The sequence below is a fragment of the Lepisma saccharinum genome, chromosome 8 (genome assembly GCF_977018435.1).
Source record: "Lepisma saccharinum chromosome 8, izLepSacc3.1, whole genome shotgun sequence".
NCBI classification, from domain to species: Eukaryota; Metazoa; Arthropoda; class Insecta; order Zygentoma; family Lepismatidae; genus Lepisma; species Lepisma saccharinum.
In genome coordinates, this window is record NC_139236.1 from 60,699,416 (window position 1) to 60,771,504 (window position 72,089).

The 72,089-nt window shown below is 39.2% G+C and overlaps 1 protein-coding gene across 1 annotated transcript; it reads right to left on the reverse strand.

Moving 5' to 3' along the window:
* Positions 1-32,907: 32,907 nt before the first annotated feature.
* Positions 32,908-53,832, reverse strand: LOC145991500 (ubiquitin-like protein 4A). The gene is made up of 4 exons (XM_083127517.1): positions 53,677-53,832; positions 37,177-37,282; positions 35,343-35,527; positions 32,908-33,552 (listed from the first exon to the last, which is right to left on the reverse strand). Exons 1-4 carry the CDS (start codon positions 53,722-53,724, stop codon positions 33,472-33,474), a joined length of 420 nt encoding a protein of 139 aa, XP_082983643.1. The 5' UTR covers positions 53,725-53,832; the 3' UTR covers positions 32,908-33,471.
* Between the last annotated feature and the right edge of the window lie 18,257 nt (positions 53,833-72,089).

Sequence of the window (72,089 nt, forward strand, 5' to 3'; positions counted from 1 at the left end):
TTTAACCATTTTCCCTACCTGCTTACAATATCTTCCAACACACAATTCTTCATACATGTAGTAGGACTGCTGTCAAGGCAAATGGGTAGTAAGGGAAAATCTGCTGGTAGGAGGCAAACAGGTGATGATGGCCCAAGTTGCATGTGTGGGCAAATGTGGGAATTTCTGAAACATGCAGGACACTCCAAATTTATTTGACTTCCACAGGGGCTTCTGAACTTTCCTTGAACTACGTAGGTTCTGTCAAAAAGAAACCCTTAAAGTAACACGACTTCGAATATAGAGGCAAAAAATACCCGGTAGGTTTCAATTTGAAATCATCAGCATTTGTTATTTCTTAGAGTTGGATAGAACCTTTACGGAAAGAGCTGGAGTCTGGGAGAGTGCTTAAATTTGTATTGATGAAAAAAAGGGTATTCAGAGCAAATTGACTGACAGTTCTAATACTTTGATGCGTATCCTTTGGCTTGAATTACTTCTTGACACCTGTTCTTCATAGAATTAACCAGTTTCTGACATGTTTCAGAGCTTATTTTATTCCACTCAGCTTGCACAACAGTTTTCAACTCTTGTTTTGACTTGGTGCCTGCTTTATGGACTCACCTCTTCAAAATTGTCCATAAATGCTCAATGAGATTTAAGTCTGGACTTTGAACTGGTGTTTGTAGTAGTTTGGGCACATTCCATATTAGCCAATTCATGTTAACTCGCGCCTTATGCTTACTGTTATTGTCTTGTTGGAATCTGTAGATACGGGGCATGTCAATTTTGGGCACTCTGCTTTACATTGTTCTTCAATATGTCCAAATAGACATATGAATCCATGATACCATCAATAAACTGGATGGTACCAACACCTTTGGATGACATACAGCCCCAATCATTAATGACCCACCACCGTGTCTAACTGTTGGAACTGTGTTAATGTGATCATTGTTTTTATTTGATTTTCTTCAGACCCTATTTATCCCATCTGACCTGTATATATTAATCTTGGGCTCGTCTGACCATATGGCACTATCCCAAAATTCCTGGTCCTTGTGGATGTGCTCTTTTCCGAATGAAAGTCTATTCCTGCGATTCACCTTATTTACATATGGCCTCTTTCGTGGTATTCTGCCATGATATCCATGCTTCCACAAGGCACGTCTGACAGTTTGATCAGACATAATTTTGCCAGCAACATTTTCTACTAACGGTCGTAACTGAGGAACACTTAGTCGGGGGTTTTCTCGCACTCTTTTCAAAATAAAGCGTTCATCAAGTTTATTCAACCGTCTCGCTTTTGGTTTTCTCGGCACATTCTGTGTTGAACCTTCCTCTCTAAATTTGTTTACTATGTATTGAACTGTGGAGTGTGATTTATTGACTGTTTGTCCAATTTTTCTTAACGAATAAAATCTAAGGGCCGAATTTATAACAACATCCTTCAGATCGGAACTAAGTTCCTTCACCTTGCCCATTTCGAACACGCTGATGGATAGACGATAGGCCTACAACAATACCTACGCCAGAATTCCGCTTGACGGTGAGCACGCCTGCATGTTCAAACTTGTTACGAAGTTGCAAACTGCACGAAATCACCCGAATAGCGGTGGCACTGTATGCGAGGAAGATTGAAACGCTTGCCTGAACGAATAACAATGTTGCATGAAACAGCGTGTTTTTCTCTTTTCACACAAATTATATGCTCTGTTTATACACTTTGAACATACATTTTTATTGACATTTATTGGTGAAACCTTCATTAACAACAATTTCCAGGTACATATGAAAATTATTATATTTACTAGTTGATATGACATTTTTTCCTCTGAAATTATATGTGTACGAATAACAATGTTACATACTGTAAATATACGAGGTGCATCCAGAAAGTAAGTTTCCCTATTTTTTTTAAAGAAAAACCAACAGAGTTTCAGGAAACCATTTATTGGCAACAGGTACAGAAAAGGTTCAGCTATTTTTCAACATAGCAACTACCAGAATTGAGACACTTGTCGCATCGTGGTATCAACTTTTGGATCCCACTGTCGTAGAACTCTGCCGCCTGTGAATGGAACCAGCATGTGACAGACGTACAGAAAAGGTTCAGCTATTTTTCAACATAGCAACTACCAGAATTGAGACACTTGTCGCATCGTGGTATCAACTTTTGGATCCCACTGTCGTAGAACTCTGCCGCCTGTGAATGGAACCAGCATGTGACAGACGTCTTCAGCTCTTCATCGTTGCCAAAACGCTCACCGGAGGATAGGAATTTCTTGAGGTGCAAGAAAACGTGAAAATCGCTGGGAGCCAGATCAGGACTGTAAGGTGGATGATCAAACAACAACCAGCCAAATTCCGTCAAAAGAGCTGCTGTGCGCCGAGCCGTATGTGGACGAGCATTGTCATGGAGGAGCACAACACCTGCAGTAAGCATGCCACGCCTCTTGTTTTGAATGGCACGTCACAATTTCCTTAGTGTTTCACAGTAACTGTTTCACCTCTGGGGAGGAAGTCAATGAGCAAAATGCCCTTCCTGTCCCAAAACACGGTGCACATCACTTTCTGTACCGACAGCGTCTGTTTGAATTTCTTCTTGACCGGAGATCCACTATGCCGCCAATGCATTGACTGCTGCTTGGTTTCCAGGGTGAAGTGCGAAATCCACGTCTCATCGCCCGTGATGATCCTGTTGTGGAAATCATCGCCGTCATCATTGTACCGTTGCAGGAATGTCAGTGCTGCTCCTGAACGTTTCATTTTGTGTTCGGGTGTCAGGTTTTTCGGCACCCACCTGGCACACAATTTTGTGAACAGCAGGCGCTGCGTGACAATCTCATGCAACACGGATCGCAATATCTGCGGAAAAAGGCTACTCAACTCCGTAATCGTGAAGCGACGGTTCTCTACGATGCGCTGCCACACCAGCTTAACCAGATCATCAGTGATGAGGGACGGACGCCCACTGCACTCTTCATCATGGACACTTTGACGACCTTCCGAAAACTGCCGACACCAGCGACGCACCATCTGCTTACTCATAATGTTCGGCCCATAGACCTCACAGAGCTGACGATGAATGTCAATTGGCACAATGCATTGTGCATTCAGAAACTTTATCACTGACCGAACCTCGCATGCGGCGGGAGAAGGAATACGAGCTTCCATTTCGGACCACTGCTGCCTCGCTACTGGCATGCGGCGGGAGAAGGAATATGAGCTTCCACTTCGGACCACTGCTGCCTCGCTACTGGCGCCAGGCGGGATCTGTCTGCCTGGCATGATTGATACATCTTAGCTCTGCTGCGCATGCACAATTTACACGGCTCATTATGTTTACTTTCACGGGAAAAAAATAGGGAAACTTACTTTCTGGATGCGCCTCGTATGTTTAGAGGGTGGAAACTTTATGTTTTTATGTGTAAATTTTTTATACTATAAAAGTTTGCCTTGGTCAGCATTTTAATGTTTATTAACATGGAAACAAGGCTTAACAGTGATAAATAATTTTATGTGGAATAAAATTTATTCCTTCTGCTCTTGTAGACCCCCTGTAAATCAGTTATGTACTCACATAAAAATATCTACATATGAGCCTAAAGATCAATGTGAAGAGATTACACTTATGTACAGTATGCTTCTTTCATGAAGTTCACAACTTCTTAATGTTCAATTGATACTGTAAATGCTTGTGTTTAAAACTTGTTGTAATAAAAAAGTAGGAGGGTATGTTATGGATTGTTATATGTTTTTATCACAAAGATTTCCTTCTCCAATTATCTTCACAGGGGAAGAATGAACTGCCAAGTACTACATTACATATAACTAATAGACCAATGAATACATCTAGTTCAGCAGCAATGGTACTGCAGTCTTTTTTATATATTTTAAGTAGCTCTAGGCAGGAAGGTGTAATAAACCAATAAGTATACGCCAAAATCATAATATTTTTTTGCAAAATTAAAAAAAAAAGATTTATTTAGAACTTGTACAATACATGCTCTGCAATATCACACGAACTTGCAAATAATAGTAATTAAAAACTGTACAGATCTACACACACATCTGTAATTTACAACTGTTTTCACGGAAAACAACTGAATTTACATGAATAGTGTTTTCATAATGACTAGATAATAATTGAAGCTTGTCATGTTGATTGCAGAATGTAATACAAAATAATCAACAAGGAACAGTAAAAAGTAATAATACAAAATACAGTTGTTCCCAGCAGCAAGATATATTTCTATAAATAATAAAGGCTTTCAGATCTCTTGTTAACAAGGAACCTTATTGTAACGATTACACAGTTGACAAACTCAATGTTAAAAGGAGCTTTGAATTTACTTTCCAAAATTTTCCCTATTCAAATATATTTCTCACATTTTAACTTTCTATAAGAAATATAATACCCTTTGATATCTTAAAATTCAATTGTGCTTCATCAAACCATAATATATCTTACAATTTGCTGAATGTTTACAACAGCAAGGCCTCTTTAAATTTTTTATTCAGTAATATGTGAATCAAAATAACTTCAGTTAAAATACAAGTTATGATATTCATCGAGGCTAAAAACTAGAGTTAAAGAAAAGCATAAAGTTATCTGGCACTCACTGTTTATCATGTTAAGTTAATCAAGAGAGAGGAAAAGTCTTTCTTGATTATATCATAATTTCGTTATATCTTCTGCATTTTGGATACTCAAATATATTGTATAAATCTCAAGTAGCAAGTGAAAACACATACAGAATTTTCTGTAGGTTTTGTAATATACCATACAAAATTTAACTGGCAAGTGTCTTTGTATGTAAAGTTAAAAATAACATGTAGAAAAAATACTTAAGTTTTTTCCCCTGATTTGTAAAAATTCATTGAAGGTACAAGAAGCATCATGAAAGGAATGAGCAGTATTGTTCTTCCAACTATTTGTATGATAGGAAATCACTTAAGTATCACAACCACGTAGAAACATCCTTGACACCTCTTGAGCTTCTAACTACATGTTAGAAAGTTCTCTCAACATATTATTGTTTTACAACTGCCACAATTCAAGCCTTACTAAGGCACCAACAGTTAAGAAGCTTATTTAAGCATCTAGTATAAATGCAATTTGATCTCTATATCCTCGAAACCTTTTCTGTCTGCAGGTAAATTCTCCTCCAGCAATTTATCCATCCACAAGTACCTCAATGATTTCCCTAATGCAGGTATGCAATGCAGGAAATCACCCTTCAAGGAAGATGCATGTACAACACACAACTTTTGTAAATGCTTGCAACATGCCAGAATATTTATCACACCAAGATCAGTGACATTTTCGCACCAATTGATGCGCAAGTTTTGCAGTGAATGGCAATTGATGGAAATGCACTTGGCAACCTGGTCGTCTATCGTAGACGAATGAGTAAAATCCAGTTCTTTCAAATGTGACATGTTTCCTTCGTTGAAAAACTTACACAGATCAGCTGGCTTAAAGTCGGAAATTCTCAACCACAAACACTTCAACTGTAAATTTCCAATGCACCACAAGCAATCACTAGTCATTGTAGTAGAACACAAAATCCCAAGTGTATCCAACTTACAGCAAATGTGCAATTTGCTAAAGAACTTGAAAGTGAGTTGGGCACCCCATAATTTCAGACGAACCAATGTGTCTTGTCGTTTCTCGATAAAGTAAAGCAAATCATCATCATTCAAATTCGAACAGAGGCTAACATCGAGTTCTTCAAGGAATACACAGCATTCGGCTACTGCCTGAAGGTGATTTCCATGTACACTCTGCAAGTCTGGAAGAATTAAATTTCTCAAGTTCTTGAATTTCCTGAAAAGTACAGCTATCTGTTTAGGCGTAGTGGTTATCATCATTGAATCAAATACCACCCGTCTCTCCCAGATACTTTTCAATAATAAGGTGCGTAGATCTCTACAATGTTCAGACACAGCTTCTACAATTTTATGAGCATTTTTAGCAGGTTGATTACTTATATGAAAGGCACGCAACAAAGGAGCTTGGGGAATAATGTTTATAATCTCTCTTGTTCTTTCATCGCTTTCACAAACAAGTGTTAGATTCTTCCACAAAATTGGGTCCTTCACCAAACTCCTCCATTTCACACAAACTTCACTTACAGTCAGAACTAGGTTAGGTACTGGAAGGTACGAAAATATTTCCAACAATATTTCATTTGGTAAATTGTTAATGTGGGATGCCATGTTTAATCAGCTCAAATGAATTCAAGGTTTGTCCAAACAGCATCAGTCTGCAAGAATTGAGAAATAAAATTACCATTTTGCTCAGATGCATGCTGTGTTTAAATGCACATATTTTACCTCAAAAGAAAGTTACACATAAAATCTGATTAAGATCACCTTTATATACTGTAAAAGGTAAAACCCTATCCTGCACAATGCCAAAAACCAAGGGATGCTCCACACATTCACCATCTCTGCCATTGTGAACATGTGTGATCAGCATCATGCTCCAACTGCTTTTATCGCCTGGGGCCCCAGATACCCATTTTGTAACGGTTCCGAGATTATTTTTGCAAGTTTTATACGAGTGATATGAAGTGCTTTAGAATACTGGAAACAATTGTGGGAATAAGTCTGAAACTTGGAGAAACAAACAAGCACAGCTAAAAGACTTTAAGTGTTAGTTACCAGAGAAATTATATTACACTTAGCCTGCGCAAGCAAGTTTTTGCATGCAAGGCTCGAAGGGGGTTTTGTGTTTGAGCCCAGATATTACATGATCAGGTGTTTTAAAACATTTAGGGGTGCCAGAAGTCCTAAAACTGACCCACCTAACAATCAAAGCATTTAGTGATGAAATACCCCTTCACACACCCCCATGGCAGCAGAAGTCCATATCCAAGTCGACAGTAAATGATTGTCTGGTCACAAAAAAAGAATCGCATAAGAGTACATGGAAGGGAAAAATCAATCTCCAGAAAAAGCACGCACTAAGTCACTAAGACACTGAAGTATGCGGTGACAGGCATAAGTAGAAATGAAACCCAGAACCATCTTATGCAGGACATTGTCTCAAAAATTCTCCATTTGAGATCACCTACCATGGATTTCAAACCTGGGTTTAACATGTAGTGTCCCATGCCCTACTGACTAAACCACCACAGTATAAAAATACTACAACTTCAGCGAGTATGCAGTTCCATAAGTGAAAATATGAATTTTTCAGAGATGAAATTGTTAATGATACCATTGCTTCTAAGGATTCTGACTAAAATCCATGCATGAAACAAGTTTTGTAAACTACATTTGAAAAGTTTGCAGGAGTCTACAGATATACCACCATATTATCATGTTGTCTAGCATTTGCCAATCATAGATAACAGTTTAGCAGAGCCTGTAGCAGTAAGTGAGAACATAAAGCATAAAGCCTAAAATCCTTCACAAGACATCTTTTTGACCTTGCCTGGTGATCTTGCCACAGATTGTTTCGGGTTCACGTCCTGGAAATGGGTGTTCGTTTGTGTTTATTCATGTTAAATTTAATATCTTTCTCATTGCAACACTTGGCAGTTCCACTTCAGCAGATAATTTGAGTGCAGAAGACAGCCAATGTTTGTTTTTCCCTTAGTTTATCATGTGGTCACAACGTGCATGGTTCTAAACAGGGTTGTTAAAGGTGAGAGAAAATCAGCAAGTGTAAATGGGTTCTGGACTAAAAAGAACCATTTTATCCATAACAAAATTCAATTTTGTCCCGAAACCTTTCTTTGAAAAGAATTTAAATACGAACCAAGTTTGGTATTGAAATGAAACAACATATAATGTTGGCGGAATTTAAATTGTGCAAGAAAAAAGGTTCTGGTCATGTTACAGAACCCATTAGAATTTTTGGGTAGCTGGACCTTTAATGACACCAGGGTTGTTAAAGGTCCAGGAATTGTAAGTAAATTCAAATCTGGTTCAGAGAGAAAATCAGCAAGCATAAATGGGTTGTGGACCACAAAGAATCTTTTTATCATTAAAGAATTTCAATTTGGTTCTGGAACCCATTGAAACCTTTAGAATTTATGACTTCCTGGACCTTTAACAACCATGGTTCTAACTAGTTCCTTTGTACAAATTTTAGAAGTTGTCATTGTAATGGAGTTATTGATATTGTCAATGTGCAAAGCGGGACCTTTTTTCCATGCACAAAAAGGTTTGAAATAATCCATAAAGGGAATAACCAGGGAGGATCTGCTTCATACAGGAGTTACTAGGCTTGTAAACAATGCTCTAGAAATTGCCAGCAACCAATTTATATCAAAAGCAGGCTGGTCAACCTCATTGATAATTTTGCTCAACTGAACATTTACTTCACAAAAAGGATGATTAAATATGCATTTTTAAATGACGATTATTACTTCGGTATATATTCAGAATACCGGAAGTATCTCAGATTACTTTCAAATTTGGCATACAAACTTATTTTGGCCTCGTAATCATGAATCTTCAGTTAAAAATTGGCGGTCACGTCTAGAAATTGCAAAATAAGCTTGTCAATTACTGCTATGCAATAACATGGAAAACATGTTTCTGATATGAAGACATCTTCCTTTCCGCACAACGGTCTTGCTACGGTAGTCATTACACAACATTGCTCAAGTGTTGTGCAATAATTCAGACCCATTGCATGGAGTATTCATTTGCATGTGAGAAAATGTAATCTTGCGTAAAGTTGAAAAATATGTTTACCCCACGAACCATTCACGGTAAGGTTAGGTTAGGCAAAAATAGTAAAAATTAAGGGTGATTGCAAACATGGTTTTGAAATGCTAAATATTGCAAAAAATAGTTGTTTTCTTCATAAATCCATGGTGTTTACTCAGTTCACGGACCCACTTTTTTTGAATTATTTCACAATTTCTAGACGTGACCGCCAAATTTTAACTGCAGATTCATGATTATGAGGTCAAAATTAGTGAGTATGCCGAATTTGAAAGCAATTGAAGATACTTCTGGTATTTTGTATTTGCTCCACTACTTCCATTATCTTCCTGTTAATGTAGGATTATTCTACGAGGGTTGTTCAATAATGATCATAAATTTCTTATTCTTGTGATGTATTGTATACAAATTTAATACCAAATTTGTTACCTTAATGTGTAATGAATATGTGGTAAGAGTTTCAATTATTAGTGTTTGTTTGTTTGTTTGGTTTGTTCCCAGTTGAAGGCGATGTTATGGGAAGATGAGGTGTTTCTTTCGAAGGCTGCTGGGAAGGTTATGGTCATATCACTTTTCGATATTCAAGGCAGCATGTCATACCAGCACATACAACTGTAACTGGAGCATACTATAGGGATGTATTGAAAATTCTCCAAGTCCATATCAACCGCAAAAGGCCACATTTGAAAGGATAAGGATGGATGGTGCAACACAATAATGCTCGGCCGCACATCCCAGATTTTGTTACTGCATATCTTGCCATGCAAAATGTGACATGTGTTCCTCATCCCCCTTACAGTCCAGATTGAGCCCCTTCTGACTTTCCTTTTATTCCCTATTGTGAAGAAACCCCTTCATGGAAAGTGTTTTCAATCATCAGAAGCAGTGGTGATTTTGAAGGACCTATCAAAACATGGCTTCTAGCATGTCTTTGGAGAATGGAAAGAAAGGTGGAACAAGTGCATTGTATCACATGGGGACTACTTTGAAAAGAACCATCAAAATATGGACGATGAGTGAGGATATGTTGTTATCACAAAATTATGATCATTCTTTATTGAACAGCCCTCATATTATTCAAGCATAAAATTTATTTACTTTAGTTCTGTTTTGTTAAATGGCTGGTCAAGTTCAACCTTCACCAGAATTCACAAAATAAAAAAAATTGTTTGCCCGTTACATACTCAAATATGTGTATGCAAAATATCAAATGTAGTAATTTGTCCAGGACCTCAGAACAGAGAAGAAAAGACCACCAATATATTGTAAGGCGATAGGATTCATTGATGTATGTGAAGAACACCACATTTTCTCCAGCCATGAATAGAGGACACACCCTCCAAGCAGTGTTGTAATCCGTGAATATCAAGAATAGCAGCTTATGGAATAAAACACCTACTCTCATAGAAGACGTTACATAAACCATGATTAAATGGATAAATGTAATAAAAATAAGAAATAAGGCAGTATAGTATAAAAGACGGTAAATAAACAAATGTTTTCTTTACATTCTCCAATGACCGTGTACGCGGAAACCACTCATTTGTTGCTCATTTTAAGTTTGCTAAGATGCATGTATACTACAAACTAAATATTACTTTTTTTTCTAAGTGCAAGTGTTTCTTCCCTAGGTCTGTGGTATGTATAAAGTGCCTTGCATAGCGATACGGGCTTTTGATGAACAAGGCATTTTCCGTTCATAGGAGGAGAAAGTATAGTGGAACTGATTGTGAAAGTAAACTTGAAGCTTTCTGAAAGTAATATTAGCACTGTTTGCAGTTCCAAAAAGTCCTATTTATTGGCAAAAACAAGATTTAAAAGGTACCTTATGCAAATGTCCCTGCTTCCCACTGACGAGGCATTCCTCAGACTACCACTGACATGAGGCTCAAACGGGTGTCATGCTTGAGACCAGCACCAACACGATAAGACGAAAAAAGCATTTAGGGAAATTATTGTAATGCTAAAAGCCCTAAACCTGGCCCACCTAACCTAACCACAAAAGCAGTTAGAGACATTATTTGAAAATTAAGAGCTCCAAACCCGACTCACCTAACTACACACTACTATACATGTGACCTAGATGGCAGCACCAGTCCATAACCAAGCCAACGCCCGACAGTAAGTGAATGGCTGGTTGCGAAAGAAGAATCATGTAGGAGTACATGGAATTGAAAAAAGATTATCGAACAAACATGCATTCGGTAATCGCTAAAATTCCGAAGCATGTTAACAGACATAAATAGAAATCGAACCATGAAAACAATGTGGTAAAAGTTCGGTATATCGGAGACACATTTCTTCATTTTTACACAAGAAACTACTTACGGAAATGAGTTTCTGCAAGCTTTCCAACATTCGTCGAGGCATCTTCTTTAATCGTGGAATATATTTGACCGGGAAATCATGTATTTTTCGAGAGAAATAACTCACCGATGCACAATTGCCATTGCTTTCGCTATGCGAACTGCATGCTGCATACGTTTGATGACGTAAGCCCCTGTCAGTGTTTCCAACCCTCTTTTTCTTTCACTATGCTTGCCTAACCGAACCAAACCTAACCTTATCGGAAATGGTTCGTGGGGATATCGTGAATGGTTCAAGGGGCTATCCATCAGCTACCCGTGATTAATGTAAAATTTTCACACGTGACGAACATGATAATAGGTATTTTGGTAAAACTTCGGCATGGTTCCAACACCTCTCACTAGTTTATTTCGTCATTTTAAACATTCATACTTACCTATCCTATTTCAATTTGTGACATGAGGAGTAATTATTGTTCTTAGTTTATTCACTTAAGTAAGACACTATATGGCTAGACAGCTTGACTAGTGTGGTAGATGATCAGTGGTTAGTTTTTCCAACCTTGTCAAACGAAAAATCCCCACGAACGATGCACGCGTAGCCCCACGAACCATGCACGTGTACAAGCAATTGTGCGTCGGAGAGATATTTATGTTGAAAAATAGGCTCCGGTACCCCTTTCTACACCCTCGATTTCAGGCACATTTCAAATATTTGGTAAAATTTAAGGAATGTCTTGAGATGACCGGACCCCTCTCCGATTTTCTTCATATTTGACATACTCACTAATTGAGGCCTCCTAATCACGAATCTGAAGTTAAAATTTGTCGGAAACGTCTAGAAATTGCAAAATAAGCGAAAATAAGGTGTTAGTTTTCGGAATGGAAACTGTCGATTTTCGCGAATTTTTTTGTTTCACAACCTGATACTACCACGACACCAAATTTTAACTATGTTTGCCTAACCTAACCAAACTAACCACGTGCCAATTGTTTGTGGGGCTAGTGCCAATGGTTCGTAAGGCTAGCGCCAATGGTTCATGGGGCTAGCGCCAATGGTTCGTGGGGCTAGCGCCAATGGTTCGTGGGACTAGCATCAATGGTTCGTAATTTCTAGACGTGACCGACAAATTTTAACTTCAGATTCGTGATTAGGAGGCCTCAATTAGTGAGTATGTCAAATATGAAGAAAATCGGAGAGGGGTCCGGTCATCTCAAGTCCTACCAAATTTAAGTATCCTCGAAATGCATTTCTTCAAATTTACAGGAGAAATTACTTACCAAATGCAGTTTCTTTAGAATTGTGGAAGTTTGGGGAAGTGTTTTCTTGCATCATTCATTCAATTTTGCCAGTAAATCATCTATTTTTCGATATAAATGTGTGACCGATGCACGAAAGCTCTTGAATCCATTTACTTCCAGGTGGATGTAGCCTGTGTGTGATGACGTAATCCTAGTCAATCCCGGTCAGTGTTTCCAAACATGTGTTTTTGTAACTGAAGAAGGTACGTTTTTGCAAATGGTTTGTGGGGCTGTGTGTAAATGGTTCATGGGGCTATGTGGCACTGGTTCGTGGGGATATGCAAGAATGGTATGTGGGGCTACGCATATTTCTTTCGAAACCAATTCTTAACTATTGTAACCGATACGTGACCCTACCTAACCTAACCTTACCGGAAATGGTTTGTGGGGCTACGTAGGTAATTTTTGGTGGAGTGGGGTGGAAACACTGTATGCCGACTACGGTAGTGAAACTGTAACCGCCATTTAGCGTTTTACTGAAGGGAAAGAGAAACTAGCGAAACTTACTTCATACGTAGAAAATATAGATTATTTCCGTGAAAAAAACGAAATGGCACCTTCAAAAATCTTTAGGAATGCAGAATACGTAAGTACAAATGTGAAAAAGAAGAAAATAAAGGAATTTCAGGCGTTTCGGGGATACTTAACATTTAATCAAAAATGTCCCTCGTGTGGCTTACCTTGATTTCTACTTCTCGCATGTAGTATTCGATTGCACTTGTCACCCTTGCGTCAAAAACAAATTTCTGAAACTGTTCAAGATACTTTCATCCACACAAAAATAATGAACATGATTAACTACAATAAAAAAAAGTCATTACGCGAGGTATAAGTACAGCATTGTAGTTTAATTTCGTTGCGTTTCTTCTTCTTCTTCTTCTGACCCTGTCAGACAAAACACTGTCGACTTTGGCCAATGTTTCTGTATTTATACTATGGGACATCATTAGTCTGTGGTATGGAATTTCTGTTACACAACTTTTCCTTACAATACGCAACAGATGACACTAAACAATCTTCAATTTTTACACTTTTACATTCTATGTTCTGTTTATAATTCAATTTGACATTTTCGAGCGTATCCATATAAAATCCAAATAATTGGTATTGATAAATCAGATAAAAGAGAAAGTAAAGATATAGGAAATGGAATTTTTAATCTTATCAGATTTTTATATAATATGTTTCGTTGGTGAGAGAATTGATCACATTCCAAAAATAAATGTTGGGCATCTGGATTATCTTTACCACATGTACAATTTTGTTGATGTATAATTCCTATTTTCGCTAAATGTGCTGGTGTACGTACATGACCAGTTCGCAATCTATTAATAAAAACTATAACCTGTCTTGGAAGAGGACATCTGTGGAACCATGGTTGACTTGCATCAAATTCCGCCAGCCATCTATATGTATGACCTACCATCGTCAATTGTTCCTTGCACCAAATTTTCCAGTGATTTTTTATTTTAATTTTAACTCTAGGTAATAGATCTGTATAAGGGAGTCTGATGAAAGATATTTGAGGTAAATCCCTTGCTCTCTTAGCGTACATATCTGCCATATTATTACTCTGGTTAATGTGATGTGCCTTGACATATGTAAACTGAACAGTAATATTTTTGGATTGTGCTTGTTGAGTTAATTGTATAATCAATATAATGAAAATAGATTGACGACATAGTTGAGGATATGATGATGTTAGTGCCTGTAAGACACTTAACGCATCTGTTAGAATGAGTATTTTTTTATAGTTATTTTGTATGGAATAAGTTAATGCACGGTAAATAGCATAGCATTCTGCTGTAAAAATTGTAGTGTCTGCTGGTAACCTAAATATTTGGTGTTGATTCATTTCAGGAATATAAAACGCACAACCTACATCCTGAAATTTTTTGGAGCCATCAGTATATATGAAAATTAAATCTGGCCATATTTCTCTATACCGAGCGTGCTGACCATGATCTAAAAATTGGACGTTAGCCTGAGCATAAAGAGGCAAATCTAATTTATATACTGGAGGTGAATGATATGTGAAAGAATTTTGGTACGCGTCAGGATCCATACAATAACAATGAAGAAAATAAAATTTCGGGTTGATCGGATCTATAACATTCATAATTGCCCACTGTTTTTGTGTTTCAAATAGCAAATTAAATGGATGATTATGATTCTCCCAGGTTTGAAAAAGAAATTTATTTGTTAATTGTTTGCGCCGATGAGATAGAGCCATCTCTCTATTTTCCATATAAACACTTACGTTTGGACTAGAATTCATCAATCCAGAACAAATTCGTAATGCTTTGCGTTGTAGTACATCAATTTTTTGTAACTGTTTTGAGGACGCACCACCGTAACTGAAAGCCGCATACTCAAATAAGGAACGAAAGCAGTTTCTGTAAAATAGTAACATAATTGTGGGTTGACTGCCCCACTTAGTAGTTGCCAATCCACGAAGAATGTTTAGGACAGATTTCCCTCTATTTATTAAATAATCTATATGCAGTTTCCAATTATTTTTACGATCGAAATGAATTCCTAAATATTTACATGTAGATACCACTGGGATGTCAGAAATATGATTAATATTATTAGGAAATACATTTTGGCTACGAGAATTAAAAATCATAACTTGAGATTTATTAAGGTTGAAAGATAAACCTACTTCATAAAACCATGCTTGAAGTTTATGTATTAAACGTGTCATGTCTATTAATCCCTGTGTTGCTTGTGGAGTAATTCTGTAAAAACAGAAATCATCTGCATACTGAATAAGTTCAAAATCCTCCAATTGTTCATTGTGTAGAGACTGTGTGTATATATTAAATAGTATAGGACTGAGTGGAGCTCCTTGTGGAATTCCTGTAGTTGTGAATCTAGGCCCCTGGATAGAATTTTGAAACCAGGCAAAAATTTTTCGATCAGCATATAAATTCCAAATTAGTCTGGGAATCATAGGAGATATATCTATTCTTTCTAGTAATTGACAAAGTTGCATCAGTGGTACAGCATCATAGGCTTTTTCCACATCGATAAATAAACTATAACAATAGGAATTCATAACAATGTTATTTTGAATTACAGCGTTGAGAATTGCAATGGCATCTTGACTACTATGTTGTAATCTGAAACCAATTTGCGTAGGGGGAAAGAATCGTTGTTTTTCTAAATTCCACATAAGACGTTTTTGTAGCGTGCGTTCGAATAATTTTTCCAATACTGAAATTAGAACTATTGGTCTGTAGGAACGGGCATTTGATGGTGGTTTATTCGACTTTAATATAGGAATTACTACATGTGTTTTCCATTCTGAAGGTATACTACCCCCGGTATATGTTTTATTGTATATAGCGACTAAAATATCAAATCCCCTTTTAGGTAAGCTCTTTATAGCTTGGTATGGAATTCCATCCATTCCTGGTGCTGAATTTTTAACTCTATGTAGTATATTATGTAATTCTATGACAGTCACAGCTGGAAACTCTCTTGTAAAAATTTGTTGTGGAACCAGAGGAGGTTGATATTCTATATTTACTGAAGGAGGCGCAATCATAGAGAGAAATTCATTTTGCCAGGTTACATCAATTGTCTGTTTCCTGCTTAGTTTCGGGTGTCTTAAAGAATTAAATTTTTTCCAGACGAGTTTTATAGGTTCAGCATTTCCTAAAGAGTTACAATAATTTATCCAGGCTAATTTTTTGGCTTTTTTGAAAGCTTTTTTAGCAAGAGCCTGACTTCTCTTCCAGGCAATTTTGTGGGTAATTGTGGGTCTGCTAGCAAATGTTTTCTCATCACGTTTACGGTTCTGTTTAGCAGTCTCGCATTCTGGTGTCCACCAATATAATTGTGGGAATCTATGTGTATCTTGCCCTTTTGAACGTAAACCTACGATATCCAGAGTTTTTGTAATTAGTTGTATAAATTGAGAATACGAGATATCAGTATTAGATCGTAAATTTTCTGATAATATCAAGGAGTCAATTGTTGTGGAATACAATGACCAATCAATAAGGTTAGTTTTCCAGCGTCTAAGGAGAGGTGTATTTCGCGGGATCTGTACATTATACATAAATCTTCCTTGAACATGTATGGGTAAGTGATCACTTCCACGCATATCCTCATCCACAAACCAGGTAAGTTGGGGGAAAATTTCATCAGACACTATGGTTAGATCTATCACAGAAGGATTATTTCCGGATCGAGGAATATGTGTTATGGAACCATCATTAAGTATGATAAAATTATTATGTTCTATCCAGTCCACTAAAATCTGGCCTAAATGATCTGATCGTGAACCGCCCCACATTGGATGATGCCCGTTAAAATCTCCTACACAAATATAAGGGCCTGGAATATTGTCCAGAATACCTTGAAAATCTTGTAGTTGTATTTTTTGAGATAACGAATTCGAAGGTATGTAAAAATTAATAATACTGAAATAAAAGTTTTGTATTTTTATGCGCACTGCTATGATTTCTACATGATATCTGTTTACTATATTAATTTTTGGGTATAAAAAAAGAGTTTGGTGGGCCACACTCTCATGAATGTGTATGCTCACACCTCTTTCATTGTGTTGAAATGGCGGACCTATAGTATTATAATATTTTAGATTGTAATTCTCGTATTGCTTTCCTTTAGTCTCTTGTAAACAGAGAATTAAAGGATGGTATTCCTCAATTAGTTTATTTAATTCGATTTTACGTGCGGAAAAACTATTTATATTCCACTGAATTAAAAATTCCATTCCCTACAATATACTATTAATTTTTTCCCCTTTGATTCCTGGATTTATGAAATTAAGTTTTGTAAAACAGTCAAGAGATTCCCTGTTAGCTCATGAATATGTTTAAGTAGTGGTTGTTGTCTTCTAAGTTCTGATATATTTATTAGTGCCGACCACAGCTCTGGCAAAGTTTGCATTAACGATTTATACAGTGCCTGAAGATTTTCCGCTGGAGGATTTGAAATGATCTGTCTATTTGATGATCTATGCTCATGTGGATGTTGCTCAATGTGATTGGATCCAGACTGGGGTTGCGCATTTCGTCCAATTGGGGGTGATGACGTATTCTCCTCGTCTTCGGATAAACTATCAAGTGATGAAGATTCATAAATTAGCTCCTTAGGTGGTTTTGGAGTTTCTCGTGTCCATATATTACTTCTACGTGAGTGCAGCCCATCTTTGCTCACACTCGTGTGATTTTTCTGTTTTCGCATTGAGGGTTGCGAGGATGTAACTATTTTAGGATTTATTGACTCTCTAGTTGTCACAGATATTAATGGACTTGCCATTGTACATTGGATGACCTCAGCGTGAGAGGGGAGCGGTGGAAATTGTTTAGCAGTTAATGGAGGTGCCAAAATGTCTCTTCTGGTTAGAGGTGGTTTATATGTCCCCAATATTTTTGCCTTAGCTTCAAAATAAGATAAGTTTTCCTCCGCCATCCGCGTCTGTATTTGCTGTTCTATTTGTCGTTGAGGGCAATCTGGGGATGTAGCTCTATGATTACCTCGACATATGACACAAATAGGAACTTCTGTGCAGGAATCTCCATGTTTTTCTTTTCCACAGTTGATGCAGATTGCTTTTGAACGGCAGTTCTTAGTTTGATGCGCATAACGGAAACAGTTTTGACATTGTAAGACAGACCTCGTTCTAGGTCGGACCTCGAAAATTTCACTGTTTACTAGTATTCTTTCTGGTAAGACATTACCCTGAAAGGTTAAGCATATTAATTTTGTGTCTCTCAAATCGAAAGAACCCGTATTATTCCATACTTTCTTCTGCATACGCCTCGCGCTGATGACTGGGATCGCCGATTGCACTCCATCCATAATGTCTTGTACACTGATATCTATGCCAACTCCGAAAATAAGACCGTCTCGCTGTACAAGAGCTTGAGGAATTCTAGCTCGAACCTGTAAATCTTTATGATACATTTCGTTTTGTGTGAAAGCATTTGCAGCTTTTGCATTTGGAAAAGTCACACGGACTCTATTTTTACCACACTGTTCGATCAATTCTATGTCTAGTCCTGCCTTTCGAAATTTATTCCCTAAACTGCCACCGGACAGTTTTCCTATATTTTTTCCTGTTCCCTCTAACAGTACTATATATGGACCTGATTGTGCATTGTCATATGTGTACTGTCGTGATGGAGAATTTTCATTCTCGTTCGATCGGATGATTTTATCTGGTTGGGCAGATGATTCTGAATCCGCCGATCTCTTTTTTGCACGATGTTCTTGTTTTTCTTCCTCCCCTTTCATGATAGCATCCTCGTCATTCACTCTTGATATATTAGTCTGTAGAAAGACGGGAGTTTCACCACCGCTTAATGCTAATAGGGTATCAGCAGCACATAGGGTTGCTTCTTCCCCCATTACACTGATTAATAGCGTTCAGGTGAGTCAGTTTATCGTTACCACTACTATACTCTTATTTACACAAATACACACACTAAGTTAATAAATCCAAATTAATTTTCACTTCGAATACCTCACAAGAGGTATTTTATAGTCAAACACGTAATAACTACGAAATAAAAACCGGATAACACAATCACGATCCGAAAAACCTCGTAGCCGAACACAAGCTCAACGCCATTTTTCTTATCTTCCCATTTCGTTGCGTGTTAGCTCCAAACGTGATCGAATTTGGAGTAACAGGACACACGACCTTGCCAATAATCCAGCACCGCACAGCAGCCATTAACAAAATAGCTGCATAATTTGTACTTTTCTTTACAATAACCTTGCTTTTTCTTTCATGATGTATTCACTACATGTTATTATAAGTGCGTTAATTTTAATTCCCTGGACGTGTACATATTTCATTCCACAACGAAATCATTCTACGGTATGGGGCAATTAGTAATACACAAGTAGTATCATGACTTCTTTAATGAGCAGTTCAGCATACAAAGGGAAGGTTTCCTAACAGTTGGGCTAAAAAGTTCGTAGGCTAACATATTAAAAAAAATTTTTTTGACAAAATTCGATTTTATTATTCAATATAGTTGCCTTCGAGGGCGATACAACGATTATAGCGGTCATACAATTTTTCGATGCCATTTTTATAGTGCGATTTCTCTTTAGCCTCAAAATAGGCCTCAGTTTCGGAGATTACTTCTTCATCAGTGCTAAATTTCTTTCCAGCGAGCATTCTTTTAAGGTCTGCAAACAGGAAAAAGTCACTGGGGGCCAGATCTGGAGAATATGGTGGATGGGGAAGCAATTTTATTACGGTTGAATATCGCTAAACATTGCTCCGAATCATCAAAACGTTGTTGCTTTTGATCGATTGTGAGCACGCGCGGCACACATTTTGCACACAGCTTTCGCATGTTCAAATATTCATGCACAATATGTCCAACACGTTCCTTTGATATTTTTAAAGTCTCAGCTATCTCGATCAACTTCACTTTACGATCATTTAAAATTATTTTGTGGACTTTTTTGATGTTCTCGTCGGTAACAGCCTCTTTGGGGCGTCCACTGCGTGCATCGTCTTCGATGCTCATTTCGCCTCGTTTAAATTTAGCAAACCACTTCTCAACGGTTGATTTTCCTGGTGCAGAGACCGAATAATGTTTATCAAGCCAAGCCTTGGCATCAACAGTATTTTTTTTTTGCCAAAAAGCAATGCTTTATTAACACACGAAATTCTTTTTTATCCATTTTTTCACAATAACAAAAGCTGCTTCACTCACAATGCTATATCTCACGAACTAATTATCCGGCAGCTATGAAATTTATACACGTATCTTTTGAAGGTTAGTACTAAGTAAAAATCACATGGATTTAATTCTAGTAACGCCATCTATGAGTCAGCCTACGAACTTTTCAGCCCAACTGTTATCTCTTGGCTTAATCGCTACAATGTGGATGAAACATGAGTAATGAGATAAAGGAAATGATTGCAGGGTTCGAATACAGAGTAGGGTTGGCCAGATCCGGATCCTAACATTTTTTGGATCCCACATGAGCGATTCTTTGGAAAGTAAGAATGGGTTTACTTTATAACATATTGTTACCTGCCTATATATATATCAGTGGCGTAGCATGGACATTTCGGGTGGGAACGCCGGGATTCGAACCAGGGACCTCTGTCGTCTTGGCGCACTGTGAAAAGCAGAGTGGATGATCCAAATATCATACACTCTACTGACGTAACAGTGCCGATTAGTAATTCAGACCACTGTTTATTACATCTTGAGAATGCTGATAAACATTTTAAAATAATTTTCTCCAGAGACCATTCGATGTTAAGAGTTTTCAAATGAATGCTAAACATTTCCATTCACACAATATTAAGTAGTTAGATAATAACGAAAAAATACAATAAAAAAATAATAGTTTTGTGGGTTAAGTGGTAGAGCAGCCACAGGCTGAATTTCTATCACGAGGACTTCACCAACTTATTTGACAAAAACTGTGTTGATATTTTAGTTTCTAATACACATCGCTGTTCGTGCGATAAATTATACAATGCAGTGGCCATTAAGAAGAAGTATATTTGAGATTGGTAAACATACGTCAGTCAAAATTGCGTATTGTAGCATCACATAGCACGAGTTGCATGAGCGCGAAGATCGAAGAACCGGGTAGGAATTCTGCCGCTGTCGTCTGCTTCAGAAGGCAGGAAGGGTCACATGAATCAATCACGGTAAACCTCTTGTACGCTGGCGTAAGAGAGACCATTTACGCACGTACTGTAGAAATCGAAGCTTTCCCTCCAAAAAGGCAGCAAGGAATATAGGAGTCCTGTACGCCGAACCTGCTCGGCGTCCGGCCGGGAAAGGCATTGAAAAGAGATGCTAGAACGAGTGCTGAGAGTGGAGCGTTGCAAGCGGATCGCGAAAAATAGCTATTATAATGCCATGAAGGTCAAACATATAAGAAATTAGTCACGTTTTACTTTATAATCACAGCATTTAAGCATTTTTGAAATTTTAAATCTGGGAACGCCTGGCGTACGGGCGTACTATAACGCTACGTCACTGATATATATATATATATACATAAGTGCGCGATTTGTAATTAATACACTTACAAGGGATGGTTATCTAAGTGTCCCCTCCTCTGATTTCCATGAAACTTGGCAGGTGTATAGACCGTGTTAAAAATGTAAACATAAACATTGGTGAGGTCTTGTCCGGTCCGCCCGGAACTTCCGGTTTAGGCCAGTCCCCGATGTTGCTAGTGCAGATTCACCGGCATACGAAGTAAGAAATGAGCGCTTGTTTTCATCAGTTGTGCGACGATAGTCAAGAAAGGTATTTGTTAAAGTTCTACTATGAAGGAGTGGACGTCTAGAGTCCGTCGGATGATCAATTGCAGAGCAGATTATTAAAATATAACGTGTCTTTGTGGCCGCCGGTTGTATAGCATACTACATACAAGTGTCTCATGTACACGCACGACGAACTCAAAACGTACAAAAGTTTAGATATATTCTATTATTTTGTAAAGATAATTGTATAAAACTAGTGATATTATTATATTATAGAGTAAAGTAAAGTAAAGTAAAGCTTAAGTGAATCTTTGCCAACAAATCTCCAGAAGTAATGACACATAACAAATGCTAAAGTAAATATATGTGCTTTCAACGTCGCCTTTCCGCCTGAGGGATTTTGGGAAAACCTATGATATGGCATGCCACTTTCACTTGCACGAATATACTTCAAACAACAAGGGAGTTTTCAGATTAGAAGCGACAAGCGATATCGGGATTTCGCACAGAAGCATTGGATCTAAAGCAAACCATTCACCAGTCACGCTTGCGCTAATAACAGGCCGGGGCAACACAATGCACGGTATTGATAAAACGGCCCAGTCCGAGCGACAAGCGACACCTCCAATTTGTCGTGTCGCTTTAATTCGGAAGGTGTTTTTTTATTTTTGAATGTTGGCTTCCAAGAAACACGTATCGCTGCAGTCTGAAAGCTTCCTTTCGAACCAATTTATCACGAGAAAATGCACGTGTCGCTTGGACTGGACTGTTGTTTTGTCAGTACCATGCATCGCCTCGGTCTGTTGTATTTGTATGCAAGGTGAATTGTTTCCTTTAGAGTAAAGGGGCTGTTGCTTGTCGCTTCGGGGTGTAATCTCCATGCCACTTAAAAGTGAATCCTCAGTGATCAATGAAATTTTTCGATCCGATGCGACACAACAAGCTGCACGTGTCGCTCAGATTCCCAATGACGTATATTGTGCCGCCTGAGACTCGATTTCTCATGAGCGGTAAATGCTTATTTATAGACTAAATGGGCCTGTGTCGCTTGTCACTTCGGTACGAACCACTGCTGTCGCGTGTCGCTTCGGTTTGAAACCTCACTAAGAGGCGTGCTTTTCACCACAACACAATACGCAGATAAACGATCAACATGCTTAACAAAATGCAAGTCGTACAGTGGGATCCATGAGTATTACCGTGCAAATTGTCCATGACTATTTTCATTAATTTTTCTCTTACATCCTATGTGTTTTAAAAGATGGATTTTTATGTATGCTGGTGCAGAAGTTGTCAACAGTTTGCTATGAGTTTTCTTTAAATTCCTGAAGCTCTTATTGGGTCAAATAAAGTGCATGAACATGGTGATGGACAATTTACACGGTAATACTCATGGATCCCACTGTACAGATACTTTCCGGGTACCAATCCTTTCGTCTCTCTACGTCCTTCTGAAACCTACGAAGTGATACTTGACTCAATAAATTTGTTCCCGATCGAACTGTGAAACCATATCCTGCACAGTTGACACCCTATTTCCTTGTAAAAGAATCTCCACCTTGCTCATTCATATTAACATCCATAGCACCTTAAGCGTAACCGGATGTTCGAGGGGGACCTGACGAGTGCGCATGCTCCGCAGTAGCTCCGCCTTTAACACCGTCTATAGAGGAGCCCTAAGGAAGAAATACGTGTTTTTTTTGTTTCGGCTAAAAAACTGTTTTAGGGTGTAACCGGCAACCCCCCCCCCCCTCAAATGTCAAAATGAGGACAAATTTAAGTGGGGATCTGACCCCTGTGGCCCACTCCAATTTTCATTAAACTTGGCACGTATATAGAGAGGCCCAAAGGAAGAAATACATGTTTTTGTGTTTCAGGTAAAGACACGGGTTTAGGGGGCAACCACCCCCCCTTCAAATGTCAAGATGAGGAGAAATTGAAGTGGGGATAGGAAGAAACGGGGGCATAGGGACCCTCCATACACCTGCCAAATTTCATGGAAATCGGAGGGGGACACAGGGGTCAGATCCCCACATCAATTTGTCCTCATCTTGACATTTGAGGGGTTTTGCCCCCTAAAACAGTTTTTTAGCCACAAAAAGACACATATTTCTTCCTTTGGGCACCTCTATACACCTGCCAAGTTTCATGGAAATCGGAGGGGGGACACATGGTTCAAATACCCACTTCAATTTGTCCTCATTTTGGCAATTGAGGGTGGTTTGTCCCCTAAACCCGTTTTTTAGCAGAAACAAAAAACATGTATTTCTTCCTTTGGGCCTCTTTCTACACCTGACAAGTTTCATGGAAATCGGAGGGGGACACAGGGGTCAGATCCCCACTTGAATTTGTCCTTATCTTGACATTTGATGGGGGGGGGGTTGCCCCCTAGAATAGTTTTCTAGCCGAAACAAAAAAACACGTATTTCTTCCTTTGGGCCCCTCTATACACCTGCCAAGTTTCATGCAAATCGGAGGGGGACACTTGTTAGTCTTACACTTTGTGTAACACTGCCAGAGGTGTGGTGAGCATGTAACCGGTGTTACCTCAGGTAACAGCATATTCTAAAGAAATTAAAAAGTTTTTTTCTCAATAAAATAACAACATTGTTAAATAAGTTAACAGGACAGCGTTGCAGTTGAGTGTATATTGCAGAGTACATTTTTTCTGTAGCCGACAAAAGTGAAGAGACAGGCCGTTCCTCTACCCTCAAGAGGCAACAAGAGAAAAGGGTGCCCGCCAATGCAAGGGAACAGCAGGGAAAGACTTGGAGGCAAGTGTGCTAGGGGGTTATTCATATGCCTGTTTAGGGGCCCTGTTGCCGCTGCGGCATACCAGATCAGCAAGTGTTGTCACATTGGATTTCCAGAAAAGAGCTAAATCCCGCCTAAAACGGGGATACTATTTCTCTGAAGCAACAAGAGCTAGACTGCAAAACCAAAGTTGGATTTAACTACAACTGAGACCATTTAGTAATAGACGAAAAGATAAGTACTTGATGCGATTCGTGATTTGGACAAACCTTGCTCCAAAAAACTACGTTGGCAACAGTAGTACGTACATCTGGACTTCCCTCCAACCACTGGAGGAGGGGAATTCTGTGGTCTGCTCAACGCAGAAATGTTAAACTGATCCGAATGTGTGGTTCTTCTTCCCCTTTCCACCTCTTTACAAAGAAACAGAGATGGTTGACAAGGCTCGACTACTATTCACTGGATTTTCACGGTAACTCTCTCATGAGTGGTAGTTCTTTCTAGGAGTGATTGTGGCTAAATAAATCATTGAGCAGATTGAAAAAAAAATCTAGATCAAAGGCATGCTTTTTTTGGGGGGGGGCAGTAGAGTGGAAATGATAACGTCTGATGGCCGGTAACACTTCTGAAAAAGCCACGCCACTGAACACTGCATATATTATAATGTTTTATTTTAATTTTGTAACACTGCATATATTATAATGTTTTATTTTAATTTTTAAAACTGTAACTGTAGAACAATTGTATAATTTTTGTATAACATTTCTATCTTGTTAAATGTGTTAAAGGTTTCATCCTGGAATGGAATGTCTCACATTTATGTGTGTTTCCATTTCCAATACATTCGAATGAATACATATTCGTTTCAGTGGCATTTACAAAATCACCTCTGACATTTTATGTTAAACAAGTAAGATTATTTTCATGCACGAGTGTGTTAGCCGATGCGTAGCAAAGTATTTTAGCAACAACACTTGAAAAAAAATCTTGTAGGACTAACTAATGAAAAATTTCTTTGTAATCGAAGATCATAATCAGTGGTGTGCCCAGGATTTTCAAAAGGGAGGAGTTACGTATACTTTTTCTTGGAAGGCAGCAATCATTTTGTCATATTTTCCTACCTTTGTCGTTATTCTTTTTAGGAATACTGGGCAAAAGGGGGGGGTTACCCCATCAACCCCCCTTTGGGTATGCCACTGATCATAATACCTTTTAAGGTGTCGTAATATTATAATGGGATTGAGATACAAAACTCTCGGATTTTTCGGATCCGGATCCGTTTGGCCATCCCTAATACAGAGCATCTGTCTGTTGCGATAAACGCTAGACCACAGGTTGACGCATGTGAAATAAGTGGGGTGTCCTTTATGCGGGAATGAAACTTTTTGAAATCCCAATATTCAGCATCATAAATGTTCGAAATTTTCCAACACTGTGAAAATCTAGAATACTTCACACTATTTCCGCTGGGTTTTTTTCCCCTGGAATAAAAAAACTACAATTTCCAAGAAATTTCAAGCCGACATCTGTGGCAGAGTGGTTAGAATAGCATGGCGTGCTACATTAGCAGGGGTCCATGGTCCGTATCGCAACTTAGGCATGAGTGTTCTTTGTGGGTGTCCCTTTATAAATTTCATTGTAACTCAATTGCAATTAGATTAGACAAAAGTAGCAGAAAATGCTAAGGGTGCGTTCCGAAAGTCTTAACGAAACAAACAAATTCAACGAAGATAACTGGGCTTGTGAACATGGTGAAACCAGTTAGTTTACAGACTTATGGGACACTCTAGACAAAAGAGCAGGCGTAGGTTTATAGAAAGTTTCTGCACGACATCCAGCAGAAGGCATGCCCTTCTGGTTGAAATACACTCTACTGCGGACACTGTTACTAATTTCAGTCAGATTGCAAAAACAGTTGAGGCACACTCATCTTGTGCATGTTGCTTCATATTGCTCTCTCTGTTAAAATTATAATTCATTTTTCCGAACTAGTGCAGTTTGAAGCCATCCTGCACACGTGTTGTCTGCAAGCAGCAGGCAATTCTCACTGAACAAACCAGCCTCCTGGCCCATGCGTTTGGTGAATCTCGTTCTTGCATGAAACGCACAGAAGTGACTTTGGACAGCATAATGAACCTCACGAAATGCACGGAAGCACTTATGGGACGGCCAGTTATCATAACTCATTTAATGCATTAAACTTGTGTGACTTTCAGAACGGGCCCTAAGTAAACAAATCAACCAAGAAGTTTCTGACATAGTATGGAAATCAAGCAGTAACCAAATTTAAATATGATTATTTGAAATTTACCTGACTGTTCCGGATTCTGAAAATTGATAGCAACTTTCCAGAATTCTGTACTACTTTATAAATAAGAAAGAAAAAAACGTTCCTTGTATGCAGAGGGGGACACACTTAATAATGCAGTCCCTCCCCCTTCCTACTTGAAGTTGATGCACTGTTGCCCCTGAGGAATTGCAATGTCTGTTCCTGTCCCAGATCCATCTAGTTGTTGTCCTGTGAATTAAACACATGTCTTTCTTTCTTTTATATCTTCACCACTTTCAGGGCAGTACTCCTGCAAGAATCGAGTAGGCACCTTTGGTGCGGAGATGGCAAGCCCATTAATTAACATGCTAAACTTGTCCCATCAACTGCAAACTGAAACCACATGTTAAAGTTACATGTTGCCTCAGGATCTTCCTATACAAGTCAGTTAAAAATATTGTTACTGTATGTAGTAATTGTTGCAGAACAAGTTCTAATAATTGGAGTGTTCTACTAGGTAACAATGGTATGCATTTTGAAACTTTTTCTTTTTTGCTTCATGAATGAAAATACCTGATTTCTATCAATTTGAATGTGGTAAACTCATATCTGGCATCGGTTACTCTCTCTCACATCATTTTTTTATGCAATGGACAAAAACAAAATTACATGCAAAACGTAAATTTTAAATTTTAAAATAAGTATGGCGATTGATTTGGTGTTTTAAGTCCACTTTATGCACAGTAAGGCTAATTGGGACTGGACCTACCGTTTAAAGTATGGTCTGAACCACTATGTGCCTCCGCCGGGTATCGAACCTGGGACCCCTTGGATACATATGGCGAGCCAAAGGACAAGATGCCTTTTACATGACTGAGCGTATGTTATATTGACATATGGTATACTGAAAGGGGGTTGGATTTACATACCCCCTCCTCTGGTGGCAAAAAATAGAAAGATACATTTATTTTAGTAATGGAATTGCAGTATTCCAAATCCCTTGGTATCTGCATTCCATTGTTTTTATATCCTTGGAAAATGTTCACCTTGTTCCTTAATAACTGCTTAAAAATTTCCAGGAAAGTGCCTGCAAAGGAAGTGGATTTTTACACTCATTCTGCATTCCAAAATTCTGAATGATGCCAGCATTTCAAACAGTTTCCTTTGGAGCCTTTTTGTTACTAAGGTAATTTTGAATTATAGTTTCAAAAGCAAGTCAAGCTGCTTTTGCTGTTCATTAATTCATTGCATCAAAGATAGAATTTGACGACTTTCAAAGAAAACAGCTGTTTATAATTTAGTCTCACCCTTGTTGGTGAATTTGGTCTTAAATAGATGAATCACTGTCACAGGATCACAGGAAGGGACACAAGAAAGTACAAGGACAAATCGAAAAGTCTTCACCCTATTTTCTTTCAGCCGAAATATTAGTGTGATTGAGAAACCGACTTACACAATCAATGCAATAGGTTTTTCTTGAAACGGCCCAGAGTTAACTCTTGGCTGCTCAGCGGCACGGCGCTGCTGTCAGTTTGCAAAGATGGCTGTAGTACTCAACATGTCCACGTCGTATGAGCAGCAAAATATTTTCTATGGAGCAAGGGACGAATGCCCATCGAGATCCATAGGGAAATGCAGCCGAATTATGGGGACAAGTGTCTTGCTTTGAGAAGTGTGTGGTGTTGGTGTTGTGAGTTCTAAAATGGCCAAGAAGACCTTCGTGACAATGAGAGGTCACAACGGAAAACATTGCCACGGTGATGCTCAAGGTCTTCTGGGATCGCCAAGGATCACTCCTGCTTGATTTCATGCCACGAGGTGACACCATCAACGCTGACAACTAATGTGGCACACTCTCACGTCTGCGAGCTGCTATCAGGAAAAAGCACCAAGGGATTCTCGATGTGGACAATGTGTCTATCCTCGACGAAAATGCCAGGCCTCATGTGGCAAACAGGACCATCTACAGACTTCAGGCATTCGAATGGGAGATTCTGGAGCATGCACCGTATAGTCCAGACTTCGGCCCCAGTGATTTCCATGTTCGGTCCACTGAAGAAGTTCCTGGCAGGACAGAGGTTCAGTTGCGACGACGAAGCGAAGACCACTGTACAGCGGTGGTTTCATGATCAACCGGCCGAATTCTACAACAGCAGCATCTACAAACTAGTGGTGCGATGGAACAAATGCCCAAACCGCTGTGGTGACTATGTAGAAAAATAGTGCAAGGTATGAGGCACATGTCAAAAAAAAAGGGCCAATATTTTTTTTACTTGGGACTGGCAACGCTGGGTGTAGTATTCTGTGCCTGCAACAGAGGTATATTTCTCAGTGTGGAGGTGCGTACGTGCGAGTAGCAGGAAGTTGAAATGGCTGCTGTAATAGAATATCCCGCCAAATGCGAGGTACGGTCGGTGAATAGATTTTTCAATGCAAAAAGACTGAGTGCAGCTGACATTCATCGGGAATTGTGTGCCATTTACGGACCAATAGTAATGAGTGAAGGAAAGGTAAGACAATGGTGCCATGCTTTTCGGGAAGGACGTTCAAATGTTCATGCTGAAGAGTGGAGCGGCAGGCCTAGTGTTCCCGACGGATGACCTTGTGCAACGTGTTGATGAGAAAGTGCGATCCAATCACGTTTCACCATTACTGATCTAGGCAAGGAGTTTCCTGAATTGTCCGATAAAACATTGCACTGAATTGTAACAGACAATCTGGGTTATCGCAAACTGTGTGTGAGGTGGGTGCCAAAAATGTTGACAAACATTCTCGAAGATGAAATCAGCACGTGATTTTTTGGCCCGCAGGGAGAAGGATGGGGATTACTTGTTTTCTCACATAGTGACTGGAGACGAAACCTGGATATCGTACAGCACTGGTGAGTCGAAATAGCAATCCATGCAATGGTGTCGCTCTGGTTCACCGAAACCAAAGAAATTCAAGCAAACACCATCACATCGCAAAATCATGGCAACTGTGTTTGGGACCAAAAAGGTGTAATCCTCGTGGAATTCCTGGAACTGGGACGAACCATCACAGCAGATGTGTATTGCCACACACTGTCTAATCTGCGACGTGGCATCCAAAACCGGCAAAGAGGAATGTTACGGTCTGGAATTCTGCTTATTCATGACAACACCCCCCTCCACCACACACACACACACAAACACAGCTGACCGTACTGTTGCGACGATTCAAAAATTCTGATGGGAACATTTTAATCACCCACCATACAGTCCTGATCTTGCCCCAAGTGATTACTTTCTGTTCTTTCATCTCAAAAAGTGGCTTGCTTCGCAACGTCTCAATGATAGTGAAGTTCTCAAGACATCAGTTCTCGACTGGCTGAGATTCCAGGCAGCAGATTTCTACACAGAGGGTCTACGTATGCTTGTTCCATGGTACCAAAAATACTTGGAGCATCATGGTGAATATGTAGAAAAATAGTCAGGGTATGCACTTGTATAGCATCAAAATAAAAATTTTCTCGCTTGATTTTATTCTCTGTAATAACCAATTGGCCCTTCTTCTTTTTTTTTTTTTTTTTACATGTCCCTCGTACATAGAACAATCCATATATTTTGATTTCCCTGCATGTTTATTATTTCGGCTGAAAAAAATTGGGGCAAAGACTTTTCAATTTGCCCTCGTACTTCTCAAACCTAGATTCATGTGGAGAGGTAGTAATAATAATTTTCCTGGAGAAACACGTGGTTCATGTAGTGTTTTTACCAGGCACGAGTTGTTATCTTGCTGCCCACATCCTTATGTCCCAGTGATGGGATTTTACCCGACTGTTCCACAAGAAACTGGGTATTAGTGAATCCAGACTGAATTCTAATAAGAATGTCCAATATTTTCAGATTTTCACGAACAATCCACATGTCTGGTGTACTCAACTTTCTCCAAGATTACTTTCAGGTTATCACGTCTCTTTCAAAGATTTTTACTGAGAGGTTTTGGGTGCAGAGTAGAATCAACTTTTGGGTACTTCAGTGATACTTTGTTCTTCCCGTTTATGTCACTAATACAGAAATAGCAGTCTGTTGTAGGGTCTTGTAGTTCCAACCAGTACCAATGTCCTGTGCAGCTCCTTTAACAACCTTCCCTTTTTAATTCTCTCAAGGGACTACTTTGTGGGAGTCAATTCTAACACCAAAACTTGGAACCAGTCGGTCTCAGTTTATTTATCCCCTAGGGTTATAAAACTCCTCATCTCAGGATTAGTCCAGGAACATTTGTCAATATTCATTAGTTCGTGGTTTTTTTAATGAAGGGAAGAAATGACTACCAGTGATACGTTGCTAATGTGGTACACAATCAGGTGTTTTACCTGCAATTGTGGCATATTGACTGTGTGATGTCATAAATCCAAGATGGCTGCTGCTTCGTGCTTTAAAGAAGTTGATCATAACTCCTTTAAAAGTGTTTTTTAACAATTTTGTATAGACATTTTTTGTTCAGAATTAAAAAAGGACCAAAATATATACTTACAGTTTTATCAACAACTCCCACTGTTATGGAGATATATCCAGTGAAACTACTTCGTACCATTTTTGCAAAGATTCTAAGCAATATTTTACACTTGAGATTTGGCACATAAAGGGAAGAAATGACTGCCGGTGATACATTGCTAATGCCTGCAATTGTGTGGCATGGTCCATAGCCTTAATGCACGTACAGGAGGGAGACTAAAGAGTTGGTGAAAAAAATTCTGACAGAAAATCAAATTTTGAACAATCTTTGAAAACAAATATTCGTTGAAAAACCCACGTAAGTTTCTTCCTATATGATCAACTAAGGCTAACTTGGAAGCTCAGTTATCAGAGCAATGGCATGGTATGCTAGAGACCCAGGTTTGAGACCTGGTTGAGCCTGTATTTTTCTCTGAAATTTCTATGTAGTACATCTTTTGTGTGTGTCAAATAGTAAAATAATCATCCTTGTATTGTGTGCTTTCAAGTAATTAAATGAAAACTTGAGCTCAATTTAGTGAACAATCGTATGCCTTCACCACAAGATCTTTTATCTGTCCAACTCTGGCATAGATCCATCATCCAGATAGACTGTAAGCAAACTCTATACCTCTGGCTGTGAACTAGTGTAAAGTACTCTGGCCCAAAACATGGTCTTTTCCTTGTCTACAGAGATCTGTCCCAATCTAATACCCTTTCGTTCTCACTCATTTAGCCATTCTTACGATTTGCCACCTTTCAAGCCGTCGTGGCATTCATCACTTAGCAACAGATCGGAGCCAGTTGGCTGTTGCAACTGTTGCTATCACTCTGTGCAGGCACGTATCCAGGGGGCAAGGGTGAGTGGGGCCTCATGACCTCGGGTTCTGAAAAAAATGGCAGCCTTATATGGTGGTGATGATTTGGGGGACAGTTGATCACCATTTTTTTACCTGAAATTTCGACCCCACATGTACACTCTTAATGCTGGATGGTCGATATTTCGACCAGCAGCGCATGGCAGCAATTAACATGCAATTTCTTAAAAATTACACATGATATTTCAGTTCTGTCTTTTTTATCTTTAGTATATATACAGTATGAAGGTATGACATACTCAAATTACAAAACTATATATTCATTACTACTACTATTAACAAGCGAACTTTGAAAAAGTCCTTTGTTTCCCTTCGTTACCACCACATTTCTAGGGGATAGATTTCTAAAAGTGGCTACAACTTGTAAACTACTGAATCTTTTTGAAAATGTTAAATTCTACAAGCAAGAATGAGCAAAAAGCAAAACTTTAAGTAACATCTGGCAATTAAGGGTCCAGGCAGGAAGTGGGGGCAAAGGCCCAAAGTTCGAAATTTTCTGTAATTATGCAAAATTCCCGAACACTGTCATTTCCGTTTATTTATTTATTTTATTTATTTTTCAAAGTTGCAGCACGTGCATTACATATTCTCTTTGAGTTGTCTTTTGTTATGCTTCCCTCCAAATGTGGCCCACCCAGCTTCCATAGGGCTGATTGTAGATGCAAAATTCCAAACATTGCTTGAAGCTGGCAATACTGCTGCTTCATATAATATTATTATTTTCTACTCAAGAAGTATGTTTGATTTCAACGAAATTTTGCCTGGTTGTAGGAATATATCACTGCTACATACTACATTTTTTCATTCACTTTGGTCTATTTTTTGTTAACTCAATGTTCTTCTTCTTCCTTTAACACTAATTATTGGGAGATAAAATGTATAAATTTTATCTCTGCTAAAAGCTCTGTCTTTAAGAAAGAAAACAAAACCAATTTCATCTGTCTATGAAACTTAGTTCTCGAGTTACGATTTTTTTTGTACTTTGCGGCAAGTTTGAAAAACACTTGCTTCAACGAGAATACAGGTGTGCAAGGGGTCCGGCATCTAAAGGTTAATGCTAAGCCTAGTTTACCAAGAGAAAGTAAACTTTCCTTGCCACCCTACGCACAGATTTATCACTAGTTATGACAAAACACTATGCCTCATTATTATTTTTATTTTTAAAAATTCCTCCTCATGTCCTTCAACATGAGCACAATACTCTAATTTTTATACATCAAACCAATTCAATATTATTCACGGTTGTATTTTTCATGTTCATACCAGGCTGCAAGTGAAATATATACATACACAGATGTTCATATTTAGTTTCAGAAAGAGATCTGTACAAAAATGCATCCATTTACTATAACATTTACAGCTGTGTTTCAAAAATTAAAATATTTCATCCACATACATATCACACCTCACATGCACACGATTGCATATAAAAAAGAGGACTTGTCACTTTATCAATTTGTCCATTACAATGCATATTATATGTTACGATTCATTTTGAAGGTACAGTCTAGTACTGATTAACAATGTACCGTTGCAAAAACGTTTCTCCACTGTTATTAATTACACCACAACTATTAGCGTTCACCAAACTGCATGTTCATTTCTGTTCCTGCATGTACGAAGCTGCTAATCTTTCTAAATCATCCAGACTGAGACTTGAAATAGACTTCTGAAATTCCTGCGGAAGGAAGATGCATTATAGTATACACATACATCAACATCCACAAAAACAATGGTGCAAAGTTACAAAATATACAAAAAAAAGTAAGGTAAAATTAAATTTCATTTCTCCACCAGGAAAGATTCTCATAATTTCCCTTCCTCAGACTTCAAAGGCTACTACAAGAAGGGAGAGTGGCACGAGGGGTGGAGGGTTCTGCAACCTCGATTTACTGATTGATTTTCTTTAGTTTACTTCACTTTTTGTGCCACTTTTGGCTAATTTGTCAAGATGGGGATGAGTGATGATAATATAATGAATGGCCACTCACAAACATCCATGCCCAGGCCAGGATTCGAACCTGGTACCCCTGGCAATGTAGCGTGATGTGCTAACCACTCTGCCATGGGGGCCGATTCTGCAACTGTATTGTTCATCAGAAGAACTACTCGAAATATTGTAAAATACTGTAGTATGTTCATAATCATACATCTATGGAGGGAGAGAGAGAGAGGGAGTATTTTACACACACACACACACACACACAAAATTTATGTTCTTAAGAATAAAATTTTAAGTTTTTCAGCTATAAAAAGGTGCTTGTACCATTGTGTACAAACAGAAAAAAAAATCACTAACCAGCAGGCTACAAATGATGAATACCACACTGCTTTTGGTCACTAGATTGTGCTCTAATTACAACTTGCTTCTCTGCTCAACACTGTGGTAATGTGAAAATAATCTGTGTTTTGGAAGTTAAATTGGTTTTTGGACATTGGTTGTGTGATTTTTTTTGTTGGTCGGGGGAAAAAAAAAGTAGCAGAGATGAGGAGGAGCATTCGTGTTTATAAATATTTATGAACTTTTCTTTAGCAATGAGATTTGTGCACAAAAGATGTCATTAGCCAATAATGAAAATCTTTATTATTGGCAGTGTGTCGTATACCAGCTGAACATCTACGCCAGACCTGATCTGTATCATCAGTGTGCGTAAGACCTTGTTATTATATGTTGTTTAATGTTAGTCTATTGTCTCATTTCCATCATGTATACCATAAATTCCATACTGTCCTTCGTGACAAAGAAAGGACGTCTAGTGTCTATTCCATGATGTAAGCTGTTTATACATATTGTGTTAATCTGTTTGTGAATTATACACTTTTGCTTGTGACTTGAATCTGATCATATTCTTTCTTCCATACTCCGGAACATCGAAGAACCCGCACGCGACATGGTGTTTGACATTAGTTGAAATTTTTTCCCAGGTTTTTGAATGTTTTTACAAATTTCCCTGACTACATGACTATTTCACTCCTGAGTTTTACCTGACTTCTGTGTGTGTGTGTGTTCCATCATTTCTAGGTCAGTGGGGAGCCTGAAATGAATTTTAAAAAATAACTGTCATCGAGAAAGGAAGGAGGAAGTGCAAATTTTATCTTCAAAGCAAAATCATACAATAGGTGGGTAAGCCCTTCCTTGTATCTGTCACGCCATATCTGATAGCACAATACTGTTTCCACAGGGTATAATCCTTTCTAGTATGTTGTTGAGCAGAAAAATGTCATTAATAACCATTAGTATGTTGCATAATTACATATATAATTATTTTTTTTAAAAAAAATTGCTAGCTTGAGTGAAGTCAAGTACAATGTCTATTATAGTAGTATCTCTGCTTCCAGTCTCGACTATCCTATTTGTGCAAAACGTGGACTTAACTCATTTATTCAACAGACTTCTTCGAATAATTGCTTTAAAAAGAGAGATGGAGAGAGAACGAGAGAATCAACATGACAATAACTGATACATACCTTTCTAAATTGTTCTAATATTTTCCTTGCATCATTTTCATTATAATAGTTCTTCAGAAATCTATGTAGAACGTCCCAGAGAACAGTTACTTCCTCTTTAGCTACTACAGAGCCGTCAGCTTTCTTCAGCACCAGGTTCAGTTTTGATCCATCTTTAATATGATATTCACAGAGGCTCTTGCTATCTGCAAAAGTTCAGATGCAACCAATAGTTACATAATCTGTCATTCTCCATACCCAATTCCCTGAATATGCAATTCAATGCAATAAATATATATATATATATATATAAATATAAATAACTAATTTAAACATGTAAACTTGTTCAATTTTTTACACATGCATAACATTAGCATATTATGATGCCCACCAGAAAAAAAACAACTAACTACAATATGTGTAATTTATGGTATGAAAGCCCAGGACTTCACACCACCATTTAGCAATTTCACACCCTACTGTAAATTGCTACAAATCAATAGATTCTGTTTCATTCCTAATTTTATGTATATAATTTACTGGTACAGTCCCTAGTAAAGTATTATTGTAACAAATGTTAGCACACTAATTTTCTCTGGTCTGCAATTTACAAAATTTTAGAAACTTTATTAAGCAAACATTAATTCTACACTCAAAAATAATAAATTGGGTTACACTAACATCCTTCTGTAATGAGAACACACTTTTGCTTGTCTCCCCAAATATATGTATGCATAGCTTCAGGCTCTATGGGAGGATGCACCAAATTTGCAGTGAAGCACGGCAAAAGACCACTCTTTGAGGACATGTAATATCTGTACCCCAATTTTGAGGGAGTGAGGGAAAAAGAGAGAGAAAACTGTAATTTTCGGAAAAAATTGAAAATTGGGCATTTCCTCCAAGACCCCTATTGTCACATTCTTTTGTTTTCATTATTACATTCAAAAGTACAACTATCAGAAAAAGTAGTAATTGAAGAGTAAACAGCCAATTTATAAAATCTATTCCACAATATGTTGAGGGAAAAATCAACATTTCCAAACTCAGCTTGTGAATAATAGTAACAATGGTTAAATTGTTGTGTGATTCGAGAGGGTCAATGTCATACCTTCGTATGTCTATAAGTGAGCAAAAAAGACGGAACTGAAATATCATGTGTAGTTTTGAAGAAATGGCATGCCAATTGTTGCCAGGTGGTGCTGGGACGAACAGGTATACCAGCCATCCTGAGCAGAATGCACATGCTGATGACACACTTTAACCACCCGTCCACTAAAGGTGGCCGTGGTGGCTCAGTCGGTAACGCGTCTGACTACCATGCTAAAGGTCCCGGGTTCAATCCCCGGCCGGTTCAAATCCGGGAACTTTTCTAACGATAGAAGCGGCCCCGGCGTCCACCCAGCGTCGAATAACATGGGTACCTGGGGGAAACCCAGGGGGGGGGGGGGGTAAAGGCAGTCAGGGGTGTGATGCTCATCACATCACCCCACTCACGACCGGATCAAGAAAGTATGGGGCGTTACCCCCACATCAACTATACGCCTTCATGGAGTGGTGCTATGGAAAAGGGAACACTTTACCTTTTTTACCACTAAAGGTTAAATATGTTACAATCAAGTGCAATTACACTGTGAAAAATACTCAATAAAACCTAAAGATGAATGTTTTTTTGAAAATCTTTGAAAGGCTGTTTTCAACTATTCTTACCTGTCGAATCAGACTAGAACTACAGTAGATGGGATCCAATCAAAATCAAGGAATCTACTACAGAATAAATTCATTCCAATGCACTACGTTTAGCCATTAAACTATGAAGGGAGCTATCCTTCATTTCTATGTGTAATAGTGAAACTACCTGTCAAAGGTTTCCCCATGAATATAAGTTTTTGTTGAAGTTCAGATACATTTAATTCCTTCGAAATGTGCTGCTTAACATCCCTTACAGTTGCAGACTCAGGAACCTGGAATAAAAAATAAACAAACTCTAAAAGAATGGCACTAGAATTAAATGTAACAACAGATTTTTCTGAATATTTGTTAGAATATGAAAGATTCCACAAAAACATCATCCACATTGGGAAACACAACTTTCTTATGTATTTATACATCATTGGAAAGCTAATCAACTCTGCTCTGCTGCAAGGATTAATTTAACGATCAAAGAAACCATGTAGATTTTATATGTCAAAATTGGAAAAACAATTTTGAGAAATGTATAAATTATCTCAGGCTATCGACCAGGTAATTTGGCTAATGTACTGTTACGTGCCTAGTTGGCTGAGCACAATCACTTACTTGGAATGAATTAGTTAGCGGAAGCAACACTAGATGGCAGTGCAACAGAAAGGTGGAAAGAAAGTTGATTAACGAAATCGGAGGAGGCAAAAGATGATTGTATTGATTATAACAAACAAAAGATAAATGAATACGGATTAAAAGATTGTAAACAAAGGATAGGAAACATAATTTGAAAAGGAAATCATAATAATGATCAATAATATAAACATAGATTGAATGTATAGCAAAGTAAGGAAGTCGGGATGTCATTTCAAAACCGCGTCTTTCGATCTTTGATCAAATCTTTTCTTCGGTTACCTCTGTCGAGGAGTATATCGCTAGATTTTGGTTGAATTGTCCCTGGTGACGCACTGGGCCACAGGTAGTGCTTTTAGCGATCCTGGGTTTTCCCTTGTTGGTTTGAGATAGGAGGTGATGCTATATACATATTTGTCGCCCCTGCATATCTTTGAGCTTTTGTTCAGGTCTCTATGTCTAAGGAAAGGGCATAAGGAGAAATAAATGATTGCTGTAAATAGAAGAAATAAGAAGTAGATGATACATGCTTTAGAAGAGATAGAAGAAATAAGAAGTAGATGATCCATTCTTCAGAAGAAGGAAGAAGAAGGTGACCAATCTTCCATCTCTGGAAGAAAGAAGAAGAAGCCAATTTACCTTCCATCTAAGAAGAATCTAATATACAGGGTGGCTCAATAAGTCACTTAACACCCCCAGTACAAGGCCACTGCAGCGCGCAATATGGAAATGGTGATGACCAATCGTTATCAGGCCAAGGGGGAACCACATTGACGCCACCCACATGGTCGGCGGCCATCTTGATGTCCGCCATCTTGAATTCAACTTCAGAATTTTAAATGCGAAGGGGGTCGTGCGACATATCAAAATGGGCTAGAATTTCACGAGAAATGCAATGGTGAAGGTTTTTTCGACGTATCTTTAACCAGTAAAAAGTTATGACTGAATTCTTGTACCAATTTGCTCTTTTTCGAGGTGTTAGAAAAATGCCTTAAAATTTGATTAGCGCATCGGTAATGCATCGAGATCAAAGTGACGTCTATGGAGAGACGTTCGCATGCCATTGCACATTATTTTAATCGGATACATCCATGAAGAGCTGTGCATTATAAATGGTTGTCGCGAACAATTTACAATGTGACGCTTCCATTAAATTAAAAGTCCTTCCCAGTGACAAGGCTAATGTTTATGTTCATAAGGATGTTCATAAACAGAATATTCGATGATTTTTATCTGATAACCCATTTTCGACATATCAAAGCTGAATGGTTAGTGTTGGTAAGTTAATGGTGTGGCGTGCTGCGTGGAACACGATTGGTTAGTCAATTTTCCATCAACGGAACCTTAAATGCTGAGGGCTACTTGGATTTGTTAAATACACAGTTTTTTTCATCCTTGCTTATGGAAGAAGGTACTTTTTACAGAGTTTTTTCAATAGGGAAGAACACCAGAACACTTATGGGAACGTTATGAACCAGTTTTTGTCCAAAGTTAGTTATCAGATGACAAGGGTCACATATTCTGTTTATAAACTTCCTTATGAACATAAACATTAGCCTTGTCACTGTGAAGGACTTTTAATTCAATGGAAGCGTCACACTGTAAATTGTTTGCGACAACCATTCATAATGCACAGCTCTTCATGGATATATCCGATTAAAATAATGTGCAATGGCATGGGAACTTCTCTCCCTAGACATCACTTTGGTTTCGATGCATTACCGATGCGGTAAACAAATTTTAAGGCATTTTTCTAACACCTCGAAAAGGAGCAAATTGGTGCAAGAATTCAGTCATAACTTTTTACTGGTTAAAGATACGTCGAAAAAACCTTCACCATTGCATTTCTCGTGAAATTCTAGCCCATTTTGATATGTCGCACGACCCCCTTCCCATTTAAAATTCTAAAGTTGAATTCAAGATGGCGGACATCAAGATGGCCGCCGACCGTGTGGGTGGCGTCAATGTGGTTCCCTCTTGGCCAGATAACGATTGGTCATCGCCAATTTCAAATTCCATGCCGCAGTGGCCTTGTACTGAGGGTGTTAAGTGACTTATTGAGCCACCCTGTATATTATAATCCTCATATATAATCTCTGTAACTGAAGATTTTCAGAATATAGATCCTGATTTTCTTATATCCCTTGGCATATACAGGGTGGTGCAAAATTCCGTTTACAACGCGGAGGAGGTGAATCACCAAGTGAAATGAAGACGAAAATGTAAATGGAATTTTGTCGTATCACGCACCGTGTCAGAGCTAGAGGATACCGAAATCGTGTGAAAATGAACTTCACACCTCCATATGCCGACAAATAGTACTCATAAAGAAGATGCGGCACGATATCCCCAAAGAAAACACACCTAGGCTAGCGAATGATGCACAAATCGCGTGTCGAAAATGAATGCGGCAAGGATTCCCCACAAGAAGTGAGGGATTCCCGGTAATATGTCCGACATGGAACGCAGGTATCAAATGGGGGTACAAAGGGAAATGACGGAGGTCACAGCACATGAAGAACATTTCGCCAGGAAGTGTCCGAAAAGCAGGCTGCAGAAGGGGATTCCCCAGAGAAGAGGGGACACAGACAACATCTGCAAGAGGTGTACTATGATGACACACACGTACACAAGTAGAATTCTTTATTGGCTGTAGAAATGACATACGATACATATCACAGACGTTGTTGAAAATGTCCGCCAGTCACATCTACACACAGACGGCATTGGCGTAGCAGGGACGCTCTGGTATGCTCAAATACGTTGGGCATGTCAGTGATCATCCCAGCAGCGACGGTAACTCGAGCAACGAGGTCTTCCACACTTTCCATTGGGGTTTCGTAGACCAGCCTCTTCATTTTGCCCCAGAAGAAGAAATCTAACATTGTGAGGTCGGGTGACAGACGTGGCCACAGAACAGGTCCACACCTACCAATCCATCTATCACCGTATGTATTGTTGAGTACAGCTCTGGCTCGGCGGTCAAAATGTGTAGGGGCACCGTCATGTTCATACCATACATCTTGCCTAATTGCAAGGGGTACATTTTTCAACTTCCCGTAGGAACACACAATAGTTCCCACCGGACAAAGTATTGGGCAACAGATACGGACCTATCAGGTTGTCCCCGACAATGCCACACCACACATTCACTGCGAACCGTCGCTGAAAATGACGCTCAATGATTGCATGCGGGTTTTGCACATCCCACACGTGACTATTATGGGTATTGAAGACGCCTTCTCTGGTGAATAGTGCCTCGTCGGTCCACAACACTGCAATTGGAAAATTGGGGTTTGCAAGGGTTTGTTGCAAATACCACTGACAAAAATGAAGGCGTAGGGGAAAGTCCGTCGGCTGCAGGTGTTGCTCCCTCTGAACTTTGTATGGGTGCATACCCTCATCGTGCAGCACGCGTAACACATTGGTATGGTGCGTGTGTCGCGCATGGGCAATGGCACGGGTGCTGGTGCCTGGCGTCTCCCGTATCCTGTCCAACACTTCCTCCTCAAATTGGACACTGCGCACACTGCGCGGTCTGCCACGATCCCACACCCTAGGTCGTACAGATCCAGTTTCACGTAAACGAGCATCCACCTGTTGAAACAGGACATGTGATGGTAGACGCCGATTTGGAAATCGTTCGCGATACACACGCCTTGCCTGATGGCTGTTTTGGTGTGTCTCACCGTAAACGAGATGCATATCGGCAAGCTCGTTGGTGGTGTATGTCGCCATTGTCAGGCTCACAAAGGAGCACACAAATACGTACGAAACTAACTTGTGGTGTACCGTTCACGCCTACAGCACTGAACACTCCACACAGGTGTCCACCCCGTACAGACAACACAGATGGTACGCACTACGTACTTCCTAACGGTCACTTGAGCATTGTGCTCAATTTCACCACACGCCTCAGGATGAACACCTTGCGACAACACGCGTAACTGACAAGCAGATCGCTAGTCGTGTACACTGACGCGTTGTTTGTACGTACGTATACCAGCGATAGCGGGCCGTGACAGGTAGCATCCCGCTGAGTGCCTCTAGCGGGGCTTTATGTACTACTACGTCTTCCGTCGTAGTATTTGGAGCCGATATCAGTACGTGCTGGTCGTTCTCTCACGTGTACGTACGTATTTCATTTCTACGTACAGCCTTGGATACTACTTGTGTACGTGTGTGTCATCATAGTACACCTCTTGCACATGTTGTCTGTGTCCCCTCTTCTCTGGGGAATCCCCTTCTGCAGCCTGCTTTTCGGACACTTCCTGGCGAAATGTTCTTCATGTGCTGTGACCTCCGTCATTTCCCTTTGTACCCCCATTTGATACCTGCGTTCCATGTCGGACATATTACCAGGAATCCCTCACTTCTTGTGGGGAATCCCTGCCGCATTCATTTTCGACACGCGATTTGTGCATCATTCGCTAGCCTAGGTGTGTTTTCTTTGGGGATATCGTGCCGCATCTTCTTTATGAGTACTATTTGTCGGCATATGGAGGTGTGAAGTCCATTTTCATACGATTTCGGCATCCTCTAGCTCTGACACGGTGCGTCATTCGACAAAATTCCATTTACATTTTCGTCTTCATTTCACTTGGCGATTCATCTCCTCCGCGTTGTAAACGGAATTTTGCACCACCCTGTATCTGCAGGGTGGCTACAAACAAGCAGAAATGAAATTCCCTGACTTTTCCAGGTTTTCCAGGACAAAATTTACATTTTTCCCTGACAATTACAAACTAAACTAATTCGATGTTCTTGCAAATACAAATAATAAACTTATCCAGACCCACGTATGGTTTTGTTAAGTACCAATATTATATTCTATAAAATTGACTTAATTTCTCTATTCTCTATGATTTGAATTCAAACTGCAAAATAGTGAATTTGGAAAATTATTACAATTTACAAGCTAGGGAAGCATTACGGAATTTTGTCATACGCAGTAAGTTTAAAATAAAATACTTGATTATTTTTAAAGTTATGACTAAATGAGATAAGAGTGAAGAGTGACTGATTAAGAAATACAATTTGTAATTTATCAGTCTCCTTACACATTCTCAGTATTATATGTTGATATTTCCACTGAGGTTTGGAACCCTCTGCTTGCAAGAACCATGAGTGCGGACTCATTTTTCAATGCATAAAGCTACTTCTCTCTTCTCTGTAAAGAAAACAACTTAACTCTGGCACATAAGTGAAACAATTGAATCGAACAAAATAAAGTGTCATATTTCCTTATATTTATTATCAATGGGATTTCTCCTTCAGTACAGTATATCCAAGTGAAGTACTGTGAAACTGACAACATGCAGTTATACCATTAATGCTGACGAAAAGGGTATGTAGGTATTAGAAATTTAACGCAAGGGATTTATAGAATTGCATTGTATAGGTACCTGATTTAGCTAACCACACATTAAAACAGGAACACTCTAAAAATAAAAGCTTCTGAAAGTTCATATACGAGGGGCATCCTGAAAAAAGCTCCAATGGTGCCTATACGCAGCACTAGTGGTCGGAGAGCGACACACACACATGCAGGCAGGAAGAAGTGGCATGTAGCTGTAATCTGGTACAGTTGCAATGAAGCCGTTTTAGGACAGTTCTAGGTTAAAGATTGCAGCTCTCATACAGTCTCCCACCGACTGCGATGTAGCCTACATTGCACGCTCGGAATTTGGTACAGAGCCACCAGCAATCGTGTGAGGTGTGCAGACCGGACGTCTTGAGTGATAGTATGATCAGACGATGGTGCAGACAATTCATGGAAGGCCAATCGAATGTGCACAACCCCATACAGCTGAGTACACACGGGCCCTTGGCATCACTTCAGGTGAGAGATCTTGGACCACTCCCTGTACAGCCGTGGCCTTGAATGTACCAACTTTCATCTCTTTGTTTAACTGAGAAGTTTCTGGCAGGGCAAGGATTTGACAGCTACACTGCGGTAGAGATAGTTCCAGTCTTTGCTGTCTGACACATATACCATGGGCATACAGAATTTAGTGCCATACTACGACAAATGCCAGAACAACGGTGGTGATTATGCCGAAAATTAGGTGAGGACTCACTGTTACTAATGCAATAAATTACGACTGATATCTTGTTTTATTTATGCCTAATCGGTAGGGACTTTGATATTTTGTTATTTTTTTTCAAATTGGTGTATTTTCTTATTTTTTATTTTTTACTATACGGTGTTATTTTTCCCAAAATTCACATTTTTATTTTAGCGCATTTTCTGGCAAATATCTGAAATTATACCTTCATGGTGTTTTTAAACTACTGTTTCAAATTGTAAGTCACATGGCTTACGCCTCTTCGTGAGAGTTTGATATCTTGGAAGTTATTTTGGGAGAGTTATTTTCCATACCCCTTTTTTAATTTTAAGGTAAGGATTTTAGATAATGGAATTTTCCCCGTATATACTGAAGAGTGCATAATGACCATAAGTGGCGACGCACCCAAAAAATTAAAATCAATCAATCTCACGTGACAGATACCGATATATTATGGCACCAACAATTGGCATCATCTTTTTTGACTTGATAGTGTTACATTTCCCAAAATTCGCATTTTTGTTTTAGAGCATTTATCTGCCAAATATACCGAAACTTAATACTCCATTGTGCTTTTAAATTATTATTTTAAATTGTATGTCACATGGCCTACGTATTTTTGTGACAGTTTGATATGTTGAAACAGATTTTTGAGGAAGTTAAAGTAAAGTGCTCCCAGCACTTTTCCATGAAGGTGTAGAGGGGTGTGGAGTAAGGGCCCCACACTTTATTGATCATGGGTGAAGGTAGGGGTGATGTGATCAGCACCACGCTCCTGGCTACCTTTATCTGTCAAAGTTTCCTCAAGGTACTAGCTTCATATGATGTTGGGTGGGCACCGGAGCAGTTTGAATAGGTGGAAAACATCCCGGTTTTCCCCCGCAGGGAGCCGCCATGGGTCTCTCGCATATTAGTCAGACGCCCTAACGACTGGGCTCCATTATTACTCGCTCGACAAATGCCGATTGTGCGCACTTAGCTTGGTAATTCAAAACATATCTCATGCGACAAATACGAAGCTGTGGCTCCCGTGTGACGGTAGATACGCACTCGATCTCCTGTTAGAACCTTGCCACTTTGCTCTGTGATGCAAATGGTTTTGATAGAAGTTGAAAAAATCGTGGGAAATACATGATTTAATGTGGCTGTCGGAATTATTCTATGAACGTATAACTCTATAGTTTACTCTTGAGTAAAATGTTGGAAAACTTGCACGTTCTATGAACACAAACATGGCCTAGAAAAGACAAGAATGTTCGATTTCATGGACTTTTTCGTTCTTTTAGGACATTTCTAATTACTTTCTGGCCACCCCTCGTATAAATCAGTAGATGTAAAGTGAAAATTTAGCAGGGCTGGCAGAGAAAAGTTATTTCTTGAAGAAAGTGATTTGCTTTTATGATTGAATGATTAGAGTAAATATGATATTAAAATATTTACGTATTTATTATTAGTATTTTATTTCATAATATTCGACATTAACCTTACTCAGTGAGAGATTAATGACCATCTCTCATGAGTTTAAAAAGACAGGACAGAGAGTGGCGTTAATTTCATTGCAATACTAGTGTTACAGTAAATTTGAGGTTGGGAGCATGCACTTGCCAATTTTTATAACTTTCACCAATGCAGATTTATGTTTCACTTTTCGTGATAGTATTCAATATATATCCCATTTGGTTGGATTCTTCTTGATATCTAAGAATAGTGCAATGTCATTGTAAACGTATGTTAACTTGTGCGAAACCAGTAATACGTCAGGATGATGAAAGAAAACCTTCGTAAGCACTGCTACATTAAATAAGGTGAAGTGAGCCAGAAGAGTAATAAAATTCCAGCAGCATACGTATTTGCAGTCTAAAGCTCTTCTTGTTTATGCATGTGATTTTTGTTGGATGTTGCAGTCCATGCAATTTCTGTCGCATGTTGTAGTGAGATACTTTGTCAGGTGACGATATTCGACAAAAATCGTATGTATCAATGGAACCTATTTGTTTCCATGTTCCTTCAGTTTGCCCAACAAAATGCATTACTATGACGTCCGACAAATATGAGATGGCACTCTTATCCCCTCCATCTGTTGACAAGTCCTCTTACTACTCCCATACGGACAAGAAAAAAATGATATTTCAATGCATTTTCCACGTAATATTTCGAGGCTTAACTTTTAAACCCCCGATGATACCATATGGTATCATCAGAGTAAGGTCATACTCACCTGATGATACCATATGGTATCATGGTGCTGATTACGACATTTTGGACCTTCATACTCTTTATGTTTGGGTGGAAACTGACACAGGTCTGGAGCAAGCCTGGGAAATTCACACTGATGACCAACCTCCCCCCCCCCCTCCGCAACATATCCATGCCACATTTCCGAACAGAGTTTCACATTTTGGCTCATTATTCAACTTGTATGGCACCCAGGAACATAAAACATATCTCAATCTATTGGAAACGTCCATTCTTTGAAGAGAATACTAAAGTTTGCGCCTTCTTCCCAAAATAGCGGGAGAAGAGAGGGGCAAACTCCAGATTTTTATGTTTTTTTTTTCATTGAAATTTGGGGGTCGTGCCCCCCAAACTCCCCTTCCTCGGTTCGGCCTTCTGAATTGTACACGGTTGCATGCTCTGATGTTCTAGCTGAAAACAAAACTTATCCGAAGTAGATTGCTCCCATAGTGCCAGAGTTATAACAATTTTCCTCCAAAAATGCAAATTACCTATTTTTCATAAAAAGAAAAATTCACATTTTGGCTTATTATTCAACTTGTATGGCACTCAAGAACATGAAACATGTTTTATTCTCTTGAGAAATGTCCATTCTTTGAAAAGAATACTAAAGTTTGTGCCTTCTCTTCAAAATAGTGGGAGAAGAGGGGTCAAACTCCAGATTTTTGTTTTTTCCATTGAAATCCGGGGGACGTCCCCCCCCACACACACACACACCAAGCACACCTTCCTCGATACGGTGTTCTGAATTGTACATGGTTGCATGCGCTGATGTTTTAGCTGCAAAACAAAAGTTATCTGAAGTAGATTAGCTCCCATAGTGCCCGAGTTATGACAATTTTCCTCCAAAGAGTGTTCGAATTTAAAATTCCCACCGAGAAGCCCGGGCGAGAGAAATTTCTCTCCATCTCTCTCTCCTCCTGCCATCACTGGTTTCTGGCGCCGCGGTTGTGTTGCGCATAAAAGGTGCCTAAAAGTTGAGGCCGAAACTTACGAATGAGATTTATCTTTAAATAAGTAAATAAATTTAAAAAAAAAAATGAATGAAGACGAAATTCCCTGACATTTCCCTGACTTTTTTTGCCACCTCTAATTCCCTGACTTTTCCCGGTTTTCCAGGTCTGTCGCCACCCTGATCTGCTTTTTGATTTACATTCTCAAAGAAATAACCTATTACCCTAAAGATATTGTAGCCGTGGTATACTAATTTAAACAGTGCTCACGAGGACATAGCAGTACCGCTCAATGGATTAATTGCAATTTTACCACTAGATTTTCTATCGGAATCAGTCAATGTTGTATCAGTAACGGCAAAAATTTCATATCACTTTTTTCTGATACTGATAACAAAACTAATTAAAAAAATAATATGACATATCCGTGCACATAATTATGGACTAAGTTTACAAGTTTTTGTGGAAGTTAAACATCTTTTCAGTCTGGACTAAAGCACACTGAATAACTGATTGATTTGCTTTATTTTACTTTGCTTTTTTGCCACTTTTGGCTAATTTGCGAAGATGGGGATGAATGATAATATGATGAATGGACACTCACAAACATCCATGCCCAGGCCAGCATTCGAACCTGGGACCCCTGGCATCATAGCGCGATGTGCTAACCACTCCACCACGGGGGCCGGCCACACTGAATAACATTTTAAAGATATCATATGTAGAAGAAATATTTTAACACCGTTGAGAAACAGAAGTTTACAACTGGACACAATATTAATTAATTCATAATGCAAAATAAACATGCACCTAAACCCTGTATCTTCAAAGCACACGTGTAATTATTACTATCAACAGACAGGAGCATATTCAAGTCCTTCAGATGAACTTCATTGAGACTTATTAACCAATTATATGATTTTCCCAGAGGATTCTATTTTTCCAAATTCCCTGAGATTTCCAGGTGTGTGGGAATCCTAAGGTAGGTTAGGAGCGTCTCAAACATGACATCACTTCGAGCCTTATGTGGAGAGCCAGCAGTGAGTAAATACGGTAGTAGTCTGTGGAATGCCCCGTGGATGGGAAAGGGGAATGTTTGCATAATGTACCTTCAACATCTTCTTTTCACCAATAAATAATAGTTTTCGGAAGTACAAACAGTGCTAATTACTTACAGGAAGCTTCAAATTTGCTTTTGCAATCATTATCACTATTCCATGATACTTTTTCTTTCTTCTATAAATAGAAAATGCATTTGTCGATGACAAGCTTGGCTAATTGTGTAAGGTAGTTTTTGCCTCTTTTTTGCCAATAAATTGCACTTTTCCAAATTCCAAACAGTGGTAACTACATTCACTATGAAATTTACCGTAACAATCATTTACAAAATTCTGCAATACTTTATCTTTCTCCTATTAAGCATTGAAAAAGCATTAACATTTGGAACCGTTAACATTACCAATGGTAGTCAAACCAAATTGGGAGCTGGTGATCCTTGGAAAATGTCCAATGGTAACACTGTTAAGCCTTGTTTCCATGTTAATAAAACAATCAAATGCTGACCAGGGCAAAATTTATTGTAGAAAAAAAAATGCAACGTTTCCACCCTCTAACAGAATTTCCTTCAGACAAAGATTCACAATAATAATAATATATACAATAAATCTTGCCTTGGTTAGAATTTGATTGTTTTATGGGATCCTATGTACACCCTCAAGTTTGTGTTTCATATAAATATTTGTCAATGTATCTTTGCTCCCGGAAATGAGTTATAAGTGAGTAATTGTCATTTTATGTGGTATGATTTATGACATAATAACATAATTGCTCATGACGTTACCAACTCTGAGTGAACTAAACTGTCTGCAGGGAGATACTTGATACTTTTGTGTTTGTGTGTGTGTTGTGTATAAAATGTAACTGGTTTTGCTTATCATGATGTGGCAAAGAATAGAACATGTTGCATGTGGTTATGTTCCGTTACTTTATGTGGAGGGAAACTACATATTTATAAGGTATGTACATACATTACTTCTACGTTCTTGTTATGTTTGATGGTGATAGTAATTTTATGTTTTTTTTTTTTTGTTTTTTTTGGTATGACTGACGATGACCGGACCCCTCTCTGATTTTCTTCATATTTGCTATACTACTTACTAATTGAGGCCTGCTAATGATGAATCTGAAGTTAAAATTTGCCAGAAACGTCTAGAAATTGCAAAATAATTCCAAACCATTGACGCTAGCCCCACGAACCATTGACGTGTGGTTAGGTTAGGCACACATAGTTAAAATTTGGTGTCGTGGTAGTATCAGGATCTAGAAATTGCAAAATAATTGCAACCCTTGACGCTAGCCCCACGAACCATTGACGTGTGGTTAGGTTAGGCAAACATAGTTAAAATTTGGTGCCGTGGTAGTATCAGGAATATATATATATATATTTCCTTGTGAAACAAAAAATTTCGCGAAAATTGACAGTTTCCAATTCGAAAACTAACGCCTTATTTTCACTTATTTTGCAATTTCTAAACATTTCCGACAACTTCAGATTCGTGATTAGGAGGCCTCAATTAGTGAGTATGCCAAATATGAAGAAAATCGGAGAGAGGTCCAGTCATCTTAAATCGTTCCTCTTTTTTAAATTTACATGTGATTTTTTTCGTGTATGTGTAAACAAAATCTGCTTTGAAAAAAGTGATGAAAGTGGTCCGCGATGTGAGGAATTGTACATGTCGCGATCACATTTCGGGTCTAAATATCTTTGTTATTGTAAGTTTCTGCGTGTTGAAATAACCTTCAGACATTGTAAAACATCGAAATCTGTGGATTAAATTTTTAAAAGTTGCAATTTTCAGGGTCCAAGGTTGTTCGCTACCCTCCCTCCCCCAAATTGTCAGATAAATAAATGCATAGGACAAGTCTTAAATTAGTTGAACATTAAAATGCAAGGGGTGGAAATAATATTGATTGAGTTGGTGTTTTAAGTCCACTTTATGCACAGTAAGGCTAATCGGGACTGGACCTACAGTTTAAAGTGGGATCCAAACCACTATGTGCCTCCACCGGGTATCGAACCATTGAGAAATAACAGTAGGGCCTAGATTGATATGCACGGAACTTTTACTTACTTGTGACAGGATATTCAATTTACAAGGAAGCACAATTCAATAATGTTTATTATTGCTTTCCTTCACTTGGATTCAAATGAAGTGCATGTCAAATGCAACAGATTTCTAATTACACTGGGGAACACAGTTTATGAAATGTGAGACGTATACTGTGATTCTAATGTAACATTTCACGCTGAATTCAAATATGCACTTTGAATTTTACTATCACCCACAGTTCTTGTACAATGACATTTTTTTAAGTTTTACTTTTGATTTGATTTAGTTTATTTTACTTCGCGTTTTGTGCCTCTTGGCTAATTTGCGAAGATGGGGATGAGTGATGAAATGATGAAATTGATGAATGGACATTCACAAACAACCAAGCCCGACCGGGATTCGAACCTGGGACCCTTGGCGTTGCAGCGCGATGTGCTAATCACTCGGCCACTTGCTTTTTAGAAATTATAGGTATTCTTTCTGTGATAAGTAATGTACGTAAAACAATATTTTCAATGATTTCGAACAGAAGATGGGCCAAGACAATTTAACCTTTATGAACGCACGAAGCACTCTGGATTTTATTTTGAGGAGGGGACCGAATCCCTTTGAAGGAGAGGAGGGGCGATTATTTAATGTGTGGCATGAACCACAAGTTCATTCATCAGACTGTTCTATCTGCATTACAAAAATAAAAGGAATAAGTAGTAAATAAAAATACACAGTAAAGTACCCAAATTTGCCATCTGCTATGAGGCCAGTACCTCACAGTGAGGACTTCCCTGTACCAAACCTCCCTACACATCTAAATGTAAAAGATGAATGAAAACATGAGGCACCTACCGAAGTGAATTAAACGACCTTGTTTGGGACTTGAAATTGGGAAAAGAAACAGGCACAATTTTTCGGATGTAGGCTGAAGGGCTGGAACCTTCAGAAAGACACCAAACTGTGTTTCTTTCGTAACCAACAGAAAGTGTTTGAAGATTTTTATTCTAAAGAAAACAATGTAGTGTATTGTAATAATATTTGCGCTGTGATGGATTTACTCGATCATGAACATGAAACAACATAGTGGAGATTGTTCATTGATTCCTCAAAAAGTACGTACTTGAACGTTGTCCTATTTCATAATGGGGAAAAAATTTCCTTCTGTGCCATTAACTAACGCATCTAACATAAAGGAAACATGAAAATATGAAAATGCTGTTAGAAAAAAAACTCAGCATGACAAGTATTGTTGGATCATGTTACAATTTAAAAGTATTTGCATTGTTAAAGGGTTTGCAGCTTGGCTATACTAAATTTTGCTGTTTCTTGTGCGACTATGTCAGCAGGGATAAGGATAATCAATACATCAAGAAAGAATGGGCAAAGCATGAATCATAAATGCCTGGACAGAAAAATGTTGTACATCCCTCACTAGTCAACTCTGATATGATTATTCTTCCTCCACTTCATATGAAGTTAGGGCTTTTCAAAAACTTTGTCAAGACGATGGACAAAAATGGTATTGGGTTTCATTATTTGAACAAATAATTTCCTCGTCTTAGCAATGCTAAAATCAAGGAAGAAATTTTTATAGCTTTGATAAGAAGGTAAAAAAAAATAATAAAAAAAAGGTGAAGTACCCTGTGGGTACTGGGGAGCACTTTACCTATACCTTTACCCTGTGGGTATATATATTCAGGCATGAGTTTACAATACCGGACCACTCTCCAATTTCTATAAAATTTCGCCTACTTACTAATTTCGGTGTCTGTAGTTCATATTTGGCGGTCACTTGTTAAAATTGTACATTTACGTGTAGAACTTGTAAAATAACCTTGCGATTTACCACGTTCATTGTCCATACACAGCAATTCGGAACCATCTTTCTTTCGCAATTTGTTAATGCTCTTCCTTTACGCACAACAATCTTGCAACCTTGAATATTGACGTCAGACGAGGAATGCCTACGTGGTTAGGTTAGGCCTGTTAGGTTAGGTTCCATTAGCATAAATACAAAGAAAAATTAATATTTTCGCTAAGAGACGCGTTACCTTGTATTGCCTAACATGAAAAAGCTCTCTCCCGTGACGTCAGAACACAATGTTGCTACAGTGTTGTGCGATAAGTGACACCCATTAGGGGGAAATGGCGTGTTCCTTGGAGCTACTGTTCTTATGGTAGGGTTACGTTACGTTAAGAAAACATAGTTTATTTCGTTTTTATATCGATTTCCATACTTGACCGCCAATTATTACATGCAGATTCGTGATTAGGAGGTCTCAATTAGTGAGTAGGCGAAATTACATAGCAATTGAAGAGTGGTCCGGTATTGTAAACTCGTTCCTATATTCAGAATACCGGAAGTATCTAATTGCTTTCTAATTCGGCATACTCACTGATTTTGGCCTTGTAATCACGAATCTGCAGTTAAAAATTTGCAGTCACATCTAGAAATTGAAAAATAAGCTTGTCAATTACTGCTATGCAATAACATGGAAACCATGTTTCTGATATGAAGATGTCTTCCCTTCCGCACAACGGTCTTGCTACCGTAGTCATTACACAACGTTGCTCAAGTGTTGTGCAATAATTGAGACCCATTGCATGGAGCGTTCATTTGCATGTGAGACAATGGCATCTTGGGTAAAGTTGAAAAATATGTTTACCCCATGAACCATTCACGGTAAGGTTAGGTTAGGCAAACATAGTGAAAATCAAGGGTGATTGTAAACATAGTTTTGAAATGCTAATGATTGCAAAAAATAGTTGTTTTCTTCATAAATCAATGGTGTTTACTCTGTTCACGGACCCACTTTTTTCGACTTATTTCGCAATTTCTAGACGTGACCGCCAAATTTTAACTGCAGATTCGTGATTATGAGGTCAAAATTAGTGAGTAAGCTGAATTTGAAAGCAATTGAAGATACTTCTGGTATTCTGTATTAGCTCCCTCTTGTGCTGAGCACTACACAATGAAGGCGTATAGGGGGTGTGGGCTTAGGGCCCCACACTTTCTTGATCACGGCCAAAGATAGCTTTGATAAAGGATAAAAAATTCGAAGGTCTGTTAAAGGAAGTTGAAAAATCAGCATGGAGTTCATTTGAAAGCATTGCACAAAACTTTTTAGGAAATTGTAAAGGTCTGAACATGAGATTGTGGGTGAACTCTTACAATCATACAAAAATATGGGGTGTAATATGTCTCTCAAAATATATCTCTTGGACTCTCACCTGGATTTCTTCCCTGACAATCTTGGTGCCGCCAGTGACGAACACCGGTAGATTTTTATTTCAGCATCTCTGTCATGGAAAAAAAGTACAAGGGACAGTGAAGTGCAAGAATGCTTTCTGATTACTGTTGGATGCTGAAGAGAGATATTCCAGGTGCAAAATACAGAAGGAAATCAACAACTCTCACATAAACTGTTAATATGGTGAGTAGTGTCATGTTTGTATGTAAAGATACACAAAAATATTTCACACTTAACCTGGGTGTCACAAAAAATAGTGGGTGATGGAGAAAAATTACATATTGGAATTCAGTGTAAAAAGTTCTAGTAGGATCAGGTACTTTGACTCGTGTGCGAAAACAAATCAATTTTGTTCCCCAGTATTATTACTACTTCCAAGGAATGCGATGTAGGCTCGTTCGCCTATTTTCACTTCCATAAAAACCTTGACTTACATTTACTATACATTCTTCTCCCTGTAAAACTTTCACCGTCAACTTCATTCTTCCAATTATATGTTTTCTTCTGAATTTGAAGAATAAAACTATATTTAACCCTGGCTGTAATAAATAAACCGTCAACACAAGTAGCAAGCAACGATCATGGTAACGCTTAAACGCAACTTGTCACATACCGGGATTCTTAGCAAAAAAAAAATTCAAAGCCATCACATTTAGAATTGATCGTATAAGTACTTATAGTCGCCACTGCATACAATATAACTTAATTGGCGTAACAAATATTTTATTTGCAACAATTTTTGTTCATTAATTTCGCCTTAAACTTACATTGAGTAATAAATTGATATAGACGATGAAACGTTTTGGAACTTTCTTGTAGAGCAATATGTCACATGGAGGAAATATTTTTCGTTGTCCCTTATCGTACAACGATCTACCACCCTTGCTGTCCGACGTGATGGCGGAATGTTTTCATTTGTTGTGCTACAATAGTTCTCGGGATCAAGTTTTGAACCGTCTTCGTGCAATGGAATTTTCCAGTGATCCTTTCCCGATCCGAGTTTTAAATTTGATCTTCGTTCGTGCACACTGGCATGGAAGAGAAAGTCTTTCGAATTCTACTTCGACTGCAGAGGGCACGTTGTTTCCGCCGCGTTTGAACAGTTGTATTTCACCCAGTTCTTATACATACATTTCCACACATTAGAAGAACTTCGACAACTAACAAGTTGCTGACATATAACGTATATTTAACCTGTATTGCTGGCTAGGGGTGTGTGGGATCCCGAAAAGCCGAGGCCGAGATCGGGAAAAAATTTCCCGTCCCGATCCCGACTTCGGGAAATCAGTTCCAAACTTTTCGGGATCCCGAGCAGTCTGGAAGTACCGAATGGTCATTTTAAAAACTTGTTAATTCTCTACGTTTTCTGCATTGTAAGGTGCGTTGCAAAAAGATAAGAACGCTGTGGGAAAGTGCACAAAGTAACGAAAATAAGAGTAGGAACATATAATCAATGGTTATATTATTACAGAAAGAGCACACAAATCGTTCTGAAAAGTAACAGGCATGTGACAAGGACAATATGTACAGTTTAGAAAAAAAGACAAAACAGGCCACTCCGACCGTTGCAAAATGATACGAACACTATTATCACTTATTAACCAATAAAGGAACCTTGTCGGTGCACAATACGGAAAACTCTATCACGCATGTTATCCACGAGTGTTTGCAACAGAGTAACATCGAGATCGTTCCATGCAGCAACAATAGCAAGTCGTAGATCGTGGATGTTGTCATACTGGGTACCATTGGCGTATACAGCTCGGCAAAGAATGCCCCAAAGGTTCTCCATAGGATTAACGTCTGGAGAATTAGCAGGCCAAGCCATTGCAAAGACGTTCTTCTCTAGAAACCACATTACAGTGGATTCAGCCGTGTGTATTGTGGCGTTGTCTTGTTGGAACACCCATGGGGTGTCAGCCATGTGTGCAGCAAAATGCAATAGGTTGTCCTCCAGTATGGTTTGGTATGCTGTGTAACGCCCCCGGTGATACTACCTGCACACACAACACACACCCTCACGGCACAACGTTGCAGTTGCAGTATCTCAGAATAGTACTTGACTGCAACGTACCGGGTTCGACGTTGTGTCGGGGAACATTATTCAGTTTTACCCATGATGGTAGCTCTTTTCTAGCCGGAGATATGAGGCTCTTATACACTCAGGGTTCGGGTATATATATATATATAATGATAGTTAGCGTCGTTGTAAACAGTTTATTGAACTGGGGTGAAATTAGATATCCGCACAAAACAAAGTCACAATATCTCCTGATAAGATTTCACTGCACTTTTGCCGTTCTCGAAGTCCAGGTTCGAATCTCCTCTGCAGAAGTCTTGGAGAGGGAGGACAGGGACCATTCAATTTTTCTCCAGTGGGGAATAAAGGACCTTATTTTTCTTTTATGGCATTGGGTCGCCTTTGTGCTGACTTGGGGACAATAGGGCATTAATTAAACGACTCAAGGAACATTTAAATCTGCTTTCCTAGTAAAGAGTAATATCAACAAAGCAACGGAAATTTACTGTAAGCTTACAAAGGATAATGCTTAGTTAAACTTTATTTACTTTAATTAATTACTAGAATAATGCTAAACTGAAGGCAGTAATAAAACACTGCTAGTTTTTCCCTTAATGAAAAATTAACTAACGATGAACATCACCCTTCGTATTTTCTACCTGGTAGGCCAAGAAATATTGCTATCGCTCGTATAATCTACCACAGTAGGCCAAAAGATGACGTCATTTCTGCATCGACTGTTGTGAAATGTATAATCTACTAGTAGGCCAAAGAATACGGATACCCTTCGTATAATCTACTAGTAGGCCGTCTCCCAACAGTAATTATGTCCACGAGCTAAACCGTAACCTAATACAATGCGTATAATCTACCTGTAGGCCGCACAAGGAGTACGTTTCTGTTCTACAGGCAGGCCACACTGTAGGAGGTTGAGCTTGAAACAATGCGTATATTCTACCCGGTAGGCCGAGAAATATTGCTACCTCTCGTATAATCTACCAGAGTAGGCCACACTGTAAGAAGCCCTCTTGTATCCCTAAGCACCCGTGTGCTTGCAATGCTGGGCTATTTGCGGGAGCAGAGCTCGACCATGAGTCGCCGAAGAGTCAACACAGAACTGCTGGTCGGGGCAGCGTCGCTGCTTATATACAATTCTGAGCGCCGCGCCAGCGCCTCTAGTGGATTCTCGTGAACTACGAGAGCGCTGCTTAACATGAGGTGCCATCTATACAGGTTAATAATGAACTATTATAAACAATAACGCTCCCTAGTGAGATATGGTAGAACTACGTTCTCTACCAAGCATAGCAGTGAAACCCTATGCAGAAGCGATAACAAGATAGATAAGATTGCACAATGCTAGTCAACAATGACAATAAAAATAACAAATGCGTAACTTGTGGCGATCTCGCAGGATCGTTGCAATTGCCCCTCTCTTGGGGAAAAATTTTGAGAGTTCGACTAAATTTTAAATTTACAAAAGAATCTTGAAAAATTTTTCAAAACAATATTTCAGCATAGTCCACTAAATAATACACTTACTTCACTTTTATATATTCACCACTACACTTAAGAGTCCTTTAGGTATAGATATTAGAATATGTTAGCAATATTCCTTTAAAACAATATTAAAAGTCCACTAAATAATATCATCTTTACATAAGTTCACAGTCCTGTAAATAAGGAAAGTCCACTAAACCTTTGTTTATGCTGTAACTATCAGTCTTTTCAAATATTATCATTCAACACTAGGTTCTTCTTTATACACTAAGAGTCCACAATTTAGTTCTTCAAGTCACCAACCAGTTCCTGCTTTCGATCTGGGGAACAATGAAACACTTTTAAATTGTCAAAATTTACCCTGTCGACAGGTTGCTTGGTATTGGGATGCACTATCATAGCCGTGTTGTTTCTAAGCTGGGTTGCTATATAAGGTCCTATATACACTTCAAACAACTTGGCTATCGTCTTGTTTTTCTTCGAACTAAGCTTATGGTTCTTCACTAAAACCAAATCACCTTCCTTTAGAACGAATGCTTTTCCCTTAACCTTAAACTTCTTCTTCTTGTTTCGCTCTCGCTCTCTAGACTTTGCCTGGAATAATTTAAATTTCCATTTAGTGGAATCAGAGTCCTCTTCATTAACAGGCCAGTCGAAGTGATCCATAACTTGGTCTGGTATGGGACGGTTAAAGAATAGCTCGGATGGAGCAAACCCTGTTGCTTCTGATATAGAGTTGTTGAGAAGCCAACTTATGTCTATTAAATATTTGGACCAACTCTGGTGTTCATGGTGACAGAATAATCGTAGCAGCCTCACTATTTCCTGATTCATACGCTCTACTGTGTTGCTACTCGGATGATATGCAGTAGTATAAAAATACTTAATACCTTTCCTGTCTAAGTAACTTTTCCACATCTGGGAAGTAAACTGCGTTCCTCGGTCTGACAGGATAGCCTTCACTTTAGGGTAGTGAGCGAAATAACCTTTTTCCATAAGGTTGACTATTTCTTTAGCAGTGCCTCTTCTAAGTGGGTAAACTAATGTAAATTTAGTTCCTACATCCACCAGTGACATGATGTATTGGTACCCTTGAGAAATAGGTAATTTTCCAATCAAGTCGACAGATAGAAGTTCATGGGGTTTCTTCTGGTTGATGTTCAGTTTCTCCTTTATTATACCCAACTTATCCATCTTTGTTTTAGCACAAGTCAAGCAGTCTCGAATAAACCCAGAGACATCTTGTTTCAAGGAGGGCCAATAGTATCTCATCTTAAGTCTCTTGAGAGTTTTTCCCATACCAAAATGTCCTAAGTTACAATGGTTGTCCTCAAGGACCTTCTGCCTAAACTCGAAAGGGACGCACAGTTTCCAAGATATTTCGTCTCCAGCAGTTTTCCTGAAAAGTAATCCTCCGTGAACTTTGTACAGTTTCTGAACTTTAGCCTCCATCAAAGACATATCTTCAGGTCTTTGTGCCATTACTTCAAAGATAGGTTTACAGAAACTATCTTTCTGCTGGGCTTCTACCCATTCTATGACCTCCTTAGTTTCTTCTCTCTCTTGCCAGATAAAATTTACATGGAACGTCACCGGATCTATGCATCGTTGGGAATCCTCGATGGGATATCTACTTAGAATGTCAGGCACAATGTTATCCTTCCCTTTTATATAAATGATTTCAAACGAGTAAGACTGAAGCTTTAAGGACCACCTGGTTAGTCGGCAGTTCCAATTCTTAGAGTTCTGAAGCCACACAAGTCCTCTGTGATCTGTATAAATTTTGAAACGTCTGCCTTTCAAGTAGACATCAAATTTGTTCACTCCGAACAGTATCGCAAGGCACTCTAACTCGTGAATGGAATAATGCTTTTCATTTTCTTTCAGCTTCCTACTTGCATACTGTACCACAGCTTTATCTTCTCCATTTTCTTGAAATAACATAGACCCTAAGCCTTTGAGAGAGGCATCACACTGCAGACAGAAGTCCTTATTCAGATCAGGCTGTGCTAGTGCGGGAGCGCAAACTAGTTCAGTCTTCATTCTTTGAAAGGAGGCTTCCTGTTCTTCTCCCCAATTCCACTTCACAGATTTGCACAACATTTTTACTAATGGCTCTGTTTTGGTAGCAAAATCTCTGATGAACTTTCTCCTCCAGTTCGCCAGTCCTAGAAACTTCCTCACATCCTTCTTGCATTTCGGTTGAGGGTATTTTAATATGGCTTCATTTTTCTTGGGGTCAACTCTTATTTTGTCACCAGATATAAGGTGTCCTAGATAGATCAATTCTCCTTTCACGAAATCACACTTCCGCAATTTAACTTTAAGACCAACTTCATTTAACTTCCTCAGGACTTCTTCAATGTGCTTTAGATGAGTTTCAAAATCTGAATCAAAAATCAACAAGTCATCAATGTAAACAGTCAAATATTCTTCTGTTTCTGGTCCGAAAACTTTATGCATCACTGAAACAAATGTCGATACTGCATTGGACAAGCCGTAAGGCATCTTAAGGAACTCGTATTGTCTGCCTTTATACGAGAAAGCTGTATATTTTCTACAATCAGGCTTCAAAGGGATCTGCAGGTAGCCTGATGCGAGGTCCAAACTGGTGAAGAATTTAGATCCTTTGAACCTTTGAAGTGATTCGTCGATCGGTGGTACTGAACTCTTAGGCACTATCATAATTGCATTGAGCTTTCTGAAGTCTAAACAAGGCCTAGCACTGCCGTCTGGTTTATCAACAACCAAGAGAGGATTAAGGTATGGAGAGACCGATGGCTGGATAATGTTCCAATCCTTCCATAGATTTAATTCCTTCTCGAGAGCTCTTCTTTTGGAGAGAGGTACTGGATACGGCGCTCTGTAAACTGGTTCGGCACTAGTTAGCAGTATTTCACATTCTACGCCAGTCATGGTTCCTGGCTTTTCTGAAAAGGCTTCACGATACTTAGACAGCATATCTAATAGCCTCGAGCGTTGGGAATCTGTCAACAATTCGACGGTACTGACCTTATCCTTTAGGTCAGCGCAGGTACAAGTCCATTCATCTTCTTCTTCCTGAATTCGCTGGACGTACCTCACAATTTCAATGCTAAGGCGACTCCCATCCTCGCTTCCTTGAGACTTTCCAAAGTACAAACTTACTTTGTTTTCACGGAAACTAATTTCCGCTCCATGCTGCTCCAAGAAAGGCATTCCTAGTAAAAGGTCTGTGCCAAATCCTTTCAGAATAAAAACTTCTGTGCTGAACCGCGTTCCTTCAATTTCCAATTCTACTTGTCGGCTCCCACAAACTCTCTTCTTAAGAATCCCAGAGAAATCAACAAGTCTCACCTCGGGTACCTTCTGGATCTTCATCCCAGGTAGCTTCATGGATAACTTCTTCCAAACGGCATGACTTAAGATCGAACACTCACTTCCAGTGTCTATCACACAAGTTACAGGAATGTCTAATAATTTAGCATAAACTATGGGAGATTTATATCTTCTTCTTGACTCCCTAGCAGACTGCAGTTCAATTTTCAGCTTCTTTTCTTCTGTTTCAGTCATGTGGAAGTTTACCTGTAACTCTTGGATATCTTCCGTGCAGGCTTGTTCCTGTAGTGTCCCTTGCCTAAACGGGAACGGCACATCCAGACAAGGTCTTAGTTTGTTTGCGGTGAAGGAGACCTGGACCGCTGATGAAACTCACGCGCAGCAGCAACAGCTTCTTCTTGTTCAGACGTGAGCTCACGATTTCTGGCCTCTGAAGGTTCCATAGATCTGGATCGGTTTCGAGGAAAGTTCCTTCTGGAAGGAGATTGGCTGTTCCTCCCTGAATTTCCTCCCCTCGAATCTCTATATCTCTGACTTTCATTAGAATTTCTGTTAAAATTCCATCTAGGCCTCCAAGAATTTCGACTCTGGGGATTTTCTCCGTCGCTATTTCGTCTAGGCCTAGGTGAATTCCCACCAGATCTTCTCTCCCTGTTCTGGATATTTCTAACCTTAAAGTTTTTCTGCCCATTTGCTTCTTTGTTCTTAAATTCTTCCCTATTCTTCCACGCTTCAGGATCATCGTAAATATCGAAGTTCTTGAGGAAGTGAGCGAGATCATCGATTGACTTGGGCTCGTGAGCAAAAGAAAGGTTTCGTATCTTATAAGGCAATTGTCCCACAATTAAGTTTATCACTTCCTCTTCACTGAAGTGATCGGCCAGGTTTCGGTATGCTGCATACACGTTCCAAGCATAACTCTCCATATTCTCATGGATCAGCCGAGAGTACCTCCTGTTTCGTACTGCCGCCAATTGTCGCTGCTTGGCTTTCTTGGAAGCAAATTCTTCGCGGAACTTCTTGCAAAAGTCTGCGTAATTCTGGAAGTTATCTATGTTAGCCGCCAGCCAATGCTCTGCCTTTCCAGAGAAAACCCGGGGTAATAGTTCTAGACGATAATGTTCAGGAACTTGCATCAGTTCAAAACTTACGTTCAGTTCTCGCAAGTACTTTTCTGCAGACTGCGCCTCAATATCCCCTTTGAACTTAGGGATATGAGCAATGTCGGCCATCCTGGGCATCTTAAATCCCGCTCGCCTCCTTGGTGGAGACTCACTAGAACTGTCTCTCTCCCGAGTCCTCTTTCTATTTTCTATCGAAGCTATCTCCCTTGGATGAGGATCTCCACAGGATAAATTAGGTGGTCCAAACTCAGGAGCATCTGGATTCAAATTACGTCGCTCTGGAGAGGAGTGAGAGGACTCCACAATGACTGAAGCCTCTGGACGGACTTGAAGTTGTTCAAAACGTTCTTGTAACTCGCTTACTCTCCGAACCACTAAACCTGTTTGGTCCGCCATCTCCCTTCTAAGCGTCCTTTCTAGTAGACCCACCTTTCCAATGGTGTCATCAGCCATCTTCTTGTGGGATATAGAGATACTTTGCAAACTTTCTTCAACCTTTTCCATCTGAGTCTCCAACATATTCTCCTTTTGCTCTACAGCTTGAATCTTTTCTGTGTAGGCTTTCACTGACTCCTCAATCACCACTACCCTCTCGATTACGGGTTTCAGCTTTTCTTGTATAAAGTCAGCCATCCCGGTTTCACAGAATTTCTTTATGTTAGAGCTAAGAGAGTCCAACCTGTCCTGAAGCTTCTTTTCTTCTTCTTCTTTCTCTTTCATTCGTCTATTTTCAACATCTGCCTTCTGTTTTCTCTCCTCATCTTTTTCTTTCTTCCGCTCATTGGCTAGATACTCAAGCAGAGATTGTTTCTCCTTTTCTCGTCTATCTTCATCATCTTGTTTCTCTTTCATTCGTCTATCTTCATCATCTGCCTTCTGTTTTCTCTCCTCATCTTTTTCTTTCTTCCGCTCATTGGCTAGATACTCAAGCAGAGATTGTTTCTCCTTTTCTCGTCTATCTTCATCATCTTGTTTCTCTTTCATTCGTCTATCTTCATCATCTGCCTTCTGTTTATCGAGTCTCCTTTCTAGAGACTGAAGCACAGAATCTAAATCTTTCTTTCGATTATCTTCATCATCTTGTTTCTCTTTCTTTCGTTTCTTTTCTTCTTCCTCCTTTTCTTTCTTTCGTTCATCTCCTAGAAACTGAAGCAGAGATTCTTTAAGCTCTAGCATCAAATTACTGACAGAAGGCCTGCTTGTGGCAATCGACTCAACTTCAGTCTTGGATGCGGAACTACACGCCTTGCATACGACGTCATCTTCCCTTGTAGTCACATCATGACCATCACAGCTAAAGTGCCAGTGTAACGAACATCGGCAACACTGGAAATGATCTGTCTCGTCACCCCTTTCCTCACAGCAACTGTACTTCTTTCGCGAGTCCATGATTTTCTTTAATCTACTCCTCAGAACTCTGCCACTAAACTCACTGTTCATTACACCCGCCTGAATACTTCACACGTCAAGTTTCAAGTCTCTCAGGCACGACACTAAAGTTCCACCGTTCTGCACACCAAGTTCCACAGTTCTAAGTCTTTCGGACACAACGAGCGCCAACAATCTTCGAGCCATAAACACTAAGTTTCACCAATAACTGATCGGGCACAGACTCACTCTTCGGGCCATCAAGCTTCTCGGGCCCCACGTTGGGCGCCAAATAACTGTAACGCCCCCGGTGATACTACCTGCACACACAACACACACCCTCACGGCACAACGTTGCAGTTGCAGTATCTCAGAATAGTACTTGACTGCAACGTACCGGGTTCGACGTTGTGTCGGGGAACATTATTCAGTTTTACCCATGATGGTAGCTCTTTTCTAGCCGGAGATATGAGGCTCTTATACACTCAGGGTTCGGGTATATATATATATATAATGAAAGTTAGCGTCGTTGTAAACAGTTTATTGAACTGGGGTGAAATTAGATATCCGCACAAAACAAAGTCACAATATCTCCTGATAAGATTTCACTGCACTTTTGCCGTTCTCGAAGTCCAGGTTCGAATCTCCTCTGCAGAAGTCTTGGAGAGGGAGGACAGGGACCATTCAATTTTTCTCCAGTGGGGAATAAAGGACCTTATTTTTCTTTTATGACATTGGGTCGCCTTTGTGCTGACTTGGGGACAATAGGGCATTAATTAAACGACTCAAGGAACATTTAAATCTGCTTTCCTAGTAAAGAGTAATATCAACAAAGCAACGGAAATTTACTGTAAGCTTACAAAGGATAATGCTTAGTTAAACTTTATTTACTTTAATTAATTACTAGAATAATGCTAAACTGAAGGCAGTAATAAAACACTGCTAGTTTTTCCCTTAATGAAAAATTAACTAACGATGAACATCACCCTTCGTATTTTCTACCTGGTAGGCCAAGAAATATTGCTATCGCTCGTATAATCTACCACAGTAGGCCAAAAGATGACGTCATTTCTGCATCGACTGTTGTGAAATGTATAATCTACTAGTAGGCCAAAGAATACGGATACCCTTCGTATAATCTACTAGTAGGCCGTCTCCCAACAGTAATTATGTCCACGAGCTAAACCGTAACCTAATACAATGCGTATAATCTACCTGTAGGCCGCACAAGGAGTACGTTTCTGTTCTACAGGCAGGCCACACTGTAGGAGGTTGAGCTTGAAACAATGCGTATATTCTACCCGGTAGGCCGAGAAATATTGCTACCTCTCGTATAATCTACCAGAGTAGGCCACACTGTAAGAAGCCCTCTTGTATCCCTAAGCACCCGTGTGCTTGCAATGCTGGGCTATTTGCGGGAGCAGAGCTCGACCATGAGTCGCCGAAGAGTCAACACAGAACTGCTGGTCGGGGCAGCGTCGCTGCTTATATACAATTCTGAGCGCCGCGCCAGCGCCTCTAGTGGATTCTCGTGAACTACGAGAGCGCTGCTTAACATGAGGTGCCATCTATACAGGTTAATAATGAACTATTATAAACAATAACGCTCCCTAGTGAGATATGGTAGAACTACGTTCTCTACCAAGCATAGCAGTGAAACCCTATGCAGAAGCGATAACAAGATAGATAAGATTGCACAATGCTAGTCAACAATGACAATAAAAATAACAAATGCGTAACTTGTGGCGATCTCGCAGGATCGTTGCAGCTGGTGCATTCAGACGACCCGTAGGAAATGCTAGGTTGGTGGTGCCATGATATCCATTAGAGACTGCCCTCCTTGCTGTCGCTTGGAGAAGATCCGTTCCTCTTTGCGTAGATCGTGCCAATAATACCGCCAGCCATCTGGACCGTCTAAATTGATTTTTTTCTCGTCGCTGAAAATGACACGCCGCCATTCCTCCTCCCACGTCACGTAAGTCCTGGCCCAGTCGACTCGCCGATCTTTATGTTGTGCAGTGAGTCGCGGCTGTACGTTGGCTTTGCGATAGAGAAGACGATTGCACCGTTAGACAGTCCTGCAGAGCGTGGATTTATGTACACGCATATTCGGATCGCGAGACAACTGTCCAAGTGATGTGTTCCCAGCTGCCAACTTCCTCACAACAGAACGTTCCTGCCGCGGCGTTAATTTTCGCGGCCTTCCAGGCACTTTCTTTATACCATATTGTTCCCTTAATCGCAGATAATTGTTCACCACACAGGCACTCCGCCCAAGCCGACGTGCGATCACATTCGCAGCCACTCCCTCTTCTTTATAAGCCAATATCTGGCCTTTTTCACGTTCTGACAACGCTTTTCCACGGCCCATTCTACTACACTTGTCCGCACGACTTCCTCACCACCTTTCCTGGGCAAATCACTGTTAACAACTGTCTGCCGTTGGTGCGTGCTGAGACGTGTTCATTCGCTGCCTCTGGTGTCACGGGAAAGACGTTACCTGGCTCCGTTCTTATTATTTTGCAACACTCGGCCGACCTCATGTGCCATGTTTTCGTACTTGCTCGCACATATACCCGTCTGCGCGAACAGTAACTGCTTTCGTATAATACACACGTTTATCTGTGTCCGTGGCCATTGTTTCTATTTTCCGTTTGCTTTTTGTTTTCCCCATTTCGCTATCTGCGGTACCGTTCTTATCATTTTGCAACGCACCTTAAATGTCTGGAACTTATCGAAAATTGAAGCATTCTACCAAATAACGCTGTATGCAGGGTTGGCATGTTTAAAACAAAAGTGTTTAAAGCACTTTGTTTTAAACGTTTAGAACACACGGTTTTGTTTTTTACAATTGTTTTAACGTTTAAAACAATGTGTCTTAAACATATTTTTTTTAGAACTGTTTAAAACACATTTTGATACTTGATATTTTATAGTCTGTTTTAATTTTTTTGTTTGCCAACCCTGTATTTTCATTGAATTTGTCAATTAATCCGCGCTACAACGCCTTGAATAACGTAGTGTGGAAAACGGCACAGTTCTGCGCGATCTGGCTGGTTCCACTCGAAAATGATCCGCTAGAGGCGCTGGTGTTGAACCCGGTGCTTGGTATTCGACTGCTTATAATGGAAGTAAATGGAGTTTTCGCTGCAACGTCTGATTCTTTTACATGTAGCATTTCTATGAATGTGATAATTGCTATGATATTTGGTACAGTGGTCGTGAAGATATTAACGAACATTCTAGACAGTCGACCACGTCCTGTTACCGTCATTCTTTCGTTAATAATACGGGAGAAAAAATACGCGTGGAATGCTCTTGGCAACTAAATTTTTGTGTATGAATTAGGTTCATTATTATAATCATCATCATCATTTCTTTTAAAGATATACACACTGAAGCATTTGTGTTTTGGATATTTACTGTCTCTTTTCTTCCGCTTTAAACTAATCGCGGCGATGATGATAATGATGATTGCATGAAACGACAAGGGGAACCCCACAAAACTTTCTTAGTGCCATCCACATGAGTGTAAGGCAACTTTCAAAACCAATGGGACAAGCGACACGGGATGTTCACACTGTCACACTAGTGACACACACTTCCAGACTGTAAAATAGCATTCATTGCACATGAGGGTCCAAACAGCAAACGACACGTTCATATGGCGTATTCGCGTGCTACTTGTTACTTCGGTCGGAAAGCTCCGCTCAGACCGAAGCGACGCGCTACAGGGGAGTTCCCAACTAAGTGACAAGCAACATGGTACCTTCAGTCTATTAGCAAGCGTTGCTTGCGAACAACAGATAGGCGACACGATAAACCGCACATTACAACAACAGATCTAGGCGACACGATAAGCCACACTTGTAGCTTGTGCGTCGCTCAAACTGGGCCATTTCCTCAATACCTTGCAACATGTTGCCGTGGTTTGTTGTTCGCGCATGCGCGATGCAATGAGTGTCTTGCTTCAGGGAGATTGCGCACCAAAGCGACACGTGGATCGCTTGAGGATTTCACCAAACGAACCCTGGCCTGTGCTTCCCGTCATGCCGCTACGATGTGAAATGTTGCTCTTGATTGGCTCGTTTCCAAGCAACATGTGTCGCTTCGGTGTGAAAGTTGCCTTGGACCGAATGACCCGTGTCGCTTTGGTGTGAAATCCTCGTATCGTTTGTCGCGTGTCGCTTTGGTGTAAAATTTCCTCGAGGAAACGGTGCAGTCAGAGCTTTTGTCCCTACGGTTCGAAAGGTTGCATTGATTACGGACTGCTCGCTTCCAAGCGACACTTGTGGTTTGTCGCCTCGGTATGAAATATCTCTCAGGATACTATTTATATTATAATAACATAGAAAAATAAAACTCTAGTACACAATCCAACACCTGACGTCCGGAATCACTTTGCGATGTTTCTTCTTGTGTTACGCATGCTATTTATTTATTAATTTTATTTTACTTTTCTTTCCAAATTAATGTCATTTCGTGACTGCAAATCACTCCACAAATATAACTGTTTCCATCAATTAACGTACCGCCTTTCAAGACAAACAAATGTACATAATATATTCCAAAAACTAACAAAGCCGCATTACTTTCATAAGAAAATTAGCACCGACATTGATCGCACTGCCATCTATGTTTCTCATCCGTCTGGGGAACCAGTTTCTTGGGTCGTTTTCCACACTATAACCTGCCGCAAAATTAGTTTGGTATTGACGTTACCCCCACACCCCCTATACGCCTTCATGGCGTCGTGCTATGCACAGGGGAGCACTTTACTTTTTTTTAAAAAAAAAATTATTTATTGACGCTTGGGAAGCACGTGGAGAAAGCGGGTCTACGTTACTGCGGGAGGGTGGGTTGCTGGCATGCGAACCAATCAAAATCGTCCCAGTGCTTCACTCAAGCCCTGGTTACCTAGCAACAGAAAACGTTTATCTCGGTGTTGCCGCTTATCGGGCGATTCTTCCTGCGATCAGTTTTCATGTTGTTGGGAGAGGACGTGTTGTTTCTTTGTTGCGTTGCGTTGCTGTGATATTTTAACCGGTCCGTTTGTTTAGTGTTTACTGGATTTAGAGTATTCTTTGTTGTATCCTATATAGCGTGTTGTTTTAGTGTGTTATTTTTTTGTAAATAATTTTCTGTGTTCTGCTTGAGTATGTCGTGTGCTTGTGTGATAAATGTCAAGCACAGGAGGCAATACTCGAGGATTTCCTCTCAAAGTCCAAACGCGGGAAAACGTTTGTTCTGTGCGCAAATATTTTGACCAAGAGAGAAACAATGGGGGTCCAATGTGGTAGAAATAAATCTATGCGAGGCTTCAAAACTGGAAACCCCAGGAAAGAAGAGGAATATCAGTAAACGCGTGACAAATTTAGATAACCTTTCAGCAAGACGCTATTCGTCGCCATATTTACTCTTATTATAGGAGGAAAGTTCATCCCACTGTAGGGAAACTGCGCGTTTCGTTGAAAGATTCGGGACTTTTTCAAGGTGGGAAAACATCTTTAAGGACAGTCATAAAATCTCTGGGATTCTCATACAAAAAAATTAATGGACGCAAAATAAAGTAAAGTATGGAGGCATATGGGGATGTGGAGGTAGGGCTCCACACATTCTCGACCTCTGTAACGTTTTTATATCCTCATATTACAAACGCTACATATTTGGAAAATTTCACGTAAAATATTAGTTTAATTTTCCGCCATCAGAGGCCGTTCGTCCTCGATGGCTCAGTGACCAGTGCTGCCTCTTGCGGCAGACTTGGTACAGTGTCTCTCAAAAGTTTTAGGACAACGACATTTTAAACTAGGCAACCCAATTTACACAACGCGTTGGTGGGTTGCGTGTAGAGTTAGGCTCAATTTCAGGGTTGCCACATGCACAATAAATATTTATAAAATACGCGAAAGAAATAAAAACAAGTATTAGTGTATAAAAAGTATTAAAAATATCAATATTATATCGCAAGTGACAAAATTCTTTCTGAAAGAAAAATAATAGGTTTTCTAGCATTTCATCGGTGATGAGTCTACAGAAAAGAGAAGAGGTAAGAGAAAACTAGAGGTGACAAAGGACAGGAGAAAGAGAAAGCGAGAGGAGAAGAGGAAAAGTAGAGTAGAGAAGGAAGAGAGGATAGACGAGGAGAGGAGATGTAAAAAAAGGTAAAGTGCTCCCCTGTGCTTGGCACCACGCCATGAAGGCGTATAGGGGGTGTGGGGGAGAATGGAAACATATTCTAGGAGAGATGAGGAAAATGGAGCAAAGAAGAGAAAAGAGAAGGAAAACGAGATGAGAGAAGAGTGGAGAGTAGAGTAAAGGAGAGAAAAAGAGAAGAACGAAAAGAAGAGGAGAAAAGTGCGTGGTGCGGAAATCTAAGACAGGAGAGGATATACGAGGAGTGTAGATGAGTGAGATGGAGATAAGATGCGAGAAAAGTAGGGAAGGCGATATGAGATAAAAGCAGAGCAGAAGGAGGGGAGAGAAGAAGGAGAAGGAGAAGAGAAGAACAGAAGGGACTGAAGAGAAGAGGTAGTTGCAGAAAATATCGTCTCAGCGTCAAGAATTGATACATTGGTCAAGTTATCGACATGAAACATTCAATAACATTTTGAAATGTATTGGAGAATGTATTAAATCGGTGCGAAATGCCTTTTGGCTTAGTTCAGAGCAAGGTAAAATCTTCCATGTAAGATCTTTGATTTTACCTGCGATTATACCACTAAAACATGAAAGTAATTTTAATATTTATAAGAATTATCCAATTTTTGTCCAATTCTCAGTTCGTTGAAATGGAGATTTTGTAATTTAATATTTCCCCTCCCCCATCGTTAATTCCAAGCTGAATCATTCCGTTTCACACGGGGTGAACAATGAACACAATGGGATAGGTCTAAAACTTACGAAAATTTTCTGCCACCGGAAGGGTTTGAACTTACGACCATCAGATTGACAGTCCTGAACGTTAAACACTACACTACAAGCTTTCGCTCCTGAAAGTAAGTAGAAGGAGCTGACCAATGTGAAATGTAGATGCAACTCTCCTCCTACATGTAATGTGCAAACAATACTTGTTTGTAACAAAGAAAACGAAGGTAGTACGACTCGGAGAAAACATTTAATGGAGAAATGCACATGATGAGAACTTTTCATTCGATATTTGCGGAGGTATCCTTGCATTGAACTCGAGTGGGAAAAGGGGTAAAATTAGTATGTCCTGAATTGCCACAAATATAAATAGTTATTTCATTAATATTTGTCAATGTCTTTGAAGCAGTACACAATTATCCTTAAAGTATTATAATTCACGATCTTATACATGAAAATATCCCTTTGAACGTGTGTCAATTCATTTATTTGTTTTTTATATAAATTCCATTTGCAGAACAATGTAGCTACTATACACTGCTATTACAATTAATGTTACCATGCTCTTGTTTGTAATAAAAGGAGTATTAATAAAATAACACCTCCTAAGGAGGATCGAACCTGGGAAAACAATCAATGCTTTCAAGAACTCTAACCACTACTCCACGCCCTTACTTTCGATTGAAACAACAATTTTTAAGTATTCTGTCCCTCCAATATTGTAAATGTCGTTGTGTATACATGTAGTTGAACTTTTACTTTAATTTTGGATTGCTTTCTTGTAGTACAGCAGATATCTTCGAGAAATAATTTTCGAAGTGATGAAGAAAAACGAGAATATTGGTAGTTGTGAAAATGCGAGTTATTTCTTCTAACTTATTATTGTGATTAGACATTATTAATGGAAAATATCTAGAGGCTTGAACATTGCAAGACGATGTTCTTTTCCTGTGATACTGCAACAGACGAAATGCTTGTTACTGTCGCAAGTCTGGTGTTCGGAACAGTCTTATGAAATATATTTGCTGTTGCGTAAGGTAACACGAAATAATTACACCGTTTGCGAACTACCAAATCTGCTCAACGTTAGACGTAAACAGGCGGAAAATTATTTGTTTACACTTGACAGTATTAGTCAAGAGAGACTCGTGGCACACTGTGTTAAGGTGCTGGAGTAAATCCTTCTTATTTTTCTTCCTCGAAGGACAACAATTTTTATAGTAGAGCAACAGTAGTTCCGCTCTTTCTTATTTCTTTTAAATTCTTCCACATTCCTTTCATTGGGTTAAATATAAATAAAAGTATTGCTTGCATTTCTGTCATTGACGTAGACCAGGCCAGTACGCAGGATTTCGTTGAGGGAGTGGCCAGACCCTAATATGTGTGTGTGTGTGTGTATGTATAATATATATATATATATAATATATATATATATATAATATATATATATATGAGAGAGAGACAGATATTACAAAATAGTTCAAATTGTGCGAGCGCGATTCAAAAGTCATGATAATTCTATGTTTAGAAAATAATATATTTATAAATTAAATGTTGCGTACTAAGAATTATTATTACAATAAAGAACATGTCTAATTGTGAGTTAAGAAAACAACAATAACAAAGAGACATTCTCGCATCACGATTGCAGTTCGAAAAAGTCGGGACAGGGATTGAAAGTAGCGCACTGTCCTGACTAAATCGGTGAATCGGACGTCTGCTAGCCTTGCATTATAAAACTAAAACCATCCAATATGCAGCCTGAAGACTTTTGCGCAAGAAACAGATTCATTTATGTAAGAACAAAATAGAAATGTTTACACATTTCTAAAACCGACGATGTTATTTTCGTAGTTATTGATAGGTTCACATTTAAATATTTCAGGGTTCGAGGGGGCATGGCCCCCATGCCCCCCCCCTGGATACTGGCCTGACGTTAGCGACGTAGACAGTGGGAGAGAAATTTTGGAGAATCTTTGTATTAAATTTATTATTTACATCCACCTTATGCTCAGATAGGTTTATTGACAATCGTGAACTTTTCGTTTAATAGATAATATTTGGTTTTAAACGACGGGAGAACATTGGTCTAATTTTCTTTCTTGCTCTTTTGTGAGAATATATACTTCTACAATAGCAATCGCGTTCGGAAACGGTGAAAAAAAAATGACTTGGTTTTCAAAGGCAGACAACCTTGGTAGCGTAGCTTGCTCGCGTTCAAAGTGACTCACTCACGCTATTCAAGGCCGCTTCTTATCGCAAAACATTGTCAGTCCATGCACCCAGCAAGTTACGAGTGACGAGAGTCGAATTCTAAAGAGAATCTGAAGAATGATAGATTTCATCAGAGGCGGCTCGGTGGGCACTAGCTCAACATGCAATAGTTTAAGTGATAATTTCTGACAAACAAGAAACCTTATTGAATAAGTATTGGGATAGTAATACGTGTACCCGCTCCTTTTTAACAATGTAAGCTCGAAGACAATCTGTATTCCATTTGTTTGTATTGGCAACTTGGTCAACCTGAGGTTATTATAAGGAACTATTTCCTAGATGTTCATGTAACCGTTATAAAATTACAAATAAAATATATTCACAAGCTTAGATATACAGGGAGGTTATTGCAGCATGCCACCGCTTCAGCATCGGC

What these genes read in the sequence shown, in the direction of transcription:
- LOC145991500 (XM_083127517.1), bottom strand. Translation starts at nt 53,724, where the DNA reads ATGAAGTTGACGGTGAAAGTTTTACAGGGAGAAGAATGTATAGTAAAT. An exon ending in GAGAAGAATGTATAGTAAAT is followed by an intron (nt 37,283 to 53,676) that starts GTAAGTCAAGGT and finishes TTTTTATTCCAG; the next exon opens with GTTCCTGAGTCTGCAACTGT. An exon ending in CATGGGGAAACCTTTGACAG is followed by an intron (nt 35,528 to 37,176) that starts GTAGTTTCACTA and finishes GAACTTTTGCAG; the next exon opens with ATAGCAAGAGCCTCTGTGAA.